The sequence below is a fragment of the Acartia tonsa genome, chromosome 12 (genome assembly GCF_053477335.1).
Source record: "Acartia tonsa isolate MP-2025a chromosome 12, ASM5347733v1, whole genome shotgun sequence".
NCBI lineage: Eukaryota > Metazoa > Arthropoda > Copepoda > Calanoida > Acartiidae > Acartia > Acartia tonsa.
In genome coordinates, this window is record NC_137271.1 from 45,990,881 (window position 1) to 46,062,714 (window position 71,834).

Here is a 71,834-nt window from a genome sequence, read left to right on the forward strand (position 1 = left end):
GGCACTTGCAGTTATTTTTTTGATAAAAACTTTGTAATTCCCCCAAATAAGGAAGAAACAAGGATGACAACATCCTTAAGTAGCGAAGCACAAAAAATCATGGATGGTAATACCTACAAGTAGATTTAAAGTGTATTTGTTAAAATCAAGAATAGATTTATTGGAGAAAATAAACATAAAACCTTGTTTTATTTTGTATAATGATGACGGTCAAAGTAAATTACATAAAGATGGGAAAAATAATTTTTATTCTGATATCCCAAAAAAGTTTTAAAATTGGACCAAATATGGTGAAATATGTAAATCATATAAAAATAGCTAAATACCTACTAAAAGTCAGTCTGACCGCCATGTTTTTTCTTTTCTTAAAACGACATGAAATTTAATTTTTATATCCTGAACTTAAAAATTTGGAAAATCGGAATATATCCTACCTACATAAGAGAAATGGAAAAATAAGGGAAAAATTAAAAAAATAGCTAAAAGCGTTCAAAAAGTCAGTCTGACTCTCATGGTTGTTTACTTTAAACAAGAGGAAATTTAAGTTTGATATCTTTAACTGAAAAAATTCTGGAAATCGGACCATAAGCACCAGAGACATGGAGAAAAATATGAAAAATACAAAAATAGCCTAAAAACCTGCTGAAAGGCAGTCTGACCGTCAAAGTTGTTTTCTTTAATCAACAGGAAATTTAATTTTGATATCTATAACTGAAAAAATTTTGGAAATCGGACCATAAACACCAAAGATATGGAGAAAAATGTGAAAAATACAAAAATAGCATAAAACCTGCTTAAAGGCAGTCCGACCACCATTGATGTTTTATAGTTAATTGTGCTCCTTAATAATAGGAATGTTGTCAAAAAATTTCAGCATTCTATCTTTTATAGGAGCTGAGTATATCCCATTTCAACCATAGCGTTACGGACTGACTGACGGACTGACTTCGCTACTAAAAATATATTAATTAATACTTTTTTCTGAAGTAAGTGAGATTTAGTTTTCATATACTTTTTTAGAAGCGAAGCTACTCTATAATTCGCTTTGTTCATCTGTCCGTCCGTCCGTCCATCAGTCTGTCAGTCCGTAACGCTATGCGGGGGGGATGGGATTTACTCAGCTCCTATAAAAGATAGAATACTGAAATTTTTTTGCAACATTCACATCATTAAGGAGCACAATTAAGTACAAAACATTGATGGCGCTAGGACCGCTTTTTAGCAGGTTTTAGGCTATTTTTCATATTTTTCTCCATATCTTCAGTATTTATGGTGCGATTTTCAAAACTAAATTTCCAGTCGTTTAATGAAATCAGCTATGACGGTCAGACTGCCTTTAAGCAGGTTATAGGCTATTTTTGTATTTTTCACATTTTTCTCCATATCTTTGGTGTTTATGGTCCGATTTCCAAAATCTTTTTAGTTATAGATATCAAAATTAAATTTCCTGTCCTTTAATGAAAACAACTATGACGGTCAGACTGCCTTTCAGCAGGTTTTAGGCTATTTTTGTATTTTTCACATTTTTCTCCATATCTTTGGTGTTTATGGTACGATTTCCAAAAAATTTTCAGTTATACATATTAAAATTAAATTTCCTGTTGTTTAAAGAAAACAACCATGGCGGTCAGATTTCCTTTTTGCAGGAATTTGGCTATTTTAAAATTTTTCCATATTTTTGATATATATAGTTAAGGATTTAAAATTAAATTTCCTGTCATTTTAAGAAAACAAGCATGGCGGTCAGACTGCCTTTTAGCAGGTTTTTGCTATTTTTATATGTTTACATATTTCCCCATATCTTTGGTGTTTTTGGTCCGATTTAAAACTTTTTTGGGATATCAGTATCAAAATAATTTTTTCCATTGTTATGAGCATCTTTTATGTAATTTGCTTTGGCCATGACCATTATACAAAAAAAAACAGGGTTTTGTGTTTATTTTCTTCAATAAATCTATTCTTGATTTTAACAAATACACTTTAAATCTACTTGTAGGTATTATTACCATCTATGATTTTATTTTTTGTGCTTCGCTACTTATGGATGTTGTCATCCTTGTTTCATTGATTATTTCAATTTATTCATATCTTGCTAAATTAAATGTGATTATACAAAAATGTTAAAGTGAAGCACATTGAGATTTGTTTATTTTCCTAATATACTAACACTCTATTTTTTTTATGCTGTCCTTTGTAAATGTTTGTAAATAACTGAATAGAGCTTCAAGTTTTGTTCTCTACATTGCTTGGGTTCTCACTTCATTCAATGACCAGTTGAAATTATATTTTCATGGCAGAAGTGGAAAAAATTTCCACACCAGGCCTAACTTTTTTTCTTTTAAAGAATTAAAACATACTTTTTTTAAAATAATTATAGCATTTATTATATATTTTTAGTTTCTGCTAAGTTTTCTTTAATTTTAGTTAGTTTACATACTTTTTTTTTAATAAATTTTTGTGCGTCGTTTTGACACATCCAGACTAATCATTTTTCCTATGCGTCTATTTTGTACCATATCGGACTAATCATCTTAGGCTTTTGCTGTATAATCTATTAGTTGCTTCGCCCCTAACCTCTAGGGCGGGTGGGGGATGTCAGGAAAATAGCATAAAACCATCCCAAGGTATTTATAAAGCTTCCCTTTTTTTAAGAAAAAGCTTTTTAAAAAAATTTTGGGGGGGTTTTATTTTCTATTGGTGATTTCTCTTGGGAGGGTGGAGGTACCCTCCTTCAAAATACTTATAAACCTTACCAGTACCTAGTAAAAGCTACCATGTAAAGGAGCACCTTATAGGTTCAGTAGTTAGCAAGGTCCTTTGGTACACACACACAAAGACATACAATAACCTGTTACTTTATTTTAAGGATATAAAAATAGTAGCACAGATATTCTACAACTAGGGTCTGTCTGTATGTCCACCTGTCTGTATTTCCATAATTGCATCCAAATAAATAATAGCTACCTTACAACTAGGGAATGTATGTATGTCTGTCTATATATCCAAAATTACAGCCAATTAAAGACTGTAAACATGTTTCTACTTCTGTAATTTTTATTGCAGCCTAGCTGTTAAGGAATTCATAAAAATAGCGCAGATACTCTACAATTATGGTCTGTCTGTACATCCGTCCGTCTGTAATGTATATATATAATTGCATCCAAATAATTAACAACTAATCTACAACTAAGAAATGTATTTGTTAGGGATCTAAAGTAATAAGTCAATGGCCGATAAATTGATATACTTTGTCATGAATTGGGTTGTTCAATATAATTGTCGACAAAATCATATTTCTTTGCTAAAGCATTGAAATAAAGTGAAAGGATATCTCTCTGTGTATATTCTTAACTGGTATGCTTCTTTTTTTACTATGTAGCTTCTCTTAGGTCCTTGAAAGGTTTACAACTATTTTTGGGGAGGTTACCTCCACCCTCCAAAGAAAAATCGCCACTTTAAAAAGACCCCCCAACACAAGAAAAAATAGAATTAACTTAATGAAATTAAATCTTTTTAAATCTAAAATAAAAAAATATTGTTGTTGAATTCAATGACCTCTCCCCCTCTAAAGTGCCCCTAAAGGCCTCTAGGGGCGTAGCCACTAGTACCAAATAATTATATTCTGAATTGTTTTATACAGACGAATGGACGTACAGACAGACACTGTTTATATCCTGAGTATCTGTGTTATGTATCCTTATAATAAAGTAACAGGATATACATTCTACATGTGTCTGTGTGTACTAAGGGATCTTACTGACCACTGAAACGATATGGTTCTCCTTTACATGGTTGCTTCTCAGAGGACCTGGTAAGGTTTATAACTATTTTAAAGGAAGGCTACCACAACCGCCCTAGGAGAAATCACCCCAAGATAATAATAAACCCCTCTAAAATTTTTTTAAACTTTTTCTTTAAAAAACTCTAATTGAAGAGGGGGTTTGACTCCCCCCCCAAACCAAGAGTCTCTGGATGCCTGTAGGGGCCTAGCCGCTGCTAGTATAGTGTTCCATACTATAAAGTAGTAAGGTTTTTGTCTGAAGCTAAAGATTATAGAAATTGCGGGTCTGAATTGGTTTTACTTATCAGGACAGCTTTATAAATATCTTTGGATGGTTTTATGCTATTTTTCTGATATTCCCCACCCTCCCTATAGGTTAGGGGCGAAGCAACTTATAGATTATACAGCAAAAGCCTAAGATGATTATTCTGATATGGTACAAAATAGACGCATAGGAAAAATGATTAGTCCAGATGCGTTGAAATGTGTATGCCACAAATCAAAAAATCTAAAAATACAAATGTCTTACAATTCCTTAAGGAAGCTGTGTTTAAAATTTCATGCAATTCTGACGACAGGGGGGAGCTTCGGTACTATATAATGGGTGATGCATATTTAATTAAACTAATTTTTTGGCCACCTAGATGTTTTTTTTTAAATTACCAGTTTGTATAATTATAATAATTAGAAAAAATTTTCTTTTTAAATTAATCTTTTTAACTTGCAATTTGAAACAAAAATCTTTAAATTCCAGTGAGATTATAATAAGACTTTTTACAGAATTTGCTTTGCTGAGATTGTAATTATCAAGAACACTTGTTTGTTTGTATAAAATCAAGGCCAATAATTGAAAAATCATCAGTTTAGAGCCAAATCTTAACTTGATTGGTAAGCTTTATAACTTTTGCTTTTTACTTTATGATGTATTTTCCTATACCAGATCAGTTGTTCAAAACACTCTAATGCTATGACTGATCCTTTTTTTTTATCAAATTCATTAATTCTCGGATAAGGCAAAAACAACTAGATAAGCAATCCTTTGATAGGTTGATCTTTGTCTGGAAATCCCAAATATTTCTGAATAAGTTTATTATATTATATGCCAAAGTATTACATTTTTTTGTGTTTGAGAAATCATATGCATATTTAAATCTCTGTTTAAATGGTGTTGTAATTTTTATAAACAGTATTGAACTTTTTTTAATTTTACTTACCAACTCATAGACCAACAAAGTTGTTCATAAAATTAATCATTATAAAAAGATATCTTATACTCTGATGGAGTAATACGATGTTTTAATATAAATAATACAAGCAATACACTATTTAAATTTCAAAAACATATTCAGAAAATGTTATTCCTGTTGTGTGCCTTTGTCATACTATTTCCAGTCAATGCACAAGGTAAAATCTTTAAGGCCTTAATTTTATATCATAAAAAAAAATGGAAGGGTAACATCAAAGAATATTAACTACAAAATGATAATTAGACACAACTTTACTACTAGAAAATATACATAAATATACATATTATAAAATCTATTAAACTAGTTAATCATTTTGAAGGAACTTGTGATACTACAAATGGATGGTCTGGAAATATCTATACAGGTTTTGTAATTACAATTAGATCCTAGTATATAAATTGAAGTAAAAGCTTTTGATATTTTAATATGCTTGTCTGAATACAGGAAAATGCTTCAAAATATTGAATGTGCCAGTGAAATGGACAACCGCAGTAAGAAATTGCTTTCAAGAAGGTGCTGAGCTTGCATCTATAAATGGACAATCAGATCAAAACTTTGTAGCAGGTAAGAAAATGTTTTTGCTATTTACAACATCTTTTTCATGACTTACGGGAGTGCAAATAATGTGTATGTAAAAAATTCTATGTATTATCATAAGCTCTAATATTTGGAAAGATCCTATGTTTGCTATTTGTAGTCCATGATATACGTTGAAAAGTGAGAAAAAGGTTGGAAAATGCAACTTGATTTATTAATGATAAATTAACTATGATGTGAAACATAAGATATACCATAGTATAGAAATGACAAGCAGAGCTCAAATTAATCTTAAAAAGTAATACGGGCTGAATTGAGGTTTTTATCTAATTAGAAAAATAAATTGCCAACCATATTTCAATTCAGCAATATTTTTTATCAAATTTCTAATAAATCAAATTTATCTTTAAAACTGTTCCAAATGGCAATTTATATTCTAATAACTTGTATATCAATTTTTATAAATTTTTATTATTTTCCTATTACCTACAGGTATCATTTATTTGTTTAGGATATTATAAACCATACCTGAATATGTCAACAACACCAATAGTTTTCTTAATTTTTTTGCAGGTTGCATCTTAAAACTGTTCTTATATTTTACAATGTATCTTAATGAAACTTTTATCTTATAATCTATTAAGGTCTTGTAGCAGCAAAAAGAGTGACATCAGCAGTTTGGTTGGGAGGAAACTCTTTTGATGTAACCTACTTTTATTGGAATGATGGATCATATTTTCCTGGATCATACTGGGCACCTGGAGAACCTAATAACTGGAATGGAAATGAACATTGCTTAGGGGTAAATGTATATTTCAGTGCATGTAATTCTTCTCTAAAACTTTTCACATACCAACAACCCTTATTTTGAATTTTTAAGAAAAGCTGCTGCAATTCCATTTTAATACAAGACTCTTTTTTGCCTAACTTACCCTAGACATAAAAAATATTTTTAGAGAAATAAAATTACCTTTTTTATTATATTAATTATTATATGGCTTTTTAGATGTGGGGTCCTTATGTTAGTTCTTCATATCAATATCGTTGGAATGATTTTGCATGTTATGGCAGTTTCCAACCTGTATGTCAAAAACAAATGGTAATTTATTTTTCAAAAGTTTTCTTTTTCAAACATAAAAATCAGATTTTATTATGATATGGTTCAATTTATTTAATGATTTTATTATAGTAAACCCAACACAACCCAAATGGATAATGATCAGGTATTATAAATATAAAAATATAAAGGATAATCTGATTTAGAGGTAATAAAAGTTTTATATATTACAGGATGATGATTGATGGCCTAAGAATATTTGAATTTTTATTTTTGTGATTAAATATTTTAATTGTTTTTGGATACTTTATTTTAAATATTTTATCAAATAGATTGTTTTAATAAACCTTTACTTTTTTATTTAAAATCTTTAAAACAAGTTATGTCTCATATGTACTTAAATATCCATGAATGCCCCAAGAGTAGTTAATTATCCAAGCATATTTACCTAGAGCAGTTAAATATCCACAAAAATATCATACGGATTTATCCTTATAATAAAGTAATAACAATGTTTGTCTGTGTGAAATAGAGGATCTTTCTAACTGCTTGATATATAAAATTGTCCTTCATAATATAGGTCTTAAGTTATAACTTTTCTTCCAAGTGTTAATGCCTATAATATAAAATGTCCCCCCCCCCCATCCCCTAATTTATACTTGTTTTTTCTCGACCATTATCTAATCAACTACTAATAGGTGTTTTAACAATATACTGTTCATTTACTCAGTATCATTTTTGACAATAGTTAAGTTCTTATTATTGATGTCATTTCTCCAGTGTACATAATATAACTTTATCTGCTTTTATAAAATCAATTTTTTTGTTGTACTAATCCTTATTTGTGATTTCTATTACTAAAGGAGGATGTGCACTATTAACATATGGGCAGGGGGGAGGGGGTTACTTAAGATTACCGTCGACCCCCCACCCCCCACCAAAATTTTTTTTTGGGGGGGTTGGCAGGTGGATTATACTATATTATTTATTATATTTCTCAGAAACGACTTGAGATAAATGGAGCAAACCATAGGATAAAAACTTTTGTAGGCCTATATTTGCTTTTAGAACTATTGATGACCACCCACCCACCCCCAAACCCCTAATTTAGAGGGGGGAGGGGCTGGTGGATTATACTATATGAGTGTTTCTCAGAAAGGACTGGAGATATATGGACCAAACCTTAGGATAAAACTTTTGTAGGCCTATATTTGCTTTTAGAACTATCGTTAACCACCCACCCACCTCCAAACCCCCTAATTTGGGGGTAAGGCAGGTGAATTATACTATAGGGTGTTTCTCAGAAACGATTTGAGATAAATGGAGCAAACCTTAGGATAAAACTTTTGTGGGCCTATATTTAATTTAAAAATTATTGTTGATCAACCAACTTTCCTCCTTGAGGCTAGTTGGGCAAAAGACCCCTTAAATTTAGTTTTGACCTAATTTTTAAAGATATCAACCTGATTTTTAAAAAATCTGTTGTGGCTACGTAGTTCAGTTATGTAAAAAAAGTTTCATTAAAAAATCAGCCTAATATCTTTAAACATAAGCTTAAAACTGATTTCTTTAGTTTTTTGGTCTTTTGCCCCACTAACCCCTAGAAGGAAGTCCCAAATTGAAATCTGTAAAGGTTTCTTAGTTCAGTTATTTTAAAAAAGTTTTCTTTAAAAAAATTAGGTTGATATCTTCAAATATTAGCCCGTAACTAATATTTTAAATGTTTTGGAGGGTCTTTTGCTCCACTAGCCCCTAGAAGGAAAGTCTCAAAAAGAAATGTGTAATGGTTACTTAGTTCAGTTATGTACAAAATATTTTTTTAAAAATCAGGTTGATATCTTTAAAAATAAGGTCAAAACTCATATCTTTAGTTTTTGGGGGTCTTTTGATCCTCAAGCCCCTAGTAGGAATACCCCCCCCCCCTCTACTTTTTACAACTAGTTTTCTATACTCCTACAAAGCTTAAACGTTTGAACTTCTTGCAAAATTTCCATCAATATGAATCAGGCATAAAAAATGCATCGCAACCAGACAGATTTTAAGCAGTTGATTTTTACAATGGATTTTCTCAGCTTTTCTAAGAAAAAAGGCATCTATTTTTAGCAGCAAAAGTACTCTATAATTTAAAATACCACTTTCAATGTCCATCTGACCTTCTGTCTGAAATGTTTTAAAAAATAACTATAGTTGAAAGGGCAAGAAGAATAATTTCTTACATTACTTTTTTGTCTAATTGTATCAATGTTTTAAATAGGTATGTGGACTGGTAGATGTATTGCTGAAATTAAATTTGCTTTAGAATTATCTAAAATGACTCCTCATATATTTAAGCATCTGTTTTTTTGTTGTTTTTGTTGATACCCTTATGGAAGTTGTAATCCTTGTTACTGACAATAATCCGGCTAAGAAACTTTGTAATCTTGATGTTTGCAGTTTAATATTTGTATTTAATGTTATGACAATTTCTAAAGAAGTCAATAAGTTAACCCTTACAGATCGGGCCCCAATTCCCACCTTAATAGATGGGGGGGGGGGGGGGGCTTATTTGACCCCCACTCTATCTCAGCTCCTGTTACAGTTAGAGACATAAATTTTTCTGGTGGTTCATGTGCATATTTAGAAAATATTACTTTTTCTAGTCATAGCGGTCAGACCGCTCCTTAGCTGCTTTTTAGGGGCCAGCTGCTAAATATTAAAACAGCTGTAAAGCGGCCAATTTAGAAGCTAGGATCACAAAATTTTAGGTGGAACTTTTATTTTTTATAACCAAAAAATTACTTTTTCTGACCATCGCCGAAAAATGGCAAACAACGGAAAACGCCATTTTCGGCAGTTACGGCGGTTAAACGGTGGTTGGCGGCGCCAATTAAATTTATCTGTTTCTGATAACAATAAAAGACTACATAAAAATTTGGTTGGTCTATAGCTGTTTTGAAACTCGGAGCAGGCAGCTTAAAAATGGCAAAATTACAGGTAAAAAATAGAAAATCAGTTTAGAATCGGTAAAGGAGTGGTCAAACGGTCACGACCTTACTACCCACAGAAGTTTATTATTGCTCAAGGATGTACCACAAAATTTTTTAGGTCTCTAGCTGTAATAGAAGCCACAATATACATGATATAAGTCCATATTAAAAGCAGAACATAAAATCGGTCAAGAAGCGGTCAAATGGTCAAAAGGTCATAACACCACTATTCTCAGATGTTCAAAAAATTTTAAGTCTCTATCTTACACACAAAAGTCATAATGAAGAAATTATGATTTATTTAGAATTTTATCTAAATTTGGTGCCACCTACTGACTTTGACCGGACGCCATGACCGATACAGACAAGATATCCTTATAAGATCAACTCTTGCCAAAGTATAATTACTAAACTTAAAAAGTCATGAAGTCACAACTCTCTTATCAAACCTACAAAAAAAATGACATTGAAAAAACTAGAGGGGGTGTCAATATGACCCCCCCCCCCGATCTGTAAGGGTTAATGAGCCAAGATTCATTGAAAATGAGTAGCACTTTTAGAAGCCTTTATCTATTTTAAATTTTATGAGCAGAAAAAAAAATTCAAAAGGCTTTAATTGCTTTTTAATGTATTTACAGTTATTATTAGTTTTTAAATATGTGACTTATTTTATTTTCTACTCAGATAAAGGAAGTTATGAATTTTTAGTTATGCCATTAAAAACATCATTAAATATTGAAAAATAAGAAAAAAATGATTATATTTTTATTTGATTATCGCCCTTTAAGAAAATAAAGTAAATTCAATTTTCCACATAGTTCTTATGCTTTCAGTGATTAAATCAGAAGTTTCTTCAGGAAAAATATTTGTAATTCCCTAAATGTGTGCAAAAAAATAATATAAAAATATAAAAGAAATAAAAAATATTTTGAAAATTTATTAATTAAATCTTAAAATGGACAAAACTAAATAAAAATCAAGATTACTCAAATCAAGAACATCCTTAATTAGGACTAAGACAAAGATCATGAAATTTAAAAGTTGTCAATATTCTAATTATATATCTATTTTATGTTGATCAATAAATGAAGGTTTATAGGATTACAATTTAATTCCTAATTCACTAATCTCAAAAAATACATAATTCATTTGGTAAAGACAAAATTAATGCTTTTGATTACATTTCTTATTTTTTTACTTCTTTGTTTTTCCCTTTAAAAAATAAAAATAATTTTGAACCTATCATGTAACAAAAGAAACAATGATTCCAAAAACAACCTATTTATTGTGCAAACCAAAAATTAAACAATAATATCATTTTACAATTTTTTTAAAGATCAAAAAATATCAAAAAGTATATTCATTTTTTTGTAATCCATACAGGCTTTTCTTTTCCTGAAATTAATAGAATATTACATTTTTTATATAATAGGATTTTAGAAATTTAAAATTTCTTACCAATGTATCTAATTTTTGTTTTCTATCTCACAAACAGGTGGAAGGAACTTTTCACAACTGTAAGTTTTCAATTCATAATCAAATTCTTTCAACATCTACAAGAAAAAACAAAAAGTAAGCAATTATTTTTAATTGGATAAAAGAAATCTGGCAATAATTTCTTTGTATATGTCATATATTTGAAAATAAATCTAAAGTTTTACTGCAGAACAGTTTTCTTGAGATTCTTCATTCCCTGCTACCCAAACTCCATCCAGTTCAGAGAGATTTTCTTTTTTCAGAAGACCTAGAATAATAATTTTATCATTTTATTGAGTTTGTTAACACTCACAGATTTCATTAAATCTTATTTTTATTTATTTTATGAAAGTTGTAAGAGTATTTACTTCTGAAATTATGTAAAATATGATTACTTTTAACAAATTCCTTTTCATCAGTTGTGTGAAGAATTGCAAGAACAGCTTTTTCATCCATAGCTCTGCACAACTCTTTAGCATCATTACCATGCATCCTGGCATCTGCAAAAACCAGGAAACAGGATCCTACAAATTGAAATGTATTTTATGTTTCTATGTATTTTTACTTTTTTGTGTAATGGGAAACAATGTTAACCTGTTGCTGAATCTTGAGACCATCCATCAATACATGTGCTTTCTGAAATAAAATAAACTTTTTTATAAAATATAATATCTATATTTAAGTATTTTTAAACTTAAATTAAATACCTGTACCTGTAGCAAGAACCGAATAATGTGCCAGAAAGGCAAGAACATACAACTTCATAATCATTTTCTAAAACATAAAAATTAAGATTTTTTTTGAAATTATTCTTTTTAATCATATTTCCTAAAACAACATCTTAGTTTATAGTATTATTCTTATTATAATACTTTTAAAAATTTTGATTTGAATAAAAAAATATTTTGCATCTTGGCCACAAAAACTTTTTTGAGAAAAGTTTGATTCTAATTAGTTTTGGTTAAGTAAATTTTGTAAAGCATCCCTGGGATATATATATCTTCTTCATACTAAAGTAACAGGATGTTTGTTTGTACCAAAGGATCTTGCTAACCGCTGAACCGATCTGGTTCTCCTTAACAGGGTAGCTTCTCATAGGTCCCAGGAAGGTTTATAACTATTTTCTTGGGGGTGGGACACTCCCAACCCCGCCAAAAATGAAAAATACCCCCCTCCCAAAAAATTGTTTAACTAAAGTTAAAAATGATGGAGGGGGTCACCCCACCCTCACAAAAAAAAAAAAATTTCCAACCCCCCAAAATGTTTTTTTACTTTTTCTTTTAAAATCTAAAATAAGAAATTGGGTTATCAAATTTGACTACCCCTTCCTCAAGTGCCCCTAGAGGCCTCTAGGGGGCGTAGCTGCTAGTAATTTAAATAATTTATTATACTTTACTGTATCTGATTATCTAATTATTTCCAACCAAGTGTATAAACTAATTTTATTTTATTATACACAACTATTTTATACCTGAGTACAAGTGTTTTATTTCTAATTTCTTTTCTATAGATAAATATTAGTCATAGCTACAGAAATCTTTGCAGGAAAGATTATCTGAGAAAATCTTAAAAGGTTTAATTTTGCAATTTGATTTTCTGTTTTGATTATGAATAAAACTAGGTTTGCTGTAAAAAAAATATCTTTACATGGAGTTTAGGGTGTAAAAGGATTTGTGAAAACTATGATTTTTTATTCAAATGACAAAGCCCTAAAAAATGAATTCAAGTGACGTAAATTTCAAATATCTTCAAAGTTTGAAGGATGTCAACAATCCTTATGTAAAAGAATATGTTTCTTTAGTTTAGGTAATTAAAGGGACTGTAAACGAGAAAATTTCTCATTAGATTATCAAACCTTAACATCATCTTATTCATAAAATCTCAAAGATAGGGCAAAACTGTCTCTCATTTCCTTAAAAAACGGTTTTTTCCGCTGATTTTTATTTTGTCCAAGATTGGGGAAAAAATTACTGTACTATATATAATGTGTAAATAATTGTCTTTTTTTCCTTCTAAAGCTAAAGCTAAACTTTTTGACATAGTTCTCTATTTTTCCTAACATTATCCTTGCTTTAAACAAATGTATAGTTACTTAGAAATTGATAAAATAAGCAATATTTTTTATTGAAAACCAAATACAATAACAAAGCTAGAAACAGTTTTTTTTTATTAGTATCCAATTAACTTTAGTTGGCCCATCTCTCGCCCACCTTTAATTACAAATTTGTAAATAATAAAGTTGCAATATTTCTTTATAAACAGTCTGATAAAAGTGTAAACTAATTCTCCTACGTTGGCTATTTCTTGTCCAACACAATAAAAAAGGATATTATTATTTTAAATAACTTCTGAGGTTCAACCCTTTGTAGACAGTGAGGTATTTTCTTGTTAATAATACGAATTTAAAATAGAACTTTATTACCTAATTACTACGTTAACCCATTAGTGACGAACCGGCTTTTAATGCCCAGTTCCAGAAAATGCCAAAAAAAAACGGTTTTCAGTTTCAGGATTACATCATGCTCGCATGAGCCTACCCTTTACTGTGCTGTTTTTCAATTCCCCCCAGAGAGAAGCGTTTCTATCTATTCGGTTGGCCACAATCTTTCATCGAAAATGGGTGAACCAAGAAAAACAAGGTGATTTAAAATACCCCTTCTAACTTTTTTGTTTATGAAGTAAAGTTAGTGATTTTTTTCGTGAAATTTAAAGTTTATTGGCAACTACATTCATTTGTGAAATCGTTTTATTCAAATTATTATTTTTTATATGATTTTTTTATCGTTTAATTATGTTCTATATAACTCCGGTTCGGCGTGAGTAAAAATACCCGCTAGTTTTATTGCCCTGCTCGAGGCGAGTAAAGATACCCGGTTTTAACTTTTCAACCATTAGATATATTAGATATTTATCATTTATTATTCTCTTCAAATGTAAAAATTTCTTTATTTCCCAATGATAAATATAATTGATATATAGATAAATAAAAGGATTGATAGATAGATAGATAGACTGATATATAGGGATAAGACAATGGCCGATAAATTTATGTAGATTCCCAATGATAATCAACAATTGGATGGACAGATAGATAGATATATCTTGGTTTAGACTTTATTACATAAATATTTTTTTAAGGGGTGGGGGGGGGATATGCAAATTTGATGGTTTTAGGCCATTTTTGTTATCTTGATATTACTGTATTATTCTATTCTTTTGTTTGTGATATTTTTAAAATACTTTAGGTTAAAGATATGTGATAAGTCTTTTCTAGTCTTTCCTTTATCAATAAAAATTATATTTTTTTATATATTTGTCAATTACTGATACTACTAGAATAGTTGCTACTCTATAATTCACTTTGGACGTTCAAAAATTACATTATCAATATCCCTCCCATTATTATCAATACAAATATTAGCAAAAGTTTAAAAACTTCCTCGAAATGGGCTTTTTTAACCGAAAAGGGCCGTACCTATAGCCAAAATCTTAAATGTGATATAAATTGTTTTGTATGTTAGTTGTAGTTCTATCAATTACATGAGGTTATGTAGTTTTCAATTACGGATCGTATCGTAGTTTTAAAAAGTGTTCATCTCACTTTGGGCGTTCAAAAATTAACTTTTTGGGCCAAAAAACCGGGTATTTAGGTCGAAAACGGGCTTTAATGCCGGGGGAAAGCACCAAAAAACGCCAAAAACGGTTATTAATGCCGAAAGGTTTCTTTACTCGCGCAGAACCGGTTTTTTTTGCAACTTTCCTGTGCACGCCACTAGAGCAAAACAAAAAAATTGGAATTCCGTTTTTATAATTATAAAGCTTCCCTGAGATTTTCAGCTTGATCGGTCCATAAAAGTGGCGCTCGGCACTAATGGGTTAATAAAAAATTAATTGGCAATTTTATATCATAAAATAAATCCTTAACAGTAAGTAAATTGTTTAAACTATATATGACAAGTTAAATATCCCTACAAACATTATAAGAAACAAAACTGTTCAGATTTTCCCTGTTTTTTCCTTTTTCCCTCCCAAAATACCATAAAATCAAGGCATTATTTCTGCATGTTTTTGTTAGTAGGAAGTTTTTGGTTGATCAGTGTAGTAAAATGTGCTTAGAAATAGAAAGGAAGAAACAAGGTTTTTACATACTCAATAAACATTAGATTAAGTGATTGCTAAAAAGATATGGTTTATAAACCTTTTTATTATTTAAATAGTCAAAAAGAGGGTTGGAGATGTTATTAATCAATTTAATATTTACACAATAATTGTTAAGGTTCAGGGGATAAGGATATAATGGGAAACATAAGTGTTTTTTGAGTTGTTTTAAAAAACTATAAATTTATTTGATATATTTATGAAAATTGATAGATAGAATGATAGATAGAATGATAGATAGATTGATAGATAGATTGATAGATTAATAGATAGATTGGTAGATAGATTGATAGATAGATTGATAGATAGATAGATTGATAGATAGATTGTTAAATAGATTGCTAGATAGATTGCTAGATAGATTGATAGATAGATCCCTATCTAGCTCCTTGTCCTTCGCCTGTCACTGTCTTTCTTATGTCCTTAATATCTTATATCCAAAGAACCTTCACTTTAAGAACAATAGCATTAAACTGATGTGTTTTAAAAGTAGAAAATTTTATAAACACCATTTCTTTCAAATTAAATTATACAAAAACCCATCTCAATACTAAACTTAAATAAAGAAATACATCTCAAAGTAGCAAAGCCACTCTATAACTCAACTTATCTAAACCCAAGATATACTACACTATAATGTAAAAAACTTGTCAATGCACACAACCCTACCCTACAATAGTAAAAACATTCCTAAATCAGTTCTTCTTTAATATTCTTAATAACTCAACCAAATCTATCCTCTTTATAATCTTAAACCTCTAATTCACTTAAACCGTGTACTTCCAATGTAGGTACATCTGCACGCCCACCGTGCATATGTATTCCTTGTTATTGCAATCTAAGATTAAATTTAGCAAAAAAATCCATCAAGCCTTCAAGTTTTTACTTAACGCAAAACACCTAGTATGCAAATTTATTCTTATTCTTATCTAATAACGCCATCCAGGAATGTAGGAATAAAGTGTTTGGTCGGAAAAAAGTAAGCAGGTACCAATGAATTGTGGGATTAAATCCCACGGGATTAAAATACTCAATTCAATCAATCATTTAATCCTGGGAAAACTAGGGCGGTGTGGGTTGCAGTATATAATGGGAATATAAACATGGTTAACTTCCACGGCACCGGTAACATAATTGTATTGGTCTTATTAATGGAAACCCCGTAAGGATTCTACTGGGATGACTGTTAAGATGGTATATTCAGCATACCCTAGTATATAGTAACTTATATATGTCATTATTATGTAACTGTATCCAATTTGTTACAAATAACGACTTGGTAAGCTCTGCGCAGAACTGCGGTTCAACAACCCCGGCTGGGGTTAAGCCATCCACTCGCTTCTCAGCTTGCTCAGTGTTCAATTGTGAAACTATTGTACAGCAAAAAAATAAAATTTAGGTGAACAGGGAAGGAGAAGTTCACTACAGCCCTGAGCTAGGTACATAAATAGATATCATATATTGTAACCTAAACTGCTAATAAATTACTATCATTGCTATATGTTATGAAAGATATGTATTAATAATATGAATAATAAGTATATGCAATCTCTTTCAGGAAAGAAATCAATTAGTTAAAACAATTGTAACTGTATTAGTAACTCGCCCTAATTATATGCACCTTAGAGGAAATAATCTTATCTTATCTTATCTTAGATAGATTGATAGATAGATTGATATATAGATAGATAGATAGTTTGATAGATAGATTGATATATAGATTGATAGATAGATTGATAGATAGATTGATGGATAGATTGAAAGATGGACTATTATATAGATTGATATATAGATTGATATATAGATTGATAGATAGATTGATAGATAGATTAATAGATAGATTGATTGATAGATTGATAAATAGATTGATAGATGGATTGAAAGATAGATTGATAGATAGATTGATAGATAGATTGATTGATAGATTGATAGATAGATTGATAGATAGATTGATAGATAGATTGATTGATTGATTGATAGATTGATAGATAGATTGATAGATAGATTGATAGATAGATTGATAGATTGATAGATTGATAGATAGATTGATAGATAGATTGATAGATAGATTGATAGATAGATTGATAGATAGATTGATAGATAGATTGATAGATAGATTGATAGATAGATTGATAGATAGATAGATTGATAGATAGATTGATAGATAGATTGATAGATAGATTGATAGATAGATTGATAGATAGATTGATAGATAGATTGATAGATAGATTGATAGATAGATTGATAGATAGATTGATAGATAGAGTGATAGATAGATTGATAGATAGATTGATAGATAGATTGATAGATAGAGTGATAGTAATTCTCAAAGTCAATTTTCGCTCCCTTCACCCTTTTATTTAACAACAAAATTTCAAACGGCTGTAATTTTTATTTGAAGCCAGAAGAACATTTTTTGCAGAAAATGTTTATCTTTATGTAAATTTTATATTAGAAATATCAAATATCAACCCCTCCAGCTGTACTTGGTAGCTGCCAGCTGCTGCAATCGGTGGTAAGCAGGAAAACGACAGCGGATGATTATGAAAGTGGTAGTTTTAGGAAATGCATTTGAACTTAATTTAGTGAACCGCATATTTTTTGCTAGTTAATGGGTTAAACTTTAATTATATGGCGTAGTTTTTAAAATATCAAGACTTGAAAATCGTCTTTTTTAATTGCATATATCACAAAAAGACAATTTTCAAGTCTAGATATTTTTAAAACTACGTGGTAGAAAATTTAAATTCTTTCAAATATATGCCATATACATGTAGTTTAACCATTTAACCAGGAAAAAATATGCAGTTCACTAAATTAAGTTCAAATGCATATTATGAAACTACCCCTTCTAGTACGTTATTTAGACATGTAATAAAAGCTTAAGTTAAAAATTGAAGTCTCTAAGTAAAAAATTGCTGCCACAGGAGCCTTTTAAAGATTTCAGAGACCTGGAGGATCATACCTGGAACCTGAAATTGACCTGTATTTCATATGAGGATGTACTACTAGAGGATATTTTAAATTTTCTAAACAAATTATCATAAAATCTTCAATTTTAAAGATTTTATTCAATTTAAAAAATGGAAATCAAACTAGGTATATGACTATTAGATTATTTAATAATATCCCTTCAGTCTCAATCACTGCCTCTACACACCCCTGAACCGCCCCCTGGCCCTGGCCACCGTGTCCCTGTCCAAGATTAGTTCTACTTGATAGTTTTTAGGGAGGTCTTTTTGGTGTGGGCTCGTCTATTTGTTTCAATGTAGCATTAGGTCCAATGGATAAAGATCAATGCTGCTGTTAGGCCACATCTCCTTAGGGACATATTAAATAGGGACAAATTAACCCATCTTTCAAACTACATTGCAGCTCAGTTGAGTTAGAACAATGTCCTTTTTGGAAATGAAATGGAGATTCAGCTATTTTTATTACCACAACCCCAGCAAGTTTCATAAGTCTATCTCAAATAAAGATGATCTGAGGTCAGATTTATTGGGCTCAAGTCGAGAATCTAGGGTATACTATGGGTGCACTTCAATCTGCCTTATTGAACATATGCACAGCAAGCTCAGAGTACACATCCTCCATGGTCCAAAGATTTTTATCAAGTCCCTATGCTCCTTAATGGAATGATGCGCTGAGAAAAATTATGTTTATGAAGAGGGGGGGTAGTGGTCATTTTTCATTCTTGGGGAGTTGGGGCTGTCCCAACTTTTCTAAAAATATCTTAAAACCTCAGATTAGAGCCCGATTGAAACAGTGGTTACCAAGATCTGAAGCATAAGACAGACAGACAATGTTCTACTTTGCATTATGAATATATAGGTTTTGTGAATAAATGATAATATCTTATAGAAGTAAAGACGTAAATAATATTAACTACAGATGCATTTTAGTCTTTGTTGTTATTTTCAAAAGAACTTGACACATCATGTCATTTTCAGATATTTGTAGGCGTTCCGCTGTCAGCTTATTTCAAAAGAATTGAGAAAAACCTGTACAGGTGTATTGAGAAGAAGATTTGACATTTTTGATAATTGTAGGCGTTACTTCTGTCAAACAATTTGTAAAGATTCTGCAAAGTAAAAGTTGCAGTTTTCAATAGAAAAAGACACGTCATTCTAGTACACTTGTTTATATTAATAGTACTTTAGTTTCAAATTAAATCTGTTAAGAGGTTTTGTGATTTTATAATAATCCAAATCTTAGCTATTCATATACTAGCTAGCATATCTTGGAGAATATGGACATAAAACCAAAAACTTGAATTTAATATAGCCAAAAACCTTTTGGTGATATTAATTATCTAACACTATCTTATTTTTGTGAGATGTATGTAAGAAGCTATAATGATTATACCCAACCACCCCCCCCCCTCTTCTGTTACCACTATCTCCACTGTATACTCTGAAGATGATTTTTGAATAATTCATGAGGATCACAGCACAACCAGGGGTAAAGTTTGCTATATTGCTCAACTATAAGCTTTACACACTCTAGGAGTTCCTTCTCAACCACTGTGAGGGGTACATTATCTACCACAATACCTTTGCCACCTCAGATATTTTATTTATACTATTTTAATTTGATATCTTTTTTATAGCATATTTGTGTCCAAGTACCCGGTACAAAATATTCCAATGATATTATTCATTACATCCACTAGACCAAACCCTCCTTTCTTGAGGAAAAGTCACTTTCTTTAATCAGAAATATCCCACTTCTATAAAAATGGACTGAATTTTCTACAAAACCAACAACAGTTATTTGTATTTTGGTTAAAGTTAATGGTTAGATCCTAAAAATGAAAGGATATTGGTTATTATAACTAAATTTGGATTTGTTTTCCTTAAGATCTCTTTTAAACATTACTGCTTTAGGTAATCTGGTTGAAATATGGCCATGAAAAGAATTGGTAACACAGGGCCTAATTTCAAACTTAAAAGTCACCGTTACCAACATACAAAATGTTTTTCTTTTTTCTGGGATTATTATAAAAATCACAAAACCTTTCTCATTTTAAGATTTAAAATAGGTTTTGTCTTAGATGAAAGTAATCGTAATATAAACAATTGTGTTAGCATTCTGAGTCAATTGAAAACAAACAAGAAAAGATTACTTATTTTACTTTTTCTCTGAATCTTTACAAATTAGTTGACATAATTTATTGCCATAAAAATATATTTGTCATGAAGGTACATTTCTCAGAAAGATATTCTCATTATTGAGTTTTAGACACCTTAAATGTCCAATTTGATAAGTTTGAAGCAATATTACAGAGAATTATATGAGGATCTAATTTTTTGTTTCACCTTTTAGTTGTGTCAAAAAAATTATTTTACAGCAAAACTTTGATAAGATAACAAAAAAAAATATGAGGACTAAAAAATGTTAGAGGGAGCTCCTTTAAACTTATAATACCGTTTATTCTACTGAAATGAACATGAAATACAAAACAAGACAACAAAGGGTTTAGGTGAAAGTACTCCAAAGAAATCAGTAAAATTTAACCATCAAAAGTAATTTGAAGATTTTCAATCATGGTGAGCTACTAGCTAAATTTAGGGAAAGTTAGTTTTTAATTCCCCATAAGATCCCAGTATATATTGTGAAAACAGTTTCCATGTTTTTTTTTTTTAACTTAAGTAAGTCTTGGAGTGGTGTATGTTGGTGCTTTAAAAAATGATTTTCATTTTAATAATCATGAAAAATTGACTATAATGTGATGCTATACATGATGATTTAGTATAGGATTTTTTTATTTGTTAAGATTTCCTAACCACTTAAAGAATTATAATCCTCCCATAATTAGGGAGGCTTCATATTAAATTATTATCAAATTTATTAATAATTTATGTCTTTTGATGATCATAGGCTATTTCACTATTTAGATACTACTAAATTTTAAAACAGCTGTAGAGCGGCCAATTTTGCAGCTAGGATGACCAAATTTTAGGACAAACTTTTATTTTTCATAACAAAAAAATTACTTTTTCTGATCATCGCCAAAAAACGGCAAATAACGGAAACCGCCATTTTCGGCGGTTACGGCGGTAAAACGGCGGTTGGCGGCGCCGATTAATATTTTTATCTGTTTGATGTTGCTCAAGGATTTACCAAAAAAATTTATAGGACTCTAGCTGTAATAGAAGCCACGATATTCATGATATATGTCTGTAGTAAAAGCCGGACAAAAATCGGTCATAAAGTCGGTCAGGGAGCGGTCAAACGGTCATAACACATTTTTTCTCAGAAGGTCATTGATATCTAAGTATTCACCAAAAAAATTTTAGGTTTCTCCTTATACACAAAAGTCATAATGTAGAAAATAAGATTTTTTTAGAATTTTTTTCTAATTTTGGTGCTACCCAACCGACTTTGACCGGACACCACGACCGACACAGACCAGATATCCTAATAAAATCAACTCTTGCCGACGTATAATTACTAAACTTAAAAAGTCATGAAGTCACAGCACTCCATCTTACCTACAAAAAAAATGAGATTGAAAAAACTAGAGGAGGGGGCTCTTGGAGCCCCCCCCCCCGATCTGTAAGGGTTAAGAATTTATTTTATGACATAAAAATTCCCAATTCATGTTTAAATAATATAGTAATTAGGTAATAAAGATTTATTTTAAATTTGTATTATGGACAAAAAAATACTTTACTGCCTACAAAGGGTTGAATCTCAGAGGTTATTTGAAATGGTAATATCCTTTTTTATTGTTTTGGACTATAAATAACCCACTTAGGAGATTTAGATTCCACTTTTATCAGACTGTTTATAGAGAAATATTGCACCTTTATTATTTACAAATTGGCAATTAAAGGTGGACAAGAGATGAACCATTTGAAGTTACGTGGATATGAAGTAACGTGAATAAGAAAACCTGTTTTTTGCTTTGTTATTAAATAAAAAATAGTGCTTATTTATCAATTTCTAAGTAACTATAATTTGGTTTAAAGCTAGGATTATGTTAAAATTAAGCTTAACCATTAGGAAAAACAGAAAAATATTAAATGTTTAGTTTCAGATATAGAAGGAAAAAAAGACAATTAACTGCACATTTACAGGGTGATTAAAAAAAAACTGCGTTTTCCAAATTTGGGAAACAACCATTAGGAGTACAAAAAAATAATTATATGTCAATATTCTCTATAAAAATATGCATCAAAATTGTTACAGGTGTTTTTTAATATCTCTGAAAATAACGACACATTTTAAAGCATAAATATTTCAAAAGATGCGCATGATGCTTTTTTCTGGTAGAATTTTGTGCCTTAAGGTTGGTTTTCAAAAATTTATTCACTTGAAAACAACATCTTAATACGACCAATAAAATTTTCTACCAATTACACAAAAAATTCATTTAAAATTCCCTCACTGAAAACAAATATTCAGTTTTTCTTTTTGTATACTTAAGAAACATGACCTTAAAAATTGCTCATGTTCATAAATCCCCACCCCTCATTTATTACTATAATCCTTTAATTTGATTGACAGGTTAAGATATAAACTCATAATTTATCCATAATTTGTAATTAAATGCTTTAATAAAAAAATTCAAACTTCAATAACTTTTTTGTCTTTAGAGATTTTTTTGTCAAATAAAAAGGAGTTTTTTTCTTTTTACTATAACCTACGTTATTAAAGAAGATTCTTTTACTGCAAATGCATCACAATCAAGAAATGTGAAAAAATGACAAATTGCAGTTCTTTAAAAATGCTTTTGTGAGGAGCTAAAAAGCATTTCACCTTTAAAACTCATTAAGGTACTTTTCTTATAACTTTTTCTAAATTAATATTGAAATTCTACGATTTTTTTATACATAATAGAAGAGTTATTTTAATTTTTCTTGCACAACATTTTTCACATAAAGCATTTTTGGAAACTATGTACTTATCATAGAGGCCGTATTTTTAGAGATAATGAAAAACACCTGTTACAAATTTGATGTACTTTTTTACAGAGAATAAGGACATATAATTGTTTTTTCTGTATTCCTTATGGTTGTGTCAGAAAAACAGAACACGCATTTTTTTCTGAAACACTGTGTATATAGTCCGGAAATTTTTTCCCTAATCTTGGACATAGAAAAAATCAGCGGGAAAAGCCGTTTTTTAAGGAAACAAGAGCCTGTTTTGCCCTATCGTTGAGATTATATGAATGAGATGATGTTAAGGTTTCTATAGCTCTAGAAATAGATAATTGAAAGAGATATTAACAAGAAAACAATTAGATTGAAGGTACTGTAATAATGCTCTTATCCACTTTTTATATGCATTTTGATATTTAGGTAAACGCATAAATATTGCCCTATAATACTTTTATAAGTCATATATCATTGCCAATGCAAGTTAAATTTTCTTATTACTACATTCTAAGAGAAACCAGGTTGAATGAATGATTTCTATATTGATATGTGCCCAGTTCACAAACAACTTTTAGAGGTCGGCCGATTTATTCTGTAGGTCAACCTAAACAAGTACAACTAACAAATGCCTTTATAAAATCGGTCAACCTAAAGCTTCTTGTGGTCGACCTAAAATTTCCAGAGGTCGACCTTTGTCTTTTGTGGACTAGGCTATTGTTTTATAGAAAGGTTTATTAGACAGTGCACACCAAAAAAGATATTTCTCAACCCATATTATGGTTGATTAGTAAAGAAAGGTTTTAAAATAGTCAATGAGTAAATAAGTGTTTGGTGAACAAAAAAGATAAAAATTGTTTCAAAGTTACTATTAAAAAAGGATCTAAAATATAAAACATCATTATATTAACTAACTGGCTATATATTTATGGATTTGTAACTAATCAAAAGGATGATTAACCTCTCACCCTATTCCTTTGTAGTCCAATTCAGACATCTATCCTTTGAATCCCACTGCCTTTGGTAGCCACTGTCTCTGTAAACCTTTGCACAACAAGTATAAAGGGAAAGGGGGGTAACTTCCAACTGTGGCTCACAGTAGTGCATCCACCCAACACAGTGTTATAACTATATAAATAAAAAATGGTTCATACTGCTGCTTTGTCAGATGAGCAACATAAAAAGTTATAGTAGTGGAAATGCCTTGGCCCATAAACAGGCACAGCACACTACCATGCACAGTTAGGTATTCTCAGACAGAGGTGGTGCAATCAAAGGGTTGGTTGTATGTTGAATTACTTAAATGATTACTTAAAAAATAAAGGAGAATCCCACCTTTTAGCTTATTACAGTAAAAAGGAGAATTGTACCTTAAACACTTCACAAGTTGAAGGGTGTATAAACCCTAACTATAGAAAGAATCTTGTCTCATCATTTCCAGAGATCTTAAAGCAAGAACCATTTGTGTAAGCCACTTTCACTGAAAAGTCTAATAAATAATCATATTTTATAATTATTTAAGAAATATTCCCCTTTGATGTTTTAGGAATTATATTACACTTTTATGTGCATTTTTATCAGGTATAAATATTGCAATTTATATTCTCAAATAGGCAGAATAAACTTTTTTTTTAAATGATTATAAAATCAGATAGATCATAAAGATTCAGTTTTTGTATAAAATCAAAAAGAAAATTAAAATAAATCAATTTATCAAAATAATCTTATTTTAAAAACTAAATTGCTACTAGAACTAACCTAAAATAAAACAAAACACTTGTTCATTTGTATAAATTGCTAACCAAAATTAGAAAATTTATCAGTTTGAAAACAAGACTGAAATGGTAAGCTTGTTTAGTATGTTTACAGTAAAACTTTACCACAGTCAATAGGTTAAAAGGGGTTTTATAAAATATGAAATATAATCTAAGATTTCATTTTATCCTCCCTCCATAATGATATCCTCTTGATATGTTATGTTGTAATACACAATACTAATTATTATATTGGCAAATATTAATTTGTACTACCCAAAACTATTTGGCCATAATGATATAATTTGACCAATATTATTTAGTTAACAATCTATTCCTCTTTCAAGGGAGGCTGAACCGGAAAAGTACCCTTTACCAGTTTAGTATTTCTATGGAGTAATAGGGTATTATAGAAATTTTAGCATCTAAAATGATATTATTATCAAGAGAACCAAACTTTAATCTTATACAAATCTTATTGGCCAAAATAAATGCATTATGAATAGAGAAAACATGTAATTGTATATTACCTTTTATTAGAATTATATAAGAGAAATTGTTGATTTTTCTTCTACTTTTGTAATACTGATTTTGTCCTCCTAACTGTCTAAAAGTAACAATCACCTTGCTGTTAAAAATGACATTTTCTTAAAAAGTATAGATGTCATTGTTTTAGCAATTTTTATTTGCATTCTCATTATCTTCATATTATTACTACATAGATACTTCTCTACTTTATAATTATTTCTTTTTTTCTCTGCAAAAATCATTATAATTTAAGTAGATTTATGATTTTTGATTTGTTTAGAAAATGTTTTTGCTGTTGTGTGCTCTTGCTGTATTAACTCCAGTCTATGTGCAAGGTAAAGTATGTTAAATTTAACCAAAAACTGTTTTAAACAAAATTTAAATATAACAAGTAGTCAGTTTTGTTAGGCCTATTTTATAAGATATTAAATACAATAACAAATGTTTAACTGAAATAGTTTAATTTGATTTCCTAGCTTATTTGTATCTGAATGTCATTAAAAATAAAACTTGAATTTTATTACTAGTTTATATGAATTATTTTGCAATTAGAATACTCAAAATTATATGAATTTTATTTTAAAACTCAAGTAATTTAGTAATTGAATTTAAAAATATATATATTGATATATTGTTTTAGGATTTTGTGATACTACACAAGGATGGTATCCAAATTCAAGTACAGGTAAACAGAAAATTTTTCGTATTCACTTTAGGATGTAAAAAAAATTCATTTATTTCATGTTATTGTTAATTCTTTCACTCATTTTATACATTTTCATAGAATACTTAAAGTTTTACCAAATTGTGGTATATATTTATAAAAGATTGCAATTCTTACTTTAGTAACTGTTTCTATTTAGGAAAATGCTACAAAGTTATAAACTTGTCAATGAGATGGATTTATGCAGTAAGGGAGTGCAACAAACATGGTGCTGAGCTTGCATTTGTAACCGGACCACAGGATATGGCTTTTGTTAGATGTCAGTGAATAATATTTTTATAAACTTTTTCTGATTGGGATAAATAAATTACAGGGAGTAAGGGAGGGGACAATGGGCAATTAATTCAATTTAAGAGGGTTCGCTGAAAAGCAATGAAAACCAGATTTATCAAGAAAATTTTACCAAAATTATAAAGGGGTCATGGTAACCTAATTTAGAACAAAATTAGTTCTAAGAAAAAAATCATTTACTTGAAAATTAAATTATCAACACATCACAATGTAGTAAACATTCTGTAATTAATCACTAGAAAAATCTTGTTTAGAACTACCTCAACCCTTCTGATATATTTATAACTGACCCCTGAATTCAAGCGGTTCTTTAATACATAAATATCACAGTAGAGTTTCTATACATGAAAAGACATTTTCTTGGGAAAAAATATTTGTTAAAACCAGCGATAAATAACAAACTTTTCTGTCTGCATATTAAAAACTAGCTCAGCTAGTTAGCGGACCATTGATGCGCAAGTCCCCAAAATCAGTAAGAATCTGCTGTATTCGTGCACATTCCCTTTAAGCCAGTCCCCAAAGTCTGAGACTCCTTAAAAAATGAATATTCGATCCATTGTCCCCTCCCTTACTCCCTGAATAAATTATACTTATTTCTTTTTTTTAAATTAACAGTATATTATTTATCAATTATTTAGACCTTGCAAAGTATGTATACAAAGTGAAAGTTGGACTTTGGATGGGAGGAACTGATATTGATCAAGCTAAAGCCTTTTATTGGATCAACGGAGCTCAATTCCCTCCATGTAAATGTGAACTATTAATTCAAATAAACTTTTATTTTTACAAGAAAAAAATTAATACATCTACTTATTATATTTTCAAGCATTTAATATAATGTTTTTATAGATACTAGTCAATACTGGGCACCTGGGCAACCAGATAATTTTCATGGAAAGGAACACTGTTTACAGGTAACTCTTAATGCTACAGCAATTTAATATCACATTAAAGTATGTCCACAGTCAAAAATTAATTATTAAAGAAAAAGAAATTCACTTCATATATTATTCACAAAAAGTTACATAATTTTGACTATAATTTAAAAATTATTTTTATAGTTGTGGGGTTCAGATTCAGGACTTCGAAACGAATATCTTTTTAATGATGCACAATGTTCATTTGAACAACCGATACTTTGTCAGAAGCTTATGGTAATTAATACACATTTAATCTTTTTTATCAAAAAAATTCAAACTGTATTTAGTATTTGATCTAAATCAATAATAATTATGCGTCTTTTATTTCAGTAAAAAGAACAAAACCAGATGGACAGGTAAATGTAAAAGAAAAATTCTAAATATTTTTTCCACTTATAAATATTTCATAAATTTCAGGACGAAGATTGCTACTTTTGAAACTTTGAATTTTTGTTTTAATTTATTTGTTATGTTTTGATTTTTAATATTTATCTAATTCAATAAAGTTTTTAAATTCTTCAACTGTATTGTTTTTTTTAAATATTCATCTCCATCACATAATAACGGACAAGGATATGAAAATTATGAAATAGCAAACATTTTCTTTTAAGAAACCAAAAGAGTTTAAGACAAATTTTTAAAAAAATCCCTAACTAAATAAGAAAGAAAAAAAACATTGCTTTCATAATTGGATAGTAATTTTCATATGAAAATATAAACTTCGTGGTTGCAACTGTCATCTTCTTTTTCTCTAGAATGCTAAAATAAGTTTTAATATTTTTATATACTGTGAACTCTTAATTGATCAGTTTAAGAAACTACTTTTTAAAATGAGTTTCTTTAAATTTAATAATGCACAATTTTTGTTTAACAGAGAAACAAAAGGATAAATTTATAGATGTTGTGGTCTAAGCTAAAGGCCAGACAAAGGACCATGAACATATTAAAAATTTTTTTAGGCAAGTAATTATCAACACTAACACAGGCTTCTTTGGGAGGGGGTTGGTTGGGGTTGAATACTCCCTTATCTATCTTTTAAATCTAAAGTTATAAAGTGCTTTTTAGAAAGTGAAGACTATTATACGCACATAAGCCTTACAAAAAATTGTCTGTGTAAAAATTAAGAATAGACCTGTGTTTTGTTTATAACATATAACCCTTGTATTGTTTCTGCATTTAATTCTATGAAGTAAAAAAAGGTTTTCTTTAAAGGTAATGAAACAGTTTTGAAAAAAATCCTCTGATGCCAAATTATACCTTGCTCAAAAGAAAGAAATAGTTTTATTCAATGCAGTATTGTATTCTTTGTAATCATAGTCAAAGTATTTCTGAATATGTAGCCAGTTTTTTTTCAAAAAAATACCCAATCAAATCAAATATTAAATGTTCATATAGTATTGTAATTTATTCAATTTTACGTAAACATTGCCCAATGCAATATTTGGCCAAAAATTTAATGCAGCTTCTGTAAGATTTAGTAATCATTCCTTAGATATTTTAAATAACAAAATTAAAAAGCCAGTAGCTATACATTTTATTAGTTAAAATTGTCCATGGTCAGATAAGGTTTTTACCCTTTTTAAAACTCAACAAACAAGATAAAACTCTGTTGGATATCAGAGAAAAATATTTGATAAGAGAAAAGAAGACAGATGAATGGTTTAAATAAAAATTCATGATATTGTTGTGTACCTTTATGCTAGTTGCAATACAAATTTTTACAATTTTTACTTGAAGACTGACCTAAAAGCTGCACCTCTGAAAAATCTTTATTAGAGTAATTGATTTAATACCTTGTTTAACTTGACTGTCTTTCTTAAAAAATTTACAAAAACTTTTTTAATAATTTGCCAGTTTCAATTCGTGTTTTGTTAAGAACATTCATAAAAAAATAGTAAGATTTAATGCTATTTTGTTTTAATTTTGATTTGCATTTAATCATCCTTGTATAAACATCAGGGATCTAGGGATGAGACAATGAATCAAATATTCAACATATTAGAGGTTTCTAACCTTGAGGACTCAGTTAAAGTTTATGCAAAGGATTTAGCAATTTCTTACTCACTTTGGACATAAGCGCACATGGCTGCTAAATTTGTTAGGATCCTAGCAGACAAAATCAATAAGAATAATTAACACAATTTCTAGCACAGAAAAAATTTATATTGAATAAAATTATTTCGGCTGGATCTTCTAATTATTTGTTTCCAAGAAAATATAATTTCATAGATGATGTTTGTGTAATAAACAATTTTAGAACCCGTGTATTTTAAATTCTTGTTTTCTTGAATTTTAGTAGCATATTTTGATAGATTTTCATTATTATAGTATTAAGTTTCTGAAATAGATACAAAATTTTTTTAAATGGATATTCCACATAACTGAGGGTTGAAATTTTGGAATATCTCCATCCTGGTTGCCAGCAAACCTGGTAGGGTCAACTATATAGAAAGTAAGATATATTTTGGATTAAAATAGTTCAACATATTAATACTGCAGTTCCTGATCCTTCACGTCTCAAGCAATCTTTAAATAACTCCATTGACCTTAATTTTTAACTTAGAGACTTATGCAAAGTTCACAAATAACTTTTAAAGGTCAACCATTTTTTATATAGGTCAACCTAAACAAGTACAACAAACAAATACCTTTATAAAACAGTGAACCTAAAGCATCTTTAGGTTGACCTATATCTTTTGTGAACTAGGCTTTGAATATTAAAGTTTATTTAATGTTTTTAATTAATAACTCACCACCCCCCATTCAATTAAGGTTCTGAAGCAAAGAATACATTTCAATATTAAGATATCTTTTGTACTAAACTTTTAAAAAGTTATTATTATTAACTTTAAACAGGATTTTTGGATGGAATATTTTCATATTAACTCATATATTTTCTGGCAAAGTAAGCTAGAATTTTCAAGAAAGTGTGAACTTATGGTTGATATTTAACACCTAACATACAATGAAAAAGACAGAAACAATAAAAGATAAGGCTAAATATATTTCTAGATTTATATATGATCTACATTATGATGATGTCTTTAGTGATGAGACAATGAAATATAAATAAATGTATATCACCAAATGATAATTAAAAAGTATACTCATTTTTCAGATTAAAATTATTGGTTAGTAAGTTTTGACACTTCTAATTAGAACCAACCAATTATTTTATATTTTCTGGCAAAGTAAGCTAGAATTTTCAAGAAAGTTTGAACTTATGGTTAATATTTAACACCTAAGCTACAATGAAAAATTTGTTTAGGTTCCAAAATATGTTTTATTGTCTTTTCAAAGCTATTGTTAGTCCAGATTTTTTATGTGCACTAAAAACTTTTATCACCTGTGGCCTTAGTAAAGACTTTTTAGATTTAGTGCTGAAAATAATAAATAATTTGTCATACATTATGCAACATGTATAAAAAAATAAGTGGCTAATATTACTTGACGCAAATATTTCTTTATATTCAATATTTCTTTTCATGATTTGTCATACAAGTGGCTTATCTGTCAGAAATGCATTTATTTGTGTAAAATGAAAATAACTATGGGAATGATAGAAAAATATTAATTATCTTCCTTCATTTAGCAATTGAGTAACTTTTCTTTTCATTGTATGGGTATTTCTAAGATGAATCTTAAATTTATAACTGTTGATGGTAGAGGATTAATGTAACAACAAAGAAATTGAAAAGTATTTTAATTGATAAAATCTTGTTTTATTGTGTTTGACACTAAATTTCATACTTCTTTATATTTTAGTACACTTGAATAAACCTTTTTTTAAAGAAAGACATAAAATTAAATTTCATATTTGTAATTAAAGTTGGGTAGTAGATTAGTAAACTAAAGTAATCAGGATACTGATAAAAAATATCTCTTTTTTTGTTATTGTATTTAATATTAAAATCTTTTCTCTTTTGTTTTCTAAGTAACCATACATTGAAATAAAAACAAAGTCTGTTAAAAGTATGCTTATCTGTGTCAAAGAGTTTAGTTTAGATATATAAGGGAAAAAATTAACTGCATATAATATATCATTAGGAAAAATTTCTTTACTAAAAAACTTCAGAAAAAGCTGTTTTAAATAAGAGCTTTTTCTCTAATGTCAATATCTAATAACCTGATCAGAAACATTCTAATCCTCAGTCAAATTACAGTGAAGTGTTTTGGTTACCAAACAACTTTTAATGGAGTTAAAGGGTGTGTAAACAAAAAAGAAGGCCTTTTTAAAATTGAAATTATGTGGCTTGTGTTAAAAGTAGAAAAATGTTATACATACCGTTTGAACTGCTATGAACTCTAATTTTTGAAAACTATTCTTGTGGTACATATAACTTAGGCATAGTTGGTAAAATGTCTGAACTGGCTTAAAACTTGACATGCAAATAGATCATTAAATATTAGAGTATAGGAACTGCAAAAAGAAATGCATACATTTTTTAAGTTGAAATTATGAGGCTTGTGTTAATAGTAGGAAAAGGTTATTCATATCCTTAAAACCACTATAAGCTCTAGTTTTTGGAAATATAACAACAGTTCCTGTGCTAGAAATAGCTACAAATAAATTAGGTGCTAGTGTTTTAACAGACTTTCTTGCATATTTCATTGAAGCTTTTAAACTACAAATAGCATGAAAATAGTACTCATTTTTCCAACTACAAGAGTTTACAAATATGCATGAAAAATTTCTATTATTGACACAAGCCAAACATTTTATATTTTTAAAACATCAAGTTTTAAGTCAAGTGGAACATTTTACCACTTAGCTCCCTAACTACAAATAGGACAGGAATCCTTTTAAAATTTCCAAAAACTAGAGATCCTATTGGTTCTAATGCTAGGCATAAAATTTTTCTACTATTATCACAAGCTGCACAGTGTTAAAAGGCATGCATTTGCACACCCTTATTTCCCAATTGCCTGGCACCATAGTTTCTTTCTCAACAACAATAGAACTAAGTAGAATTGAAATCCTGAAAGAAATAACCATATGCTAAAAATGTTGAAAATAACACACATTTTTCAATATTTTAGTACATCTAAGGTCATTAACAATTTCTTGTAATTTTGATCCTGAAAATTTTTGATTTAGATTTGCATACAGACACTTTGCTGCAAGCCATTTGGCTGCCAGAGGCACTTGCAGTTATTTTTTTGATAAAAACTTTGTAATTCCCCCAAATAAGGAAGAAACAAGGATGACAACATCCTTAAGTAGCGAAGCACAAAAAATCATGGATGGTAATGCGTACAGGTAGATTTAAAGTGTATTTGTTAAAATCAAGAATAGATTTATTGGAGAAAATAAACATAAAACCTTGTTTTATTTTGTATAATGATGACGGTCAAAGTAAATTACATAAAAGATGCTCATAACAATGGGAAAAATAATTTTTATTCTGATATCCCAAAAAGTTTTGGTGAAATATGTAAATCATATAAAAATAGCTAAATACCTACTAAAAGTCAGTCTGACCGCCATGTTTTTTCTTTTCTTAAAACGACATGAAATTTAATTTTTATATCCTGAACTTAAAAATTTGGAAAATCGGAATATATCCTACCTACATAAGAGAAATGGAAAAATAAGGGAAAAATTTAAAAAAATAGCTAAAAGCGTTCAAAAAGTCAGTCTGACTGTCATGGTTGTTTACTTTAAACAAGAGGAAATTTAAGTTTGATATCTTTAACTGAAAAAATTCTGGAAATCGGACCATAAGCACCAAAGATATGTAGAAAAATGTGAAAAATACAAAAATAGCCTAAAACCTGCTTAAAGGCAGTCCGACCACCATTGATGTTTTATAGTTAATTGTGCTCCTAAATAATAGGAATGTTGCAAAAAATTTCAGCATTCTATCTTTTATAGGAGCTGAGTAAATCCCATTTCAACCATAGCATTACGGACTAACTGACGGACTGACTTCGCTACTAAAAATATATTAATTAATACTTTTTTCAGAAGTAAGTGAGTTTTAGTTTTCATATACTTTTTTAGTAGCGAAGCTACTCTATAATTCGCTTTGTTCATCCATCCGTCCGTCCGTCCATCAGTCTATCAGTCCGTAACGCTATGCGGGGGGGGATGGGATTTACTCAGCTCCTATAAAAGATAGAATACTGAAATTTTTTTGCAACATTCACATCATTAAGGAGCACAATTAAGTATAAAACATTGATGGCGCTAGGACCGCTTTTTAGCAGGTTTTAGGCTATTTTTCATATTTTTCTCCATATCTTCAGTATTTATGGTGCGATTTTCAAAATTTTTTCAGTAATATATATCAAAATTAAATTTCCAGTCGTTTAAAGAAATCAGCTATGACGGTCAGACTGCCTTTAAGCAGGTTATAGGCTATTTTTGTATTTTTTACATTTTTCTCCATATCTTTGGTGTTTATGGTCCGATTTTCAAAATCTATTTAGTTATAGATATCAAAATTAAATTTCCTGTCCTTTCATGAAAACAACTATGATGGTCAGACTGCCTTTCAGCAGGTTTTAGGCTATTTTTGTATTTTTCACATTTTTCTCTATATCTTTGGTGTTTATGGTACGATTTCCAAAAAATTTTCAGTTATACATATTAAAATTAAATTTCCTGTTGTTTAAAGAAAACAACCATGGCGATCAGATTTCCTTTTTGCAGGAATTTGGCTATTTTTAAATTTTTCCTTATTTTTGATATATATAGTTAAGGATTTAAAATTAAATTTCCTGTCGTTTTAAGAAAACAAGCATGGGGGTCAGACTGCCTTTTAGCAGGTTTTTGCTATTTTTATATGTTTTACATATTTCCCCATATCTTTGGTGTTTTTGGTCCGATTTAAAACTTTTTTGGGGTATCAGTATCAAAATTATTTTTTCCATTGTTATGAGCATCTTTTATGTAATTTGCATTGGCCATGATCATTATACAAAATAAAACAGGGTTTTGTGTTTATTTTCTCCAATAAATCTATTCTTGAACAAATACACTTTAAATCTACTTGTAGGTATTATTACCATCTATGATTTTATTTTTTGTGCTTCGCTACTTATGTATGTTGTCATCTTTGTTTCATAGATTATTTCAATTTATTCATATCTTGCTTAATTAAATGTGATTATACAAAAATGTTAAAGTGAAGCACATTGAGATTTGTTTATTTTCCTAATATACTAACACTCTATTTTTTTCATGCTGTCCTTTGTAAATGTTTGTAAATAACTGAATAGAGCTTCAAGTTTTGTCCTCTACATTGCTTGGGTTCTCACTTCATTCAATGACCAGTTGAAATCATATTTTCATGGCAGAAGTGGAAAAAAATTCCACACCAGGCCTAACTTTTTTCTTTTAAAGAATTAAAACATACTTATTTATAAATAATTATAGCATTTATTATATATTTTTAGTTTTTGCTAAGTTTTCTTTAATTTTAGTTAGTTTACATCCTTTTTTTTTTAATAAATTTTTGTGCGTCGTTTTGACACATCCAGACTAATCATTTTTCCTATACGTCTATTTTGTACCATATCGGACTAATCATCTTAGGCTTTTGCTGTATAATCTATTAGTTGCTTCGCCCCTAACCTCTAGGGCGGGTGGGGGATGTCAGGAAAATAGCATAAAACCATCCCAAGGTATTTATAAAGCTTCCCTTTTTTTAAGAAAAAGCTTTTTAAAAAAAATTTGGGGGGGTTTTATTTTCTATTGGTGATTTTTCTTGGGAGGGTGAAGGTACCCTCCTTCAAAATACTTATAAACCTTACCAGTACCTAGTAAAAGCTACCATGTAAAGGAGCACCTTATAGGTTCAGTAGTTAGCAAGGTCCTTTGGTACACACACACAAAGACATACAATAACCTGTTACTTTATTTTAAGGATATAAAAATAGTAGCGCAGATATTCTACAACTAGGGTCTGTCTGTATGTCCACCTGTCTTTATTTCCATAATTGCATCCAAATAAATAATAGCTACCTTACAACTAGGGAATGTATGTATGTCTGTCTATATATCCAAAATTACAGCCAATTAAAGACTGTAAACATGTTTCTACTTCTGTAATTTTTATTGCAGCCTAGCTGTTAAGGAATTCATAAAAATAGTGCAGATACTCTACAATTATGGTCTGTCTGTACATCCGTCCGTCTGTAATGTATATATATAATTGCATCCAAATAATTAACAACTAATCTACAACTAAGAAATGTATTTGTTAGGGATCTAAAGTAATAAGTCAATGGCCGATAAATTGATATACTTTGTCATGAATTGGGTTGTTCAATATAATTGTCGACAAAATCATATTTCTTTGCTAAAGCATTGAAATAAAGTGAAAGGATATCTCTCTGTGTATATTCTTAACTGGTATGCTTCTTTTTTTACTATGTAGCTTCTCTTAGGTCCTGGAAAGGTTTACAACTATTTTTGGGGAGGTTACCTCCACCCTCCAAAGAAAAATCGCCCCTTTAAAAAGACCCCCCAACACAAGAAAAAATAGAATTAACTTAATGAAATTAAATCTTTTTAAATCTAAAATAAAAATATTGTTGTTGAATTCTCAAGTGCCCAAAAAGGCCTCTAGGGGCGTAGCCACTAGTACCAAATAATTATATTCTGAATTGTTTTATATGGACGAATGGACGTACAGACAGACACTGTTTATATCCTGAGTATCTGTGTTATGTATCCTTATAATAAAGTAACAGGATATACATTCTACATGTGTCTGTGTGTACTAAGGGATCTTACTGACCACTGAAACGATATGGTTCTCCTTTACATGGTTGCTTCTCAGAGGACCTGGTAAGGTTTATAACTATTTTAAAGGAAGGCTACCACAACCGCCCTAGGAGAAATCACCCCAAAATAATAATAAACCCCTCTCAAATTTTTTTTAAGTTTCTCTTTAAAAAACTCTAATTGAAGAGGGGGTTTGACTCCCCCCCCAACCCAAGAGTCTCTGGATGCCTGTAGGGGCCTAGCCGCTGCTAGTATAGTGTTCCATACTATAAAGTAGTAAGGTTTTCGTCTGAAGCTAAAGATTATAGAAATTGCGGGTCTGAATTGGTTTTACTTATCAGGAAAGCTTTATAAATATCTTTGGATGGTTTTATGTTATTTTTCTGACATTCCCCACCCTCCCTATAGGTTAGGGGCGAAGCAACTTATAGATTATACAGCAAAAGCCTAAGATGATTAGTCCGATATGGTACAAAATAGACGCATAGGAAAAATGATTAGTCCAGATGCGTTGAAATGTGTATGCCACAAATCAAAAAATCTAAAAATACAAATGTCTTACAATTCCTTAAGGAAGCTGTGTTTAAAATTTCATGCAATTCTGACGACAGGGGGGAGCTTCGGTACTAATGGGTGATGCATATTTAATTAAACTAATTTTTTGGCCACCTAGATGTTTTTTTTAAATTACCAGTTTGTATAATTATAATAATTAGAAAAAAATTTATTTTTAAATTAATCTTTTTAACTTGCAATTTGAAACAAAAATCTTTAAATTCCAGTGAGATTTTAATAAGGCTTTTTACAGAATTTGCTTTGCTGAGATTGTGATTATCAAGTACACTTGTTTGTTTGTATAAAATCAAGGCCAATAATTGAAAAATCATCAGTTTAGAGCCAAATCTTAACTTGATTGGTAAGCTTTATAACTTTTGCTTTTTACTTTATAATGTATTTTCCTATACCAGATCAGTTGTTCAAAACACTCTAATGCTATGACTGATCCTTTTTTTTTTATCAAATTCATTAAGTCTCGGATAAGGCAAAAACAACTAGATAAGCAATCCTTTGATAGGTTGATCTTTGTCTGGAAATCCCAAATATTTCTGAATAAGTTTATTATATTATATGCCAAAGTATTACATTTTTTTGTGTTTGAGAAATCATATGCATATATAAATCTCTGTTTAAATGGTGTTGTAATTTTTATAAACAGTATTGAACTTTTTTAATTTTACATACCAACTCATAGACCAACAAAGTTGTTCATAAAATTAATCATTATAAAAAGATATCTTATACTCTGATGGAGTAATACGATGTTTTAATATAAATAATACAAGCAATACACTATTTAAATTTCAAAAACATATTCAGAAAATGTTATTCCTGTTGTGTGCCTTTGTCATTCTATTTCCAGTCAATGCACAAGGTAAAATCTTTAAGGCCTTAATTTTATATCATAAAAAAAATGGAAGGGTAACATCAAAGAATATTAACTACAAAATGATAATTAGACACAACTTTACTACTAGAAAATATACATAAATATACATATTATAAAATCTATTAAACTAGTTAATCATTTTGAAGGAACTTGTGATACTACAAATGGATGGTCTGGAAATATCTATACAGGTTTTGTAATTACAATTAGATCCTAGTATATAAATTGAAGTAAAAGCTTTTGATATTTTAATATGCTTGTCTGAATACAGGAAAATGCTTCAAAATATTGAATGTGCCAGTGAAATGGACAACCGCAGTAAGAAATTGCTTTCAAGAAGGTGCTGAGCTTGCATCTATAAATGGACAATCAGATCAAACCTTTGTAGCAGGTAAGAAAATGTTTTTGCTATTTACAACATCTTTTTCATGACTTACGGGAGTGCAAATAATGTGTATGTAAAAAATTCTATGTATTATCATAAGCTCTAATATTTGGAAAGATCCTATGTTTGCTATTTGTAGTCCATGATATACGTTGAAAAGTGAGAAAAAGGTTGGAAAATGCAACTTGATTTATTAATGATAAATTAACTATGATGTGAAACATAAGATATACCATAGTATAGAAATGACAAGCAGAGCTCAAATTAATCTTAAAAAGTAATACGGGCTGAATTGAGGTTTTTATCTAATTAGAAAAATAAATTGCCAACCATATTTCAATTCAGCAATATTTTTTATCAAATTTTTAATAAATCAAATTTATGTTTAAAACTGTTCCAAATGGCAATTTATATTCTAATAACTTGTATATCAATTTTTATAAATTTTTATTATTTTCCTATTACCTACAGGTATCATTTATTTGTTTAGGATATTATAAACCATACCTGAATATGTCAACAACACCAATAATTTTCTTAATTTTTTTGCAGGTTGCATCTTAAAACTGTTCTTATATTTTACAATGTATCTTAATGAAACTTTTATCTTATAATCTATTAAGGTCTTGTAGCAGCAAAAAGAGTGACATCAGCAGTTTGGTTGGGAGGAAACTCTTTTGATGTAACCTACTTTTATTGGAATGATGGATCATATTTTCCTGGATCATACTGGGCACCTGGAGAACCTAATAACTGGAATGGAAATGAACATTGCTTAGGGGTAAATGTATATTTCAGTGCATGTAATTCTTCTCTAAAACTTTTCACATACCAACAACCCTTATTTTGAATTTTTAAGAAAAGCTGCTGCAATTCCATTTTAATACAAGACTCTTTTTTGCCTAACTTACCCTAGACATAAAAAATATTTTTAGAGAAATAAAATTACCTTTTTTATTATATTAATTATTATATGGCTAGATGTGGGGTCCTTATGTTAGTTCTTCATATCAATATCGTTGGAATGATTTTGCATGTTATGGCAGTTTCCAACCTGTATGTCAAAAACAAATGGTAATTTATTTTTCAAAAGTTTTCTTTTTCAAACATAAAAATCAGATTTTATTATGATATGGTTCAATTTATTTAATGATTTTATTATAGTAAACCCAACACAACCCAAATGGATAATGATCAGGTATTATAAATATAAAAATATAAAGGATAATCTGATTTAGAGGTAATAAAAGTTTTATATATTACAGGATGATGATTGATGGCCTAAGAATATTTGAATTTTTATTTTTGTGATTAAATATTTTAATTGTTTTTGGATACTTTATTTTAAATATTTTATCAAATAAATTGTTTTAATAAACCTTTACTTTTTTATTTAAAATCTTTAAAACAAGTTATGTCTCATATGTACTTAAATATCCATGAATGCCCCAAGAGTAGTTAATTATCCAAGCATATTTACCTAGAGCAGTTAAATATCCACAAAAATATCATACGGATTTATCCTTATAATAAAGTAATAACAATGTTTGTCTGTGTGAAATATAGGATCTTTCTAACTGCTTGATATATAAAATTGTCCTTCATAATATAGGTCTTAAGTTATAACTTTTCTTCCAAGTGTTAATGCCTATAATATAAAATGTCCCCCCCCCCCCACATCCCCTAATTTATACTTGTTTTTTCTCGACCATTATCTAATCAACTACTAATAGGTGTTTTAACAATATACTGTTCATTTACTCAGTATCATTTTTGACAATAGTTAAGTTCTTATTATTGATGTCATTTCTCCAGTGTACATAATATAACTTTATCTGCTTTTATAAAATCAATTTTTTTGTTGTACTAATCCTTATTTGTGATTTCTATTACTAAAGGAGGATGTGCACTATTAACATATGGGCAGGGGGGAGGGGGTTACTCGAGAACCCTTAGAGCTACAGGGAGCTTATTTTGGATTTAGGCTTCTATAGGGCCAAAGTTACTTTTAAGATTACCGTCGACCCCCCACCAAAATTTTTTTTTGGGGGGGTTGGCAGGTGGATTATACTATATTATTTAATATATTTCTCAGAAACGACTTGAGATAAATGGAGCAAACCATAGGATAAAAACTTTTGTAGGCCTATATTTGCTTTTAGAACTATTGATGACCACCCACCCACCCCCAAACCCCTAATTTAGAGGGGGGGGGGGGGCTGGTGGATTATACTATATGAGTGTTTCTCAGAAAGGACTGGAGATAAATGGACCAAACCTTAGGATAAAACTTTTGTAGGCCTATATTTGCTTTTAGAACTATCGTTAACCACCCACCCACCTCCAAACCCCCTAATTTGGGGGTAAGGCAGGTGAATTATACTATAGGGTGTTTCTCAGAAACGATTTGAGATAAATGGAGCAAACCTTAGGATAAAACTTTTGTGGGCCTATATTTAATTTAAAAATTATTGTTGATCAACCAACTTTCCTTCTTGAGGCTAGTTGGGCAAAAGACCCCTTAAATTTAGTTTTGACCTAATTTTTAAAGATATCAACCTGATTTTTAAAAAATCTGTTGTGGCTACGTAGTTCAGTTATGTAAAAAAAGTTTCATTAAAAAATCAGCTTAATATCTTTAAACATAAGCTTAAAACTGATTTCTTTAGTTTTTTGGTCTTTTGCCCCACTAACCCCTAGAAGGAAGTCCCAAATTGAAATCTGTAAAGGTTTCTTAGTTCAGTTATTTTTAAAAAGTTTTCTTTAAAAAAATTAGGTTGATATCTTCAAATATTAGCCCGTAACTAATATTTTAAATGTTTTGGAGGGTCATTTGCTCCACTAGCCCCTAGAAGGAAAGTCTCAAAAAGAAATGTGTAATGGTTACTTAGTTCAGTTATGTACAAAATATTTTTTTAAAAATCAGGTTGATATCTTTAAAAATAAGGTCAAAACTCATATCTTTAGTTTTTGGGGGTCTTTTGATCCTCAAGCCCCTAGTAGGAATACCCCCCCCCCTCTACTTTTTACAACTAGTTTTCTATACTCCTACAAAGCTTAAACGTTTGAAACTTCTTGCAAAATTTCCATCAATATGAATCAGGCATAAAAAATGCATCGCAACCAGACAGATTTTAAGCAGTTGATTTTTACAACGGATTTTCTCAGCTTTTCTAAGAAAAAAGGCATCTATTTTTAGCAGCAAAAGTACTCTATAATTTAAAATACCACTTTCAATGTCCATCTGACCTTCTGTCTGAAATGTTTTAAAAAATAACTATAGTTGAAAGGGCAAGAAGAATAATTTCTTACATTACTTTTTTGTCTAATTGTATCAATGTTTTAAATAGGTATGTGGACTGGTAGATGTATTGCTGAAATTAAATTTGCTTTAGAATTATCTAAAATGACTCCTCATATATTTAAGCATCTGTTTTTTTGTTGTTTTTGTTGATACCCTTATGGAAGTTGTAATCCTTGTTACTGACAATAATCCGGCTAAGAAACTTTGTAATCTTGATGTTTGCAGTTTAATATTTGTATTTAATGTTATGACAATTTCTAAAGAAGTCAATAAGTTAACCCTTACAGATCGGGCCCCAATTCCTACCTTAATAGATGGGGGGGGGGGAGGGCTTATTTGACCCCCACTCTATCTCAGCTCCTGTTACAGTTAGAGACATAAATTTTACTGGTGGTTCATGTGCATATTTAGAAAATATTACTTTTTCTAGTCATAGCGGTCAGACCGCTCCTTAGCTGCTTTTTAGTGGCCAGCCGCTAAATATTAAAACAGCTGTAAAGCGGCCAATTTTGAAGCTAGGATCACAAAATTTTAGGTGGAACTTTTATTTTTTATAACCAAAAAATTACTTTTTCTGACCATCGCCGAAAAATGGCAAACAATGGAAAACGCCATTTTCGGCAGTTACGGCGGTTAAACGGTGGTTGGCGGCGCCAATTCATTTTATCTGTTTCTGATAACAATAAAAGACTACATAAAAATTTGGTTGGTCTATAGCTGTTTTGAAACTCGGAGCAGGCAGCTTAAAAATGGCAAAATTACAGGTAAGAAATAGAAAATCAGTTTAGAATCGGTAAAGGAGTGGTCAAACGGTCACGACCTTACTACCCACAGAAGTTTATTATTGCTCAAGGATGTACCACAAAACTTTTTAGGTCTCTAGCTGTAATAGAAGCCACAATATACATGATATAAGTCCATATTAAAAGCAGAACATAAAATCGGTCAAGAAGCGGTCAAATGGTCAAAAGGTCATAACACCACTATTCTCAGATGTTCATTGATATCCCAGTCTTTACAAAAAAAATTTTAAGTCTCTATCTTACACACAAAAGTCATAATGAAGAAATTATGATTTATTTAGAATTTTATCTAAATTTGGTGCAACCTACCGACTTTGACCGGACGCCACGACCGACACAGACAAGATATCCTTATAAGATCAACAATGCCAAAGTATAATTACTAAACTTAAAAAGTCATGAAGTCACAACTCTCTATCAAACCTACAAAAAAAATGACATTGAAAAAACTAGAGGGGGTGTCAATATGACCCCCCCCCCCCGATCTGTAAGGGATAATGAGCCAAGATTCATTGAAAATGAGTAGCACTTTTAGAAGCCTTTATCTATTTTAAATTTTATGAGCAGAAAAAAAAATTCAAAAGGCTTTAATTACTTTTTAATGTATTTACAGTTATTATTAGTTTTTAAATATGTGACTTCCCTATTTTCTACTCAGATAAAGGAAGTTATGAATTTTTAGTTATGCCATTAAAAACATCATTAAATATTGAAAAATAAGAAAAAAATGATTATATTTTTATTTGATTATCGCCCTTTAAGAAAATAAAGTAAATTCAATTTTCCACATAGTTCTTATGCTTTCAGTGATTAAATCAGAAGTTTCTTCAGGAAAAATATTTGTAATTCCCTAAATGTGTGCAAAAAAATAATATAAAAATATAAAAGAAATAAAAAATATTTTGAAAATTAATTAATTAAATCTTAAAATGGACAAAACTAAATAAAAATCAAGATTACTCAAATCAAGAACATCCTTAATTAGGACTAAGACAAAGATCATGAAATTTAAAATTTGTCAATATTCTAATTATATATCTATTTTATGTTGATTAATAAATGAAGGTTTATAGGATTACAATTTAATTCCTAATTCACTAATCTCAAAAAATACATAATTCATTTGGTAAAGACAAAATTAATGCTTTTGATTACATTTCTTATTTTTTTACTTCTTTGTTTTTCCCTTTAAAATATAAAAATAATTTTGAACCTATCATGTAACAAAAGAAACAATGATTCCAAAAACAACCTATTTATTGTGCAAACCAAAAATTAAACAATAATATCATTTTACAATTTTTTTAAAGATCAAAAAATATCAAAAAGTATATTCATTTTTTTGTAATCCATACAGGCTTTTCTTTTCCTGAAATTAATAGAATATTATATTTTTTATATAATAGGATTTTAGAAATTTAAAATTTCTTACCAATGTATCTAATTTTTGTTTTCTATCTCACAAACAGGTGGAAGGAACTTTTCACAACTGTAAGTTTTCAATTCATAATCAAATTCTTTCAACATCTACAAGAAAAAAACAATAAGTAAGCAATTATTTTTAATTGGATAAAAGAAATCTGGCAATAATTTCTTTGTATATGTCATATATTTGAAAATAAATCTAAAGTTTTACTGCAGAACAGTTTTCTTGAGATTCTTCATTCCCTGCTACCCAAACTCCATCCAGTTCAGAGAGATTTTCTTTTTTCAGAAGACCTAGAATAATAATTTTATCATTTTATTGAGTTTGTTAACACTCACAGATTTCATTAAATCTTATTTTAATTTATTTTATGAAAGTTGTAAGAGTATTTACTTCTGAAATTATGTAAAATATGATTACTTTTAACAAATTCCTTTTCATCAGTTGTGTGAAGAATTGCAAGAACAGCTTTTTCATCCATAGCTCTGCACAACTCTTTAGCATCATTACCATGCATCCTGGCATCTGCAAAAACCAGGAAACAGGATCCTACAAATTGAAATGTATTTTATGTTTCTATGTATTTTTACTTTTTTGTGTAATGGGAAACAATGTTAACCTGTTGCTGAATCTTGAGACCATCCATCAATACATGTGCTTTCTGAAATAAAATAAACTTTTTTATAAAATATAATATCTATATTTATGTATTTTTAAACTTAAATTAAATACCTGTACCTGTAGCAAGAACCGAATAATGTGCCAGAAAGGCAAGAACATACAACTTCATAATCATTTTCTAAAACATAAAAATTAAGATTTTTTTTGAAATTATTCTTTTTAATCATATTTCCTAAAACAACATCATAGTTTATAGTATTATTCTTATTACAATACTTTTAAAAATTTTGATTTGAATAAAAAAATATTTTGCATCTTGGCCACAAAAACTTTTTTGAGAAAAGTTTGATTCTAATTAGTTTTGGTTAAGTAAATTTTGTAAAGCATCACTGGGATATATATATCTTCTTCATACTAAAGTAACAGGATGTTTGTTTGTACCAAAGGATCTTGCTAACCGCTGAACCGATCTGGTTCTCCTTAACAGGGTAGCTTCTCATAGGTCCCAGGAAGGTTTATAACTATTTTCTTGGGGGTGGGACACTCCCAACCCCCCCAAAAATGAAAAATACCCCCCTCCCAAAAATTTTTTTAACTAAAGTTAAAAATGATGGAGGGGGTCACCCCACCCTCACAAAAAAAAAAAATTTCCAACCCCCCAAAATGTTTTTTTACTTTTTCTTTTAAAATCTAAAATAAGAAATTGGGTTATCAAATTTGACTACCCCTTCCTCAAGTGCCCCTAGAGGCCTCTAGGGGGCGTAGCCGCTAGTAATTTAAATAATTTATTATACTTTACTGTATCTGATTATCTAATTATTTCCAACCAAGTGTATAAACTAATTTTATTTTATTATACACAACTATTTTATACCTGAGTACAAGTGTTTTATTTCTAATTTCTTTTCTATAGATAAATATTAGTCATAGCTACAGAAATCTTTGCAGGAAAGATTATCTGAGAAAATCTTAAAAGGTTTAATTTTGCAATTTGATTTTCTGTTTTGATTATGAATAAAACTAGGTTTGCTGTAAAAAAAATATCTTTACATGGAGTTTAGGGTGTAAAAGGATTTGTGAAAACTATGATTTTTTATTCAAATGACAAAGCCCTAAAAAATGAATTCAAGTGACGTAAATTTCAAATATCTTCAAAGTTTGAAGGATGTCAACAATCCTTATGTAAAAGAATATGTTTCTTTAGTTTAGGTAATTAAAGGGACTGTAAACGAGAAAATTTCTCATTAGATTATCAAACCTTAACATCATCTCAAAGATAGGGCAAAACTGTCTCTCATTTCCTTAAAAAACGGTTTTTTCCGCTGATTTTTATTTTGTCCAAGATTGGGGAAAAAATTACTGTACTATATATAATGTGTAAATAATTGTCTTTTTTCCTTCTAAAGCTAAAGCTAAACTTTTTGACATAGTTCTCTATTTTTCCTAACATTATCCTTGCTTTAAACAAATGTATAGTTACTTAGAAATTGATAAAATAAGCAATATTTTTTATTGAAAACCAAATACAATAACAAAGCTAGAAACAGTTTTTTTTTATTAGTATCCAATTAACTTTAGTTGGCCCATCTCTCGCCCACCTTTAATTACAAATTTGTAAATAATAAAGTTGCAATATTTCTTTATAAACAGTCTGATAAAAGTGTAAACTAATTCTCCTACGTTGGCTATTTCTTGTCCAACACAATAAAAAAGGATATTATTATTTTAAATAACTTCTGAGGTTTAACCCTTTGTAGACAGTGAGGTATTTTCTTGTTAATAATACGAATTTAAAATAGAACTTTATTACCTAATTACTACATTAACCCATTAGTGATGAACCGGCTTTTAATGCCCAGTTCCAGAAAATGCCAAAAAAAAACGGTTTTCAGTTTCAGGATTACATCATGCTCGCATGAGCCTACCCTTTACTGTGCTGTTTTTCAATTCCCCCCAGAGAGAAGCGTTTCTATCTATTCGGTTGGCCACAATCTTTCATCGAAAATGGGTGAACCAAGAAAAACAAGGTGATTTAAAATACCCCTTCTAACTTTTTTGTTTATGAAGTAAAGTTAGTGATTTTTTTCGTGAAATTTAAAGTTTATTGGCAACTACATTCATTTGTGAAATCGTTTTATTCAAATTATTATTTTTTATATGATTTTTTTATCGTTTAATTATGTTCTATATAACTCCGGTTCGGCGTGAGTAAAAATACCCGCTAGTTTAATTGCCCTGCTCGAGGCGAGTAAAGATACCCGGTTTTAACTTTTCAACCATTAGATATATTAGATATTTATCATTTATTATTCTCTTCAAATGTAAAAATTTCTTTATTTCCCAATGATAAATATAATTGATATATAGATAAATAAAAGGATCGATAGATAGATAGATAGACTGATATATAGGGATAAGACAATGGCCGATAAATTTATGTAGATTCCCAATGATAATCAACAATTGGATGGACAGGTAGATAGATATATCTTGGTTTAGACTTTATTACATAAATATTTTTTTAAGGGGTGGGGGGGGGGATATGCAAATTTGATGGTTTTAGGCCATTTTTGTTATCTTGATATCTTGTGATATTTTTAAAATACTTTAGGTTAAAGATATGTGATAAGTCTTTTCTAGTCTTTCCTTTATCAATAAAAATTATATTTTTTTATATATTTGTCAATTACTGATACTACTAGAATAGTTGCTACTCTATAATTCACTTTGGACGTTCAAAAATTACATTATCAATATCCCTCCCATTATTATCAATACAAATATTAGCAAAAGTTTAAAAACTTCCTCGAAATGGGCTTTTTTAACCGAAAAGGGCCGTACCTATAGCCAAAATCTTAAATGTGATATAAATTGTTTTGTATGTTAGTTGTAGTTCTATCAATTACATGAGGTTATGTAGTTTTCAATTACGGATCGTATCGTAGTTTTAAAAAGTGTTCATCTCACTTTGGGCGTTCAAAAATTACATTTTTAACTTTTTGGGCCAAAAACTGGGTATTTAGGTCAAAAACGGGCTTTAATGCTGGGGGAAAGTACCAAAAAACGCCAAAAACGGTTATTAATGCCGAAAGGTTTCTTTACTCGCGCAGAACCGGATTTTTTTGCAACTTTCCTGTGCACGCCACTAGAGCAAAACAAAAAAATTGGAATTCCGTTTTTACCATTATAAAGCTTCCCTGAGATTTTCAGCTTGATCGGTCCATAAAAGTGGCGCTCGGCACTAATGGGTTAATAAAAAATTAATTGGCAATTTTATATCATAAAATAAATCCTTAACAGTAAGTAAATTGTTTAAACTATATATGACAAGTTAAATATCCCTACAAACATTATAAGAAACAAAACTGTTCAGATTTTCCCTGTTTTTTCCTTTTTCCCTCCCAAAATACCATAAAATCAAGGCATTATTTCTGCATGTTTTTGTTAGTAGGAAGTTTTTGGTTGATCAGTGTAGTAAAATGTGCTTAGAAATAGAAAGGAAGAAACAAGGTTTTTACATACTCAATAAACATTAGATTAAGTGATTGCTAAAAAGATATGGTTTATAAACCTTTTTATTATTTAAATAGTCAAAAAGAGGGTTGGAGATGTTATTAATCAATTTAATATTTACACAATAATTGTTAAGGTTCAGGGGATAAGGATATAATGGGAAACATAAGTGTTTTTTGAGTTGTTTTAAAAAACTATAAATTTATTTGATATATTTATGAAAATTGATAGATAGAATGATAGATAGAATGATAGATAGATTGATAGATAGATTGATAGATTAATAGATAGATTGGTAGATAGATTGATAGATAGATTGATAGATAGATAGATTGATAGATAGATTGTTAAATAGATTGCTAGATAGATTGCTAGATAGATTGATAGATAGATCCCTATCTAGCTCCTTGTCCTTCGCCTGTCACTGTCTTTCTTATGTCCTTAATATCTTATATCCAAAGAACCTTCACTTTAAGAACAATAGCATTAAACTGATGTGTTTTAAAAGTAGAAAATTTTATAAATACCATTTCTTTCAAATTAAATTATACAAAAACCCATCTCAATACTAAACTTAAATAAAGAAATACATCTCAAAGTAGCAAAGCCACTCTATAACTCAACTTATCTAAACCCAAGATATACTACACTATAATGTAAAAAACTTGTCAATGCACACAACTCTACCCTACAATAGTAAAAACATTCCTAAATCAGTTCTTCTTTAATATTCTTAATAACTCAACCAAATCTATCCTCTTTATAATCTTAAACCTCTAATTCACTTAAACCGTGTACTTCCAATGTAGGTACATCTGCACGCCCACCGTGCATATGTATTCCTTGTTATTGCAATCTAAGATTAAATTTAGCAAAAAAATCCATCAAGCCTTCAAGTTTTTACTTAACGCAAAACACCTAGTATGCAAATTTATTCTTATCTAATAACGCCATCCAGGAATGTAGGAATAAAGTGTTTGGTCGGAAAAAAGTAAGCAGGTACCAATGAATTGTGGGATTAAATCCCACGGGATTAAAATACTCAATTCAATCAATCATTTAATCCTGGGAAAACTAGGGCGGTGTGGGTTGCAGTTTATAATGGGAATATAAACATGGTTAACTTCCACGGCACCGGTAACATAATTGTATTGGTCTTATTATTGGAAACCCCGTAAGGATTCTACTGGGACGACTGTTAAGATGGTATATTCAGCATACCCTAGTATATAGTAACTTATATATGTCATTATTATGTAACTGTATCCAATTTGTTACAAATAACGACTTGGTAAGCGCTGCGCAGAACTGCGGTTCAACAACCCCGGCTGGGGTTAAGCCATCCACTCGCTTCTCAGCTTGCTCAGTGTTCAATTGTGAAACTATTGTACAGCAAAAAAATAAAATGTAGGTGAACAGGGAAGGAGAAGTTCACTACAGCCCTGAGCTAGGTACATAAATAGATATCATATATTGTAATCTAAACTGCTAATAAATTACTATCATTGCTATATGTTATGAAAGATATGTATTAATAATATGAATAATAAGTATATGCAATCTCTTTCAGGAAAGAAATCAATTAGTTAAAACAATTGTAACTTTATTAGTAACTCGCCCTAATTATATGCACCTTAGAGGAAATAATCTTATCTTATCTTATCTTAGATAGATTGATAGATAGATTGATATATAGATAGATAGATAGTTTGATAGATAGATTGATATATAGATTGATAGATAGATTGATAGATAGATTGATGGATAGATTGAAAGATGGACTATTATATAGATTGATATATAGATTGATAGATAGATTCATAGATAGATTAATAGATAGATTGATTGATAGATTGATAAATAGATTGATAGATGGATTGAAAGATAGATTGATAGATAGATTGATAGATAGATTGATTGATAGATTGATAGATAGATTGATAGATAGATTGATAGATAGATTGATTGATTGATTGATAGATTGATAGATAGATTGATAGATAGATTGATAGATAGATTGATAGATAGATTGATAGATAGATTGATAGATAGATTGATAGATAGATTGATAGATAGATTGATAGATAGATTGATAGATAGATTGATATATAGATTGATAGATAGATTGATAGATAGATAGATTGATAGATAGATTGATAGATAGATTGATAGATAGATTGATAGATAGATTGATAGATAGATTGATAGATAGATTGATAGATAGATTGATAGATAGATTGATAGATAGATTGATAGATAGAGTGATAGATAGATTGATAGATAGATTGATAGATAGAGTGATAGTAATTCTCAAAGTCAATTTTCGCTCCCTTCACCCTTTTATTTAACAACAAAATTTCAAACGGCTGTAATTTTTATTTGAAGCCAGAAGAACATTTTTTGCAGAAAATGTTTATCTTTATGTAAATTTTATATTAGAAATATCAAATATCAGCCCCTCCAGCTGTACTTGGTAGCTGCCAGCTGCTGCAATCGGTGGTAAGCAGGAAAACGACAGCGGATGATTATGAAAGTGGTAGTTTTAGGAAATGCATTTGAACTTAATTTAGTGAACCGCATATTTTTTGCTAGTTAATGGGTTAAACTATAATTATATGGCGTAGTTTTTAAAATATCAAGACTTGAAAATCGTCTTTTTTAATTCCATATATCACAAAAAGACAATTTTCAAGTCTAGATATTTTTAAAGCTACGTGGTAGAAAATTTAAATTCTTTCAAATATATGCCATATACATGTAGTTTAACCATTTAACCAGGAAAAAATATGCAGTTCACTAAATTAAGTTCAAATGCATATTATGAAACTACCCCTTCTAGTACGTTATTTAGACATGTAATAAAAGCTTAAGTTTAAAAATTGAAGTCTCTAAGTAAAAAATTGCTGCCACAGGAGCCTTTTAAAGATTTCAGAGACCTGGAGGATCATACCTGGAACCTGAAATTGACCTGTATTTCATATGAGGATGTACTACTAGAGGATATTTTAAATTTTCTAAACAAATTATCATAAAATCTTCAATTTTAAAGATTTTATTCAATTTAAAAAATGGAAAGCAAACTAGGTATATGACTATTAGATTATTTAATAATATCCCTTCAGTCTCAATCACTGCCTCTACACACCCCTGAACCGCCCCCTGGCCCTGGCCACCGTGTCCCTGTCCAAGATTAGTTCTACTTGATAGTTTTTAGGGAGGTCTTTTTGGTGTGGGCTCGTCTATTTGTTTCAATGTAGCATTAGGTCCAATGGATAAAGATCAATGCTGCTGTTAGGCCACATCTCCTTAGGGACATATTAAATAGGGACAAATTAACCCATCTTTCAAACTACATTGCAGCTCAGTTGAGTTAGAACAATGTCCTTTTTGGAAATGAAATGGAGATTCAGCTATTTTTATTACCACAACCCCAGCAAGTTTCATAAGTCTATCTCAAATAAAGATGATCTGAGGTCAGATTTATTGGGCTCAAGTCGAGAATCTAGGGTATACTATGGGTGCACTTCAATCTGCCTTATTGAACATATGCACAGCAAGCTCAGAGTACACGTCCTCCATGGTCCAAAGATTTTTATCAAGTCCCTATGCTCTTTAATGGAATGATGCGCTGAGAAAAATTATGTTTATGAAGAGGGGGGTAGTGGTCATTTTTCATTCTTGGGGAGTTGGGGCTGTCCCAACTTTTCTAAAAATATCTTAAAACCACAGATTAGAGCCCGATTGAAACAGTGGTTACCAAGATCTGAAGCATAAGACAGACAGACAATGTTCTACTTTGCATTATGAATATATAGGTTTTGTGAATAAAGGATAATATCTTATAGAAGTAAAGACGTAAATAATATTAACTCCAGATGCATTTTAGTCTTTGTTGTTATTTTCAAAAGAACTTGACACATCATGACATTTTCAGATATTTGTAGGCGTTCTGCTGTCAGCTTATTTCAAAAGAATTGAGAAAAACCTGTACAGATGTATTGAGAAGAAGATTTGACATTTTTGATAATTGTAGGCGTTACTTCTGTCAAACAATTAGTAAAGATTCTGCAAAGTAAAAGTTGCAGTTTTCAATAGAAAAAGACACGTCATTCTAGTACACTTGTTTATATTAATAGTACTTTAGTTTCAAATTAAATCTGTTAAGAGGTTTTGTGATTTTATAATAATACAAATCTTAGCTATTCATATATTAGCTAGCATATCTTGGAGAATATTGACATAAAACCAAAAACTTGAATTTAATATAGCCAAAAACCTTTTGGTGATATTTATTATACACTATATAACACTATCTTATTTTTGTGAGATGTATGTAAGAAGCTATAATGATTATACCCAACCACCCCCCCCCCCTCTTCTGTTACCACTATCTCCACTGAATACTCTGAAGATGATTTTTGAATAATTCATGAGGATCACAGCACAACCAGGGGTAAAGTTTGCTATATTGCTCAACTATAAGCTTTACACACTCTAGGAGTTCCTTCTCAACCACTGTGAGGGGTACATTATCTACCACAATACCTTTGCCACCTCAGATATTTTATTTATACTATTTTAATTTGATATCTTTTTTATAGCATATTTGTGTCCAAGTACCCGGTACAAAATATTCCAATGATATTATTCATTACATCCACTAGACCAAACCCTCCTTTCTTGAGGAAAAAGTCACTTTCTTTAATCAGAAATATCCCACTTCTATAAAAATGGACTGAATTTTCTACAAAACCAACAACAGTTATTTGTATTTTGGTTAAAGTTAATGGTTAGGTCCTAAAAATGAAAGGATATTGGTTATTATAACTAAATTTGGATTTGTTTTCCTTAAGATCTCTTTTAAACATTACTGCTTTAGGTAATCTGGTTGAAATATGGCCATGAAAAGAATTGGTAACACAGGGCCTAATTTCAAACTTAAAAGTCACCGTTACCAACATACAAAATGTTTTTCTTTTTTCTGGGATTATTATAAAAATCACAAAACCTTTCTCATTTTAAGATTTAAAATAGGTTTTGTCTTAGATGAAAGTAATCGTAATATAAACAATTGTGTTAGCATTCTGAGTCAATTGAAAACAAACAAGAAAAGATTACTTATTTTACTTTTTCTCTGAATCTTTACAAATTAGTTGACATAATTTATTTCCTATAAAAATATATTTGTCATGAAGGTACATTTCTCAGAAAGATATTCTCATTATGGAGTTTTAGACACCTTAAATGTCCAATTTGATAAGTTTGAAGCAATATTACAGAGAATTATATGAGGATCTAATTTTTTGTTTCACCTTTTAGTTGTGTCAAAAAAATTATTTTACAGCAAAACTTTGATAAGATAACAAAAAAAAATATGAGGACTAAAAAATGTTAGAGGGAGCTCCTTTAAACTTATAATACCGTTTATTCTACTGAAATGAACATGAAATACAAAACAAGACAACAAAGGGTTTAGGTGAAAGTACTCCAAAGAAATCAGTAGAATTTAACCATCAAAAGTAATTTGAAGATTTTCAATTATGGTGAGCTACTAGCTAAATTTAGGGAAAGTTAGTTTTTAATTCCCCATAAGATCCCAGTATATCTTGTGAAAACAGTTTCCATGTTTTTTTTTTTTAACTTAAGTAAGTCTTGGAGTGGTGTATGTTGGTGCTTTAAAAAATGATTTTCATTTTAATAATCATGAAAAATTGACTATAATGTGATGCTTTACATGATCATTTAGTATAGGATTTTTTTATTTGTTAAGATTTCCTAACCACTTAAAGAATTATAATCCCCCCATAATTAGGGAGGCTTCATATTAAATTATTATCAAATTTATTAATAATTTATGTCTTTTGATGATCATAGGCTATTTCACTATTTAGATACTAGGGGCGCATCCGCTAGATGTAGTATAGACTATCAGCTAAAATTTGTATAATGATAAAAATCACAAAACCTATCTCTGATAAAAGATTTAATCTAAAACGAAAGTAATAGTACTATAAACAAGTGCGCTAAAATTACGTGTCAATTCAGACTTTTTCTTTTACTTTGCAAAATCTTTAGAAAAGGGGTTGACAGCAGCAACGCCTACAAAAATCAAAAATGTCAAATACACTTGTATAATTCATTCTTATTTCCTTTCAAATAGTCTGACATCAGAACGCCTACAAATGTCATTAAGTGTCAAGGTCTATTGAAAACAACAACAAAAGATAAATATCACTTGTAGTTATTAGTATTTACGTCTCTACTTTCTAAACAAATTTTAAGATAAAAGAAAAAAATCACAAAACCTCTTGTATCTTAATGTAAAATATTAGTTTATTTCCCAACATATTAATTATGCTGGCAGAGCTATTTGAAGAGCCTGTATGCATTAAAGGGAGTGTGAATGTAAAAATTTCTCATCATATTATCAAATCTTAACATTTTCTAGGCACCTTTCACTATGCTGATCTACCAAAAACGTCCTTTTAACAAAAATATCGAGGATTTATGCCTTGATTCTATGGCATTTTGGGAGGGAAAAATGAAAAAGCAGGAAAAATCTTAATGTTTATTAAAATGTTTCTAGGGATAATTAACTTGTCATATATAGTTTAAACAATTAAATTACTGTTAAGAATTTATTTTATGACATAAAAATTCCCAATTCATGTTTAAATAATATAGTAATTAGGTAATAAAGATTTATTTTAAATTTGTATTATGGACAAAAAAATACTTTACTGCCTACAAAGGGTTGAATCTCAGAGGTTATTTGAAATGGTAATATCCTTTTTTATTGTTTTGGACTATAAATAACCCACTTAGGAGATTTAGATTCCACTTTTATCAGACTGTTTATAGAGAAATATTGCACCTTTATTATTTACAAATTGGCAATTAAAGGTGGACAAGAGATGAACCATTTGAAGTTACGTGGATATGAAGTAACGTGAATAAGAAAACCTGTTTTTTGCTTTGTTATTAAATAAAAAATAGTGCTTATTTATCAATTTCTAAGTAACTATAATTTGGTTTAAAGCTAGGATTATGTTAAAATTAAGCTTAACCATTAGGAAAAACAGAAAAATATTAAATGTTTAGTTTCAGATATAGAAGGAAAAAAAGACAATTAACTGCACATTTACAGGGTGATTAAAAAAAAAACTGCGTTTTCCAAATTTGGGAAACAGCCATTAGGAGTACAAAAAAAATAATTATATGTCAATATTCTCTATAAAAATATGCATCAAAATTGTTACAGGTGTTTTTTAATATCTCTGAAAATAACCACGCATTTTAAAGCATAAATATTTCAAAAGATGCGCATGATGCTTTTTTCTGGTAGAATTTTGTGCCTTAAGGTTGGTTTTCAAAAATTTATTCACTTGAAAACAACATCTTAATACGACCAATAAAATTTTCTACCAATTACACAAAAAATTCATTTAAAATTCCCTCACTGAAAACAAATATTCAGTTTTTCTTTTTGTATACTTAAGAAACATGACCTTAAAAATTGCTCATGTTCATAAATCCCCACCCCTCATTTATTACTATAATCCTTTAATTTGATTGACAGGTTAAGATATAAACTCATAATTTATCCATAATTTGTAATTAAATGCTTTAATAAAAAAATTCAAACTTCAATAACTTTTTTGTCTTTAGAGATTTTTTTGTCAAATAAAAAGGAGTTTTTTTCTTTTTACTATAACCTACGTTATTAAAGAAGATTCTTTTACTGCAAATGCATCACAATCAAGAAATGTGAAAAAATGACAAATTGCAGTTCTTTAAAAATGCTTTTGTGAGGAGCTAAAAAGCATTTCACCTTTAAAACTCATTAAGGTACTTTTCTTATAACTTTTTCTAAATTAATATTGAAATTCTACGATTTTTTTATACATAATAGAAGAGTTATTTTAATTTTTCTTGCACAACATTTTTCACATAAAGCATTTTTGGAAACTATGTACTTATCATAGAGGCCGTATTTTTAGAGATAATGAAAAACACCTGTTACAAATTTGATGTACTTTTTTACAGAGAATAAGGACATATAATTGTTTTTTCTGTATTCCTTATGGTTGTGTCAGAAAAACGGAACACGCATTTTTTTCTGAAACACCGTGTATATAGTCCGGAAATTTTTTCCCTAATCTTGGACATAGAAAAAATCAGCGGGAAAAGCCGTTTTTTAAGGAAACAAGAGCCTGTTTTGCCCTATCGTTGAGATTATATGAATGAGATGATGTTAAGGTTTCTATAGCTCTAGAAATAGATAATTGAAAGAGATATTAACAAGAAAACAATTAGATTGAAGGTACTGTAATAATGCTCTTATCCACTTTTTATATGCATTTTGATATTTAGGTAAACGCATAAATATTGCCCTATTATACTTTTATAAGTCATATATCATTGCCAATGCAAGTTAAATTTTCTTATTACTACATTCTAAGAGAAACCAGGTTGAATGAATGATTTCTATATTGATATGTGCCCAGTTCACAAACAACTTTTAGAGGTCGGCCGATTTATTCTGTAGGTCAACCTAAACAAGTACAACTAACAAATGCCTTTATAAAATCGGTCAACCTAAAGCTTCTTGTGGTCGACCTAAAATTTCCAGAGGTCGACCTTTGTCTTTTGTGGACTAGGCTATTGTTTTATAGAAAGGTTTATTAGACAGTGCACACCAAAAAAGATATTTCTCAACCCATATTATGGTTGATTAGTAAAGAAAGGTTTTAAAATAGTCAATGAGTAAATAAGTGTTTGGTGAACAAAAAAGATAAAAATTGTTTCAAAGTTACTATTAAAAAAGGATCTAAAATATAAAACATCATTATATTAACTAACTGGCTATATATTTATGGATTTGTAACTAATCAAAAGGATGATTAACCTCTCACCCTATTCCTTTGTAGTCCAATTCAGACATCTATCCTTTGAATCCCACTGCCTTTGGTAGCCACTGTCTCTGTAAACCTTTGCACAACAAGTATAAAGGGAAAGGGGGGTAACTTCCAACTGTGGCTCACAGTAGTGCATCCACCCAACACAGTGTTATAACTATATAAATAAAAAATGGTTCATACTGCTGCTTTGTCAGATGAGCAACATAAAAAGTTATAGTAGTGGAAATGCCTTGGCCCATAAACAGGCACAGCACACTACCATGCACAGTTAGGTATTCTCAGACAGAGGTGGTGCAATCAAAGGGTTGGTTGTATGTTGAATTACTTAAATGATTACTTAAAAAATAAAGGAGAATCCCACCTTTTAGCTTATTACAGTAAAAAGGAGAATTGTACCTTAAACACTTCACAAGTTGAAGGGTGTATAAACCCTAACTATAGAAAGAATCTTGTCTCATCATTTCCAGAGATCTTAAAGCAAGAACCATTTGTGTAAGCCACTTTCACTGAAAAGTCTAATAAATAATCATATTTTATAATTATTTAAGAAATATTCCCCTTTGATGTTTTAGGAATTATATTACACTTTTATGTGCATTTTTATCAGGTATAAATATTGCAATTTATATTCTCAAATAGGCAGAATAAACTTTTTTTTTAAATGATTATAAAATCAGATAGATCATAAAGATTCAGTTTTTGTATAAAATCAAAAAGAAAATTAAAATAAATCAATTTATCAAAATAATCTTATTTTAAAAACTAAATTGCTACTAGAACTAACCTAAAATAAAACAAAACACTTGTTCATTTGTATAAATTGCTAACCAAAATTAGAAAATTTATCAGTTTGAAAACAAGACTGAAATGGTAAGCTTGTTTAGTATGTTTACAGTAAAACTTTACCACAGTCAATAGGTTAAAAGGGGTTTTATAAAATATGAAATATAATCTAAGATTTCATTTTATCCTCCCTCCATAATGATATCCTCTTGATATGTTATGTTGTAATACACAATACTAATTATTATATTGGCAAATATTAATTTGTACTACCCAAAACTATTTGGCCATAATGATATAATTTGACCAATATTATTTAGTTAACAATCTATTCCTCTTTCAAGGGAGGCTGAACCGGAAAAGTACCCTTTACCAGTTTAGTATTTCTATGGAGTAATAGGGTATTATAGAAATTTTAGCATCTAAAATGATATTATTATCAAGAGAACCAAACTTTAATCTTATACAAATCTTATTGGCCAAAATAAATGCATTATGAATAGAGAAAACATGTAATTGTATATTACCTTTTATTAGAATTATATAAGAGAAATTGTTGATTTTTCTTCTACTTTTGTAATACTGATTTTGTCCTCCTAACTGTCTAAAAGTAACAATCACCTTGCTGTTAAAAATGACATTTTCTTAAAAAGTATAGATGTCATTGTTTTAGCAATTTTTATTTGCATTCTCATTATCTTCATATTATTACTACATAGATACTTCTCTACTTTATAATTATTTCTTTTTTTCTCTGCAAAAATCATTATAATTTAAGTAGATTTATGATTTTTGATTTGTTTAGAAAATGTTTTTGCTGTTGTGTGCTCTTGCTGTATTAACTCCAGTCTATGTGCAAGGTAAAGTATGTTAAATTTAACCAAAAACTGTTTTAAACAAAATTTAAATATAACAAGTAGTCAGTTTTGTTAGGCCTATTTTATAAGATATTAAATACAATAACAAATGTTTAACTGAAATAGTTTAATTTGATTTCCTAGCTTATTTGTATCTGAATGTCATTAAAATAAAACTTGAATTTTATTACTAGTTTATATGAATTATTTTGCAATTAGAATACTCAAAATTATATGAATTTTATTTTAAAACTCAAGTAATTTAGTAATTGAATTTAAAAATATATATATTGATATATTGTTTTAGGATTTTGTGATACTACACAAGGATGGTATCCAAATTCAAGTACAGGTAAACAGAAAATTTTTCGTATTCACTTTAGGATGTAAAAAAAATTCATTTATTTCATGTTATTGTTAATTCTTTCACTCATTTTATACATTTTCATAGAATACTTAAAGTTTTACCAAATTGTGGTATATATTTATAAAAGATTGCAATTCTTACTTTAGTAACTGTTTCTATTTAGGAAAATGCTACAAAGTTATAAACTTGTCAATGAGATGGATTTATGCAGTAAGGGAGTGCAACAAACATGGTGCTGAGCTTGCATTTGTAACCGGACCACAGGATATGGCTTTTGTTAGATGTCAGTGAATAATATTTTTATAAACTTTTTCTGATTGGGATAAATAAATTACAGGGAGTAAGGGAGGGGACAATGGGCAATTAATTCAATTTAAGAGGGTTCGCTGAAAAGCAATGAAAACCAGATTTATCAAGAAAATTTTACCAAAATTATAAAGGGGTCATGGTAACCTAATTTAGAACAAAATTAGTTCTAAGAAAAAAATCATTTACTTGAAAATTAAATTATCAACACATCACAATGTAGTAAACATTCTGTAATTAATCACTAGAAAAATCTTGTTTAGAACTACCTCAACCCTTCTGATATATTTAAAACTGACCCCTGAATTCAAGCGGTTCTTAGATTATTTAATACATAAATATCACAGTAGAGTTTCTATACATGAAAAGACATTTTCTTGGGAAAAAATATTTGTTAAAACCAGCGATAAATAACAAACTTTTCTGTCTGCATATTAAAAACTAGCTCAGCTAGTTAGCGGACCATTGATGCGCAAGTCCCCAAAATCAGTAAGAATCTGCTGTATTTGTGCACATTCCCTTTAAGACAGTCCCCAAAGTCTGAGACTCCTTAAAAATTGAATATTCGATCCATTGTCTCCCTGAATAAATTATACTTATTTCTTTTTTTTAAATTAACAGTATATTATTTATCAATTATTTAGACCTTGCAAAGTATGTATACAAAGTGAAAGTTGGACTTTGGATGGGAGGAACTGATATTGATCAAGCTAAAGCCTTTTATTGGATCAACGGAGCTCAATTCCCTCCATGTAAATGTGAACTATTAATTCAAATAAACTTTTATTTTTACAAGAAAAAAATTAATACATCTACTTATTATATTTTCAAGCATTTAATATAATGTTTTCATAGATACTAGTCAATACTGGGCACCTGGGCAACCAGATAATTTTCATGGAAAGGAACACTGTTTACAGGTAACTCTTAATGCTACAGCAATTTAATATCACATTAAAGTATGTCCACAGTCAAAAATTAATTATTAAAGAAAAAGAAATTCACTTCATATATTATTCACAAAAAGTTACATAATTTTGACAATAATTTAAAAATTATTTTTATAGTTGTGGGGTTCAGATTCAGGACTTCGAAACGAATATCTTTTTAATGATGCACAATGTTCATTTGAACAACTGATACTTTGTCAGAAGCTTATGGTAATTAATACACATTTAATCTTTTTTATTAAAAAAATTCAAACTGTATTTAGTATTTGATCTAAATCAATAATAATTATGCGTCTTTTATTTCAGTAAAAAGAACAAAACCAGATGGACAGGTAAATGTAAAAGAAAAATTCTAAATATTTTTTCCACTTATAAATATTTCATAAATTTCAGGACGAAGATTGCTACTTTTGAAACTTTGAATTTTTTTTTAATTTATTTGTTATGTTTTGATTTTTAATATTTATCTAATTCAATAAAGTTTTTAAATTCTTCAACTGTATTGTTTTTTTTAAATATTCATCTCCATCACATAATAATGGACAAGGATATGAAAATTATGAAATAGCAAACATTTTCTTTTAAGAAACCAAAAGAGTTTAAGACAAATTTTAAAAAAAAATCCCTAACTAAAAAAGAAAGAAAAAAAACATTGCTTTCATAATTGGATAGTAATTTTCATATGAAAATATAAACTTCGTGGTTGCAACTGTCATCTTCTTTTTCTCTAGAATGCTAAAATAAGTTTTAATATTTTTATATACTGTGAACTCTTAATTGATCAGTTTAAGAAACTACTTTTTAAAATGAGTTTCTTTAAATTTAATAATGCACAAGAAGGCCATTGGAATGATACTTTATATATCACAAATTAGATATTGTTAAAATTTTTGTTTTATTCACAATTTGAGGTTTTACTAGCATTTTTACAGAGGATTTATTTTCTCAGAAGCAAAATTTTTGTTTAACAGAGAAACAAAAGGATAAATTTATAGATGTTGTGGTCTAAGCTAAAGGCCAGACAAAGGACCATGAAAATATTAAAAATTTTTTTAGGCAAGTAATTATCAACACTAACACAGGCTTCTTTGGGAGGGGGTTGGTTGGGGTTGAATACTCCCTTATCTATCTTTTAAATCTAAAGTTATAAAGTGCTTTTTAGAAAGTGAAGACTATTATACGCACATAAGCCTTACAAAAAATTGTCTGTGTAAAAATTAAGAATAGACCTGTGTTTTGTTTATAACATATAACCCTTGCATTGTTTCTGCATTTAATTCTATGAAGTAAAAAAAGGTTTTCTTTAAAGGTAATGAAACAGTTTTGAAAAAAATCCTCTGATGCCAAATTATACCTTGCTCAAAAGAAAGAAATAGTTTTATTCAATGCAGTATTGTAATCTTTGTAATCATAGTCAAAGTATTTCTGAATATGTAGCCAGTTTTTTTTCAAAAAAATACCCAATCAAATCAAATATTAAATGTTCATATAGTATTGTAATTTATTCAATTTTACGTAAACATTGCCCAATGCAATATTTGGCCAAAAATTTAATGCAGCTTCTGTAAGATTTAGTAATCATTCCTTAGATATTTTAAATAACAAAATTAAAAAGCCAGTAGCTATACATTTTATTAGTTAAAATTGTCCATGGTCAGATAAGGTTTTTACCCTTTTTAAAACTCAACAAACAAGATAAAACTCTGTTGGATATCAGAGAAAAATATTTGATAAGAGAAAAGAAGACAGATGAATGGTTTAAATAAAAATTCATGATATTGTTGTGTACCTTTATGCTAGTTGCAATACAAATTTTTACAATTTTTACTTGAAGACTGACCTAAAAGCTGCACCTCTGAAAAATCTTTATTAGAGTAATTGATTTAATACCTTGTTTAACTTGACTGTCTTTCTTAAAAAATTTACAAAAACTTTTTTAATAATTTGCCAGTTTCAATTCGTGTTTTGTTAAGAACATTCATAAAAAAATAGTAAGATTTAATGCTATTTTGTTTTAATTTTGATTTGCATTTAATCATCCTTGTATAAACATCAGGGATCTAGGGATGAGACAATGAATCAAATATTCAACATATTAGAGGTTTCTAACCTTGAGGACTCAGTTAAAGTTTATGCAAAGGATTTAGCAATTTCTTACTCACTTTGGACATAAGCGCACATGGCTGCTAAATTTGTTAGGATCCTAGCAGACAAAATCAATAAGAATAATTAACACAATTTCTAGCACAGAAAAAATTTATATTGAATAAAATTATTTCGGCTGGATCTTCTAATTATTTGTTTCCAAGAAAATATAATTTCATAGATGATGTTTGTGTAATAAACAATTTTAGAACCCGTGTATTTTAAATTCTTGTTTTCTTGAATTTTAGTAGCATATTTTGATAGATTTTCATTATTATAGTATTAAGTTTCTGAAATAGATACAAATTTTTTTTAAATGGATATTCCACATAACTGAGGGTTGAAATTTTGGAATATCTCCATCCTGGTTGCCAGCAAACCTGGTAGGGTCAACTATATAGAAAGTAAGATATATTTTGGATTAAAATAGTTCAACATATTAATACTGCAGTTCCTGATCCTTCACGTCTCAAGCAATCTTTAAATAACTCCATTGACCTTAATTTTTAACTTAGAGACTTATGCAAAGTTCACAAATAACTTTTAAAGGTCAACCATTTTTTATATAGGTCAACCTAAACAAGTACAACAAACAAATACCTTTATAAAACAGTGAACCTAAAGCATCTTTAGGTTGACCTATATCTTTTGTGAACTAGGCTTTGAATATTAAAGTTTATTTAATGTTTTTAATTAATAACTCACCACCCCCCATTCAATTAAGGTTCTGAAGCAAAGAATACATTTCAATATTAAGATATCTTTTGTACTAAACTTTTAAAAAGGGTGCATTATTTGCCAAATGTACCACTTTTCTGCACTACCTCTCCGATTTTGTTAATACTCTATATTTTGGTCCGTTGGGTCATTCAAGGATGTTGGATGGCCAAAAAAAGTTTCAGAGTCCCTGGATGTCTAGATATCTAGCTATCTATGAAGGTAAGTAACAAAAATGTAAAAAACACCCATTTTTTCACAATTTTAAAAATTAATTTTTTCATCAATCTTACATTCAATCTATACATTTCATACACCAAAATGATCGTTTATTCATGTAAAAAGCGCACATAATGCTATTTTGGCCAAAACTCTAATTTTACAGGGTGTCCAACAAAAAGTGTATTTTGGATATCTAGCGTAATACCCAAAATACCTGTCCGAAAAAAATTATTTTTTTTGGCTTAAATCCTGTGTTTTATCTGTGTGCATATGTGGTATATAGCGGTTCGGACCACCCGGGACTATAAGGTTGTCAAATTTCACTTTGGGACACCCTGTAAATGTGATTTTTGCGTCTGTAGAGCTAAAACTTGGTCAAAATTGGCTATTTTTTTTAAATTACTCTAATATGTGTCTTAGTATGTTTGGCCATAGTGTTTTCTGACCAGATCAATATTTTCATATTTTTTGGACACCCTGTATTTTCAAAGAAAGAGAAAAAAATTTTTTTTTTTTTTTTAAATTTTTTTTCTATTTTTAAGTTACTTAAAACTGTCATATAGATACAGATTTTGACTAATAACAATAGTATTTGCCTATTTTACAATTTTTTACACTTTTGGGACACCCTGTGCATGTTTTTGAAAAATGGTGGTTTTTGCCCATTTTTGGGGGGAAGGAGTCGTTTTAGGGCCATAGACTCCTTCCCCCAAAAAATGGGCAAAAACCATCATTTTTCAAAAACATGCACAGGGTGTCCCAAAAGTGTAAAAAATTGTAAAATAGGCAAATATTATTGTTATTAGTCAAAATCTGTATCTATATGACAGTTTTAAGTAACTTAAAAATAGAAAAAAAATTTAAAAAAAAACAAAATTTTTTTCTCTCTTTTTTTGAAAATACAGGGTGTCCAAAAAATATGAAAATATTGATCTGGTCAGAAAACACTATGGCCAAACATACTAAGACACATATTAGAGTAATTTGAAAAAAATAGCCAATTTGGACCAAGTTTTAGCTCTACAGACGCAAAAATCACATTTACAGGGTGTCCCAAAGTGAAATTTGACAACCTTATAGTCCCAGGTGGTCCGAACCGCTATATACCACATATGCACACAGATAAAACACAGGATTTAAGCCAAAAAAAATGATTTTTTTCGGACAGGTATTTTGGGTATTACGCTAGATATCCAAAATACACTTTTTGTTGGACAACCCTGTAAAATTAGAGTTTTGGCCAAAATAGCATTATGTGCGCTTTTTACATGAATAAACGATCATTTTGGTGTATGAAATGTATAGATTGAAATTTGAATGTAAGATTGATGAAAAAATTAATTTTTAAAATTGTGAAAAAATGGGTGTTTTTTACATTTTTGTTACCTACCTTCATAGATAGCTAGATATCTAGACATCCAGGGACTATGAAACTTTTTTTGGGCCATCCAACATCCTTGAATGACCCAACGGACCAAAATATAGAGTATTAACAAAATCGGAGAGGTAGTGCAGAAAAGTGGTACATTTGGCAAATAATGCACCAAAGTTATTATTATTAACTTTAAACAGGATTTTTGGATGGAATATTTTCATATTAACTCATATATTTTCTGGCAAAGTAAGCTAGAATTTTCAAGAAAGTGTGAACTTATGGTTGATATTTAACACCTAACATACAATGAAAAAGACAGAAACAATAAAAGATAAGGCTAAATATATTTCTAGATTTATATATGATCTACATTATGATGATGTCTTTAGTGATGAGACAATGAAATATAAATAAATGTATATCACCAAATGATAATTAAAAAGTATACTCATTTTTCAGATTAAAATTATTGGTTAGTAAGTTTTGACACTTCTAATTAGAACCAACCAATTATTTTATATTTTCTGGCAAAGTAAGCTAGAATTTTCAAGAAAGTTTGAACTTATGGTTAATATTTAACACCTAAGCTACAATGAAAAATTTGTTTAGGTTCCAAAATATGTTTTATTGTCTTTTCAAAGCTATTGTTAGTCCAGATTTTTTATGTGCACTAAAAACTCTTATCACCTGTGGCCTTAGTAAAGACTTTTTAGTTTTAGTGCTGAAAATAATAAATAATTAGTCATACATTATGCAACATGTATAAAAAAATAAGTGGCTAATATTACTTGACGCAAATATTTCTTTATATTCAATATTTCTTTTCATGATTTGTCATACAAGTGGCTTATCTGTCAGAAATGCATTTATTTGTGTAAAATGAAAATAACTATGGGAATAATAGAAAAATATTAATTATCTTCCTTGATTTAGAAATTGAGTAACTTTTCTTTTCATTGTATGGGTATTTCTAAGATGAATCTTAAATTTATAACTGTTGATGGTAGAGGATTAATGTAACAACAAAGAAATTGAAAAGTATTTTAATTGATAAAATCTTGTTTTATTGTGTTTGACACTAAATTTCATACTTCTTTATATTTTAGTACACTTGAATAAACCTTTTTTTAAAGAAAGACATAAAATTAAATTTCATATTTGTAATTAAAGTTGGGTAGTAGATTAGTAAACTAAAGTAATCAGGATACTGATAAAAAATATCTCTTTTTTTGTTATTGTATTTTATATTAAAATCTTTTCTCTTTTGCTTTCTAAGTAACCATACATTGAAATAAAAACAAAGTCTGTTAAAAGTATGCTTATCTGTGTCAAAGAGTTTAGTTTAGATATATAGGGGAAAAAATTAACTGCATATAATATATCATTAGGAAAAATTTCTTTTCTAAAAAACTTCAGAAAAAGCTGTTTTGAATAAGAGCTTTTTCTCTAATGTCAATATCTAATAACCTGATCAGAAACATTCTAATCCTCAGTCAAATTAAAGTGAAGTGTTTTGGTTACCAAACAACTTTTAATGGAGTTAAAGGGTGTGTAAACAAAAAAAAAGGCCTTTTTAAAATTGAAATTATGTGGCTTGTGTTAAAAGTAGAAAAATGTTATACATACCGTTTGAACTGCTATGAACTCTAATTTTTGAAAACTATTCTTGTGGTACATATAACTTAGGCATAGTTGGTAAAATGTCCGAACTGGCTTAAAACTTGACATGCAAATAGATCATTAAATATTAGAGTATAGGAACTGCAAAAAGAAATGCATACATTTTTTAAGTTGAAATTATGAGGCTTGTGTTAATAGTAGGAAAAGGTTATTCATATCCTTAAAACCACTATAAGCTCTAGTTTTTGGAAATATAACAACAGTTCCTGTGCTAGAAATAGCTACAAATAAATTAGGTGCTAGTGTTTTAACAGACTTTCTTGCATATTTCATTGAAGCTTTTAAACTACAAATAGCATGAAAATAGTACTCATTTTTCCAACTACAAGAGTTTACAAATATGCATGAAAAATTTCTATTATTGACACAAGCCAAACATATTATATTTTTAAAACATCAAGTTTTAAGTCAAGTGGAACATTTTACCACTTAGCTCCCTAACTACAAATAGGACAGGAATCCTTTTAAAATTTCCAAAAACTAGAGATCCTATTGGTTCTAATGCTAGGCATAAAATTTTTCTACTATTATCACAAGCTGCACAGTGTTAAAAGGCATGCATTTGCACACCCTTATTTCCCAATTGCCTGGCACCATAGTTTCTTTCTCAACAACAATAGAACTAAGTAGAATTGAAATCCTGAAAGAAATAACCATATGCTAAAAATGTTGAAAATAACACACATTTTTCAATATTTTAGTACATCTAAGGTCATTAACAATTTCTTGTAATTTTGATCCTGAAAATTTTTGATTTAGATTTGCATACAGACACTTTGCTGCAAGCCATTTGGCTGCCAGAGGCACTTGCAGTTATTTTTTTGATAAAAACTTTGTAATTCCCCCAAATAAGGAAGAAACAAGGATGACAACATCCTTAAGTAGCGAAGCACAAAAAATCATGGATGGTAATACGTACAGGTAGATTTAAAGTGTATTTGTTAAAATCAAGAATAGATTTATTGGAGAAAATAAACATAAAACCTTGTTTTATTTTGTATAATGATGACGGTCAAAGTAAATTACATAAAAGATGCTCATAACAATGGGAAAAATAATTTTTATTCTGATATCCCAAAAAAGTTTTGGTGAAATATGTAAATCATATAAAAATAGCTAAATACCTACTAAAAGTCAGTCTGACCGCCATGTTTTTTCTTTTCTTAAAACGACATGAAATTTAATTTTTATATCCTGAACTTAAAAATTTGGAAAATCGGAATATATCCTACCTACACAAGAGAAATGGAAAAATAAGGGAAAAATTTAAAAAAATAGCTAAAAGCGTTCAAAAAGTCAGTCTGACTGTCATGGTTGTTTACTTTAAACAAGAGGAAATTTAAGTTTGATATCTTTAACTGAAAAAATTCTGGAAATCGGACCATAAGCACCAAAGATATGTAGAAAAATGTGAAAAATACAAAAATAGCCTAAAACCTGCTTAAAGGCAGTCCGACCACCATTGATGTTTTATAGTTAATTGTGCTCCTAAATAATAGGAATGTTGTCAAAAAATTTCAGCATTCTATCTTTTATAGGAGCTGAGTAAATCCCATTTCAACCATAGCGTTACGGACTGACTGACGGACTGACTTCGCTACTAAAAATATATTAATTAATACTTTTTTCAGAAGTAAGTGAGTTTTAGTTTTCATATACTTTTTTAGTAGCGAAGCTACTCTATAATTCGCTTTGTTCATCCATCCGTCCGTCCGTCCATCAGTCTATCAGTCCGTAACGCTATGCGGGGGGGATGGGATTTACTCAGCTCCTATAAAAGATAGAATACTGAAATTTTTTTGCAACATTCACATCATTAGGGAGCACAATTAAGTATAAAACATTAATGGCGCTAGGACCGCTTTTTAGCAGGTTTTAGGCTATTTTTCATATTTTTCTCCATATCTTCAGTATTTATGGTGCGATTTTCAAAATTTTTTCAGTAATATATATCAAAATTAAATTTCCAGTCGTTTAAAGAAATCAGCTATGACGGTCAGACTGCCTTTAAGCAGGTTATAGGCTATTTTTGTATTTTTTACATTTTTCTCCATATCTTTGGTGTTTATGGTCCGATTTTCAAAATCTATTTAGTTATAGATATCAAAATTAAATTTCCTGTCCTTTCATTAAAACAACTATGATGGTCAGACTGCCTTTCAGCAGGTTTTAGGCTTTTTTTGTACTTTTCACATTTTTCTCCATATCTTTGGTGTTTATGGTACGATTTCCAAAAAATTTTCAGTTATACATATCAAAATTAAATTTCCTGTTGTTTAAAGAAAACAACCATGGCGATCAGATTTCCTTTTTGCAGGAATTTGGCTATTTTTAAATTTTTCCATATTTTTGATATATATAGTTAAGGATTTAAAATTAAATTTCCTGTCGTTTTAAGAAAACAAGCATGGGGGTCAGACTGCCTTTTAGCAGGTTTTTGCTATTTTTATATGTTTTACATATTTCCCCATATCTTTGGTGTTTTTGGTCCGATTTAAAACTTTTTTGGGATATCAGTATCAAAATTATTTTTTCCATTGTTATGAGCATCTTTTATGTAATTTGCATTGGCCATGATCATTATACAAAATAAAACAGGGTTTTGTGTTTATTTTCTACAATAAATCTATTCTTGAACAAATACACTTTAAATCTACTTGTAGGTATTATTACCATCTATGATTTTATTTTTTGTGCTTCGCTACTTATGTATGTTGTCATCTTTGTTTCATAGATTATTTCAATTTATTCATATCTTGCTTAATTAAATGTGATTATACAAAAATGTTAAAGTGAAGCACATTGAGATTTGTTTATTTTCCTAATATACTAACACTCTATTTTTTTCATGCTGTCCTTTGTAAATGTTTGTAAATAACTGAATAGAGCTTCAAGTTTTGTCCTCTACATTGCTTGGGTTCTCACTTCATTCAATGACCAGTTGAAATCATATTTTCATGGCAGAAGTGGAAAAAAATTCCACACCAGGCCTAACTTTTTTCTTTTAAAGAATTAAAACATACTTATTTATAAATAATTATAGCATTTATTATATATTTTTAGTTTTTGCTAAGTTTTCTTTAATTTTAGTTAGTTTACATACTTTTTTTTTTAATAAATTTTTGTGCGTCGTTTTGACACATCCAGACTAATCATTTTTCCTATGCGTCTATTTTGTACCATATCGGACTAATCATCTTAGGCTTTTGCTGTATAATCTATTAGTTGCTTCGCCCCTAACCTCTAGGGCGGGTGGGGGATGTCAGGAAAATAGCATAAAACCATCCCAAGGTATTTATAAAGCTTCCCTTTTTTTAAGAAAAAGCTTTTTAAAAAAAATTTGGGGGGGTTTTATTTTCTATTGGTGATTTTTCTTGGGAGGGTGAAGGTACCCTCCTTCAAAATACTTATAAACCTTACCAGTACCTAGTAAAAGCTACCATGTAAAGGAGCACCTTATAGGTTCAGAAGTTAGCAAGGTCCTTTGGTACACACACACAAAGACATACAATAACCTGTTACTTTATTTTAAGGATATAAAAATAGTAGCGCAGATATTCTACAACTAGGGTCTGTCTGTATGTCCACCTGTCTTTATTTCCATAATTGCATCCAAATAAATAATAGCTACCTTACAACTAGGGAATGTATGTATGTCTGTCTATATATCCAAAATTACAGCCAATTAAAGACTGTAAACATGTTTCTACTTCTGTAATTTTTATTGCAGCCTAGCTGTTAAGGAATTCATAAAAATAGCGCAGATACTCTACAATTATGGTCTGTCTGTACATCCGTCCGTCTGTAATGTATATATATAATTGCATCGAAATAATTAACAACTAATCTACAACTAAGAAATGTATTTGTTAGGGATCTAAAGTAATAAGTCAATGGCCGATAAATTGATATACTTTGTCATGAATTGGGTTGTTCAATATAATTGTCGACAAAATCATATTTCTTTGCTAAAGCATTGAAATAAAGTGAAAGGATATCTCTCTGTGTATATTCTTAACTGGTATGCTTCTTTTTTTACCATGTAGCTTCTCTTAGGTCCTGGAAAGGTTTACAACTATTTTTGGGGAGGTTACCTCCACCCTCCAAAGAAAAATCGCCCCTTTAAAAAGACCCCACAACACAAGAAAAAATAGAATTAACTTAATGAAATTAAATCTTTTTAAATCTAAAATAAAAAATATTGTTGTTGAATTCAATGACCTCTCCCTCTCTAAAGTGCCCCTAAAGGCCTCTAGGGGCGTAGCCACTAGTACCAAATAATTATATTCTGAATTGTTTTATACAGACGAATGGACGTACAGACAGACACTGTTTATATCCTGAGTATCTGTGTTATGTATCCTTATAATAAAGTAACAGGATATACATTCTACATGTGTCTGTGTGTACTAAGGGATCTTACTGACCACTGAAACGATATGGTTCTCCTTTACATGGTTGCTTCTCAGAGGACCTGGTAAGGTTTATAACTATTTTAAAGGAAGGCTACCACAACCGCCCCAGGAGAAATCACCCCAAGATAATAATAAACCCCTCTCAAATTTTTTTTAACTTTTTCTTTAAAAAACTCTAATTGAAGAGGGGGTTTGACTCCCCCCCCAACCCAAGAGTCTCTGGATGCCTGTAGGGGCCTAGCCGCTGCTAGTATAGTGTTCCATACTATAAAGTAGTAAGGTTTTTGTCTGAAGCTAAAGATTATAGAAATTGCGGGTCTGAATTGGTTTTACTTATCAGGAAAGCTTTATAAATATCTTTGGATGGTTTTATGTTATTTTTCTGACATTCCCCACCCTCCCTATAGGTTAGGGGCGAAGCAACTTATAGATTATACAGCAAAAGCCTAAGATGATTAGTCCGATATGGTACAAAATAGACGCATAGGAAAAATGATTAGTTCAGATGCGTTGAAATGTGTATGCCACAAATCAAAAAATCTAAAAATACAAATGTCTTACAATTCCTTAAGGAAGCTGTGTTTAAAATTTCATGCAATTCTGACGACAGGGGGGAGCTTCGGTACTATATAATGGGTGATGCATATTTAATTAAACTAATTTTTTGGCCACCTAGATGTTTTTTTTAAATTACCAGTTTGTATAATCATAATAATTAGAAAAAATTTTCTTTTTAAATTAATCTTTTTAACTTGCAATTTGAAACAAAAATCTTTAAATTCCAGTGAGATTATAATAAGGCTTTTTACAGAATTTGCTTTGCTGAGATTGTGATTATCAAGAACACTTGTTTGTTTGTATAAAATCAAGGCCAATAATTGAAAAATCATCAGTTTAGAGCCAAATCTTAACTTGATTGGTAAGCTTTATAACTTTTGCTTTTTACTTTATAATGTATTTTCCTATACCAGATCAGTTGTTCAAAACACTCTAATGCTATGACTGATCCTTTTTTTTATCAAATTCATTAGGTCTCGGATAAGGCAAAAACAACTGGATAAGCAATCCTTTGATAGGTTGATCTTTGTCTGGAAATCCCAAATATTTCTGAATAAGTTTATTATATTATATGCCAAAGTATTACATTTTTTTGTGTTTGAGAAATCATATGCATATATAAATCTCTGTTTAAATGGTGTTGTAATTTTTATAAACAGTATTGAACTTTTCTAATTTTACTTACCAACTCATAGACCAACAAAGTTGTTCATAAAATTAATCATTATAAAAAGATATCTTATACTCTGATGGAGTAATACGATGTTTTAATATAAATAATACAAGCAATACACTATTTAAATTTCAAAAGCATATTCAGAAAATGTTATTCCTGTTGTGTGCCTTTGTCATTCTATTTCCAGTCAATGCACAAGGTAAAATCTTTAAGGCCTTAATTTTATATCATAAAAAAAAATGGAAGGGTAACATCAAAGAATATTAACTACAAAATGATAATTAGACACAACTTTACTACTAGAAAATAC

At 29.4% G+C, this 71,834-nt stretch overlaps 7 protein-coding genes across 16 annotated transcripts in view; 5 read left to right on the plus strand and 2 right to left on the minus strand.

Annotated features, from left to right (window-relative positions):
* The first annotated feature begins 4,649 nt into the window (after positions 1-4,649).
* LOC145334619 (ladderlectin-like) lies at positions 4,650-6,952 on the plus strand. Its single transcript, XM_080180148.1, has 8 exons — positions 4,650-4,669; positions 5,131-5,185; positions 5,348-5,392; positions 5,473-5,592; positions 6,210-6,367; positions 6,572-6,664; positions 6,755-6,788; positions 6,856-6,952. Exons 2-7 carry the CDS (start codon positions 5,134-5,136, stop codon positions 6,755-6,757), a joined length of 471 nt encoding a protein of 156 aa, XP_080036274.1. The 5' UTR covers positions 4,650-4,669; positions 5,131-5,133; the 3' UTR covers positions 6,758-6,788; positions 6,856-6,952.
* Positions 6,953-10,853: 3,901 nt separating this feature from the next.
* LOC145334356 (uncharacterized) lies at positions 10,854-12,502 on the minus strand. 5 transcript variants are annotated; one of them, XM_080179792.1, is made up of 7 exons: positions 12,456-12,502; positions 11,778-11,838; positions 11,659-11,700; positions 11,460-11,588; positions 11,250-11,332; positions 11,047-11,141; positions 10,854-10,983 (listed from the first exon to the last, which is right to left on the minus strand). In XM_080179792.1, exons 2-6 carry the CDS (start codon positions 11,833-11,835, stop codon positions 11,055-11,057), a joined length of 399 nt encoding a protein of 132 aa, XP_080035918.1. In that variant the 5' UTR covers positions 11,836-11,838; positions 12,456-12,502; the 3' UTR covers positions 10,854-10,983; positions 11,047-11,054. The 5 variants fall into 5 exon arrangements, with proteins under 5 accessions (XP_080035918.1, XP_080035913.1, XP_080035919.1 ...); XM_080179787.1 differs by having other exon boundaries at positions 11,772-11,838; positions 12,456-12,496; XM_080179793.1 differs by having other exon boundaries at positions 12,461-12,491.
* A 12,424-nt stretch (positions 12,503-24,926) lies between these two features.
* LOC145334639 (salivary C-type lectin 2-like) lies at positions 24,927-27,841 on the plus strand. Its single transcript, XM_080180173.1, has 9 exons — positions 24,927-24,946; positions 25,665-25,719; positions 26,025-26,069; positions 26,248-26,367; positions 27,038-27,145; positions 27,249-27,313; positions 27,461-27,553; positions 27,650-27,675; positions 27,737-27,841. Exons 1-8 carry the CDS (start codon positions 24,944-24,946, stop codon positions 27,650-27,652), a joined length of 492 nt encoding a protein of 163 aa, XP_080036299.1. The 5' UTR covers positions 24,927-24,943; the 3' UTR covers positions 27,653-27,675; positions 27,737-27,841.
* Positions 27,842-36,949: 9,108 nt separating this feature from the next.
* LOC145334687 (ladderlectin-like) lies at positions 36,950-39,260 on the plus strand. The gene is made up of 8 exons (XM_080180257.1): positions 36,950-36,969; positions 37,431-37,485; positions 37,647-37,691; positions 37,772-37,891; positions 38,509-38,666; positions 38,867-38,959; positions 39,050-39,083; positions 39,151-39,260. Exons 2-7 carry the CDS (start codon positions 37,434-37,436, stop codon positions 39,050-39,052), a joined length of 471 nt encoding a protein of 156 aa, XP_080036383.1. The 5' UTR covers positions 36,950-36,969; positions 37,431-37,433; the 3' UTR covers positions 39,053-39,083; positions 39,151-39,260.
* Positions 39,261-43,212: 3,952 nt separating this feature from the next.
* On the minus strand, positions 43,213-44,880 carry LOC145334316 (uncharacterized). Of its 5 annotated transcripts, none has more exons than XM_080179725.1 (7): positions 44,834-44,874; positions 44,151-44,217; positions 44,038-44,079; positions 43,839-43,967; positions 43,629-43,711; positions 43,425-43,519; positions 43,213-43,361 (listed from the first exon to the last, which is right to left on the minus strand). In XM_080179725.1, the coding sequence occupies exons 2-6, from the start codon at positions 44,212-44,214 to the stop codon at positions 43,433-43,435; spliced, it is 405 nt and encodes a 134-aa protein (XP_080035851.1). In that variant the 5' UTR covers positions 44,215-44,217; positions 44,834-44,874; the 3' UTR covers positions 43,213-43,361; positions 43,425-43,432. The 5 variants fall into 5 exon arrangements, with proteins under 5 accessions (XP_080035851.1, XP_080035855.1, XP_080035852.1 ...); XM_080179729.1 differs by having other exon boundaries at positions 44,157-44,217; positions 44,839-44,868; XM_080179726.1 differs by having other exon boundaries at positions 44,839-44,861.
* Positions 44,881-57,323: 12,443 nt separating this feature from the next.
* Positions 57,324-60,159, plus strand: LOC145334753 (salivary C-type lectin 2-like). Its single transcript, XM_080180352.1, has 9 exons — positions 57,324-57,343; positions 58,062-58,116; positions 58,421-58,465; positions 58,644-58,763; positions 59,431-59,538; positions 59,642-59,706; positions 59,854-59,946; positions 60,043-60,068; positions 60,130-60,159. The coding sequence occupies exons 1-8, from the start codon at positions 57,341-57,343 to the stop codon at positions 60,043-60,045; spliced, it is 492 nt and encodes a 163-aa protein (XP_080036478.1). The 5' UTR covers positions 57,324-57,340; the 3' UTR covers positions 60,046-60,068; positions 60,130-60,159.
* An 11,030-nt stretch (positions 60,160-71,189) lies between these two features.
* Positions 71,190-71,834, plus strand: part of LOC145334626 (ladderlectin-like) — a 3,294-nt gene continuing 2,649 nt past the window's right edge. Inside the window, exons 1-2 of one of the 2 annotated variants that reach the window (XM_080180159.1) lie at positions 71,190-71,209; positions 71,660-71,723. In XM_080180159.1, coding sequence (XP_080036285.1) covers positions 71,672-71,723 — 52 coding nt within the window. In that variant the 5' untranslated portion in view covers positions 71,190-71,209; positions 71,660-71,671. The remainder of the gene's footprint in view (positions 71,210-71,659; positions 71,724-71,834) is intronic. The other variant, XM_080180158.1, reaches the window with a different exon arrangement.

Coding starts and splice junctions, on each gene's coding strand:
- LOC145334619 (XM_080180148.1), top strand. CDS start 5,134: ATGTTATTCCTGTTGTGTGCCTTTGTCATACTATTTCCAGTCAATGCA. Junction 5,186..5,347: donor ATTTCCAGTCAATGCACAAG/GTAAAATCTTTA, acceptor ATCATTTTGAAG/GAACTTGTGATACTACAAAT. Junction 5,393..5,472: donor GTCTGGAAATATCTATACAG/GTTTTGTAATTA, acceptor GTCTGAATACAG/GAAAATGCTTCAAAATATTG.
- LOC145334356 (XM_080179787.1), bottom strand. CDS start 11,835: ATGATTATGAAGTTGTATGTTCTTGCCTTTCTGGCACATTATTCGGTT. Junction 11,701..11,771: donor GGTTCTTGCTACAGGTACAG/GTATTTAATTTA, acceptor ATTTTATTTCAG/AAAGCACATGTATTGATGGA. Junction 11,589..11,658: donor GTCTCAAGATTCAGCAACAG/GTTAACATTGTT, acceptor TTCAATTTGTAG/GATCCTGTTTCCTGGTTTTT.
- LOC145334639 (XM_080180173.1), top strand. Junction 25,720..26,024: donor AACTCCAGTCTATGTGCAAG/GTAAAGTATGTT, acceptor ATATTGTTTTAG/GATTTTGTGATACTACACAA. Junction 26,368..27,037: donor GGATATGGCTTTTGTTAGAT/GTCAGTGAATAA, acceptor TCAATTATTTAG/ACCTTGCAAAGTATGTATAC.
- LOC145334687 (XM_080180257.1), top strand. CDS start 37,434: ATGTTATTCCTGTTGTGTGCCTTTGTCATTCTATTTCCAGTCAATGCA. Junction 37,892..38,508: donor AGATCAAACCTTTGTAGCAG/GTAAGAAAATGT, acceptor TAATCTATTAAG/GTCTTGTAGCAGCAAAAAGA. Junction 38,667..38,866: donor GAAATGAACATTGCTTAGGG/GTAAATGTATAT, acceptor TTATATGGCTAG/ATGTGGGGTCCTTATGTTAG.
- LOC145334316 (XM_080179725.1), bottom strand. CDS start 44,214: ATGATTATGAAGTTGTATGTTCTTGCCTTTCTGGCACATTATTCGGTT. Junction 43,968..44,037: donor GTCTCAAGATTCAGCAACAG/GTTAACATTGTT, acceptor TTCAATTTGTAG/GATCCTGTTTCCTGGTTTTT. Junction 43,520..43,628: donor CTCAAGAAAACTGTTCTGCA/GTAAAACTTTAG, acceptor TTTTTCTTGTAG/ATGTTGAAAGAATTTGATTA.
- LOC145334753 (XM_080180352.1), top strand. Junction 58,117..58,420: donor AACTCCAGTCTATGTGCAAG/GTAAAGTATGTT, acceptor ATATTGTTTTAG/GATTTTGTGATACTACACAA. Junction 58,466..58,643: donor GTATCCAAATTCAAGTACAG/GTAAACAGAAAA, acceptor GTTTCTATTTAG/GAAAATGCTACAAAGTTATA.